Here is a 72,089-nt window from a genome sequence, read left to right on the forward strand (position 1 = left end):
CACAGTCACTCATTCCTCAATATCACTCATCACTCGGCACTCGCACTCAGCACTCGCACTCGCACTTGAAACTCGCACTCAGTAGGTACCTGCGCTCACTGGGGTGTGTACACACTCCGGAGGGGCTCCTTCAGCCCAAGCGCTATATCAAGCCAATCACGACATAAATCAATACACATGTTGCGGCGTGCAGCCCGATCCATAAATATCCTCATAATTAGGCCCTCGGCCTCACTTAGTGATCAACCTCTCCAGTCTCTCGGGCTCTCAGAAATTATGATAAGCAGCCCAAAAATAGTGATATGATGCATCAATAATAAATAAGAGAGACTGAGGTATGATATAAAATGAATAAACATGACTGAGTGAAAAATTATAATTTGAACATATTATTCAACCACAAAAATGACCCCAGTGGGTACCAACAATAACAAAATATGCCTAAGCATGATTTTTAATACGAGTCTCAGCTCAATTTTCTCTGACACGTAGAGAATGTACGGATATCAACAGATTATTCAACTATACAGTCCCATGAAATTTGACCAAGTCACAATTCCTACGGTGCACACCCACACGCCCGTCACCAAGCATGTACGTCACCTCAAATACAATCACATAACACATAATCAGGGGTTTTATACCCTCAGGACCAAATTTAGAACTGTTACTTACCTCAAACCGTGTAATTCTTTATTCCGCTATGCCCTTGCCACGAGAATTTTTCTCCGAAAGCCTCGTATCTAGCCACAATTAATTCGATTCAATCAATACCAATTATTATAATTAATTCTATAAGAAAATACTAATTTTCTAATAAAATTCAAAATTAACTCAAAAATCGCCCGTGGGGCCCACGTCTCGGAACCCGACAAAAGATATAAAATATGAACACCCATCCAATTACGAGTCCAACCATACAAATTTCACCAAATTCCGACATCAACTCGACCCTCAAATCTTCAATTAAAGTCTTTGAAGATTTCTACCATTTTCAACCCACTCTTTACCCATTTGAACTCAACAATCTTTCCATAAACCTTATTGATATGTATAAATAATACTATTACACCCAAGAATCATACACTTAATCACCCATCTTTACCCAAACTCGAAATTGAAGACTAGGGGTTAGAACCTTACCTCTTGGGTGAAGATCTTATGATATTTCCTTGTTAGATTTCAAAGCTTGAACAAGATCTTGATGAACAAAGAACTTGAGATTCTTCCTCTCTCTAGAACACTCTCCCTTCTCTCTAAAAATTTCATATTTTTTGCTCCAAAATGAGTCCCAAAGCCTATTTATCAAAATGGGATCGGGTTATCAAAATAAAAAAATTAACCCTCCGAAAGCAGGTATGCGGTCGCATAATGGACCGCAGAATGGGTATGCGGGCCGCAAAATTGATCGCAAAAATGGTGCCCAGAATTGGGCTCTTCTAGTCTATTTTGCGACCAGTTTGCGGTCGGAGAAGCAGTTTTGCGACCGCATAACTATTTTGCGATCGCATAATTGGTCGCAGAATTGCATTTTTTCAGACTTTGGTAATTTTGTCATAACTTCTTGTAGGAATATCCAAATGTAGAACGGTTTGAAGCTTTAGAAACTAAACTTAAAGAACTTCCATTTGATAGCTAATACACCATATAAAACTTCGTATCATGAGAGTTATGCTCATTTGAAATTGGGTCTTATGCGAACTCACTTGAAACTTTAGTTTATTATGAAATTTTCAACTTCTGCATTCGATGCCGAAACCTATCGAATCAACTCCGATCGACCTCAAATTTTGCACACAAGTCATAAATGACATAACAAACCTTTTTCAATTTTCAGAAACGATATCAAAAAGTCAACCCCCAGTTAAATTTTTCAAAAATTTAACTTTCGTCATTTCAAGCCTAATTCTACTACGGACCTCCAAATAATTTTTCGAACACGTTCCTAAGTCCGAAATAATCATACGGAGCTATTGGAATTATCATAATTCAATTTCGAGGTCGTTTATTCATAAGTGAATATCCGGTCAACTTTTCCCACTTATATTTTTATTATGAGACTAAGTGTCTCATTTCATTCCGAAATTCTTCCGGACCCAAACCAACTAACCCAATAAGTCATAAATCAACTGCAAGGTATAAATTGAGCAGTAAATGGGGGAACGGGGTTGTAATACTCAAAATAGTCATTCGGGTCATTACATTCTCCCCCACTTAAACATGCGTTCGTCTTCGAACGTGTCAAGAGTTGTTCTTAACCTTCAAATCTCTATTCCACCTTACCGTGCACATACCTGGGGTGATCCCACGCCACCCTATTCCGTGTAAATTGTATAGGCCTGACAACACAACATAATTAAAAATTATTACTTCAACCTTAGCCCATAAACCTTGGAATTTATTTTCCAACATTCAAAATTTCTTTTCAAGACCTGAATCTCATATCAACACGCTGTATGAGTCTGAAAAAGCTGTATTGAGCCATAACCATAACCCCAGATATAATCACTTAACATACTATACAACTCGCATGCTCGCAGCACCATTTTCTATCACATTAACTACTCTAAAGTAACCCGGTAATAGTATTAAATCCCATATCAAACAAAACCTCGTTCTAAAACTTTCGCACAATGCTGATAATGAAAGAAACATGCAGAAATCTCAAGACCCCTTATCAGATAAACAAGTAACGGAGCTCTCTCGCCCCAACCAGAACCATAATCACTTTCTAAGCCGAATTTCAATATTATCCTCCCGAATATACCATTTCAAACCTGATAGTACTCATTCTAGGTCCAATGACCTTATTTTATTAAACACAACTATCCCACAGACACACCGCATCAATATAACTCCAACCACCACTGCGCAATCCGTGTACCCAAATATGGGAGATGTCTCAAGGAAGAGAACCATATTGCAATTTCAACAAGTACAACCACAATCACAATGTTATAACCAACTCCTCAAATTTCGTGAAAAGGATATCCGTAGGCGCGTGTGCACAATTGTAGAGGAAGGAAATTAATGAATCGGATAAATTATTATCATAGAAATAAAATTCCCACACATGGCACGGACAACTCGCGTGCCAATAATATGAATCGCATGGCATGGTCACAGGCCTCCAGTCCCAGCATATCATACAAGAGCAATTAAACAAGTACACTTGTATATGATAATGAAATAAGATTCTCATGCTCCTGGACTGGTATAAATAATACGCCATAGTGTAAGCATGTGCAAAGTCTGCTATCACACTTCAAATCGGCAATTTTTAATGCAGAATTAGTAACTACCCCGTTTATTTAGGGAATCATCTTCTTTGTAACCTCAAGTATAACCCAGATAGTTCTCAACAAAGGTACGAATACAGAAAACGTTATAAATTTACGCTTAACAGTCAACTCTAGGCATATAATAACCTAAGCATTCTTCCGAGTATGAATACTTGATCTAATGCCCACACATGGGCTCAAACCTTACATATATGCGCACTCATAGCGCATAGTTATCACAAATAATCAACGTAACTAGTGCCTCCACCGAGTTTTAAATAAAATAGTCACCTCAAATAGGTCGCAACACCGAAACAATATACTTCTGAGAACTCCCAGTCTCCAAATTCATCGAACACATGAATCACCGTAACTGATCCCAACTCCAGCACTCGAATGACTAACATATTTTTCATGCACGATTATTCCACGAGGAATACTTTCATAATTCTTACGTGCCACATAACATTAATTTGAATGTCATCAGTCTATCAACCGGGTGAGTGCCGCAATACTAACGAAATATTTGTAACTCAAAACACAATGCGCCTTCTGAAATGCGCACCCTTCTCAGGAATTACCGAGCAGTTATAACATTCATCGAAATATCTGAAACTGACCATGCTGTCCAGCATTCATTACCTTCTCTTCAAGACTGAACTGTCACCTTGCACATGTAAATCCTAATCCCACACAACACACCACATCTATTATGCCATCATGTGACAAGCACAAGAATCCCACTATCAACTCTGAGTCACCAGTAAATTACATACCCGGTTAGTTAAAAACCTTCCTCTTGCTTCCTTCCAGGAGGGAATCACAATACACAACACATTTCTCACACCAGTAGAAATATCCGGTTCAAACCATGGTAGAAACCATCAAGAACACTTTGAAATTCATCTGCACATAACCAAGCTATTAGAACTTAATTCCTCTAACTCGGCCAAGCCACACAGGTTGCCAAATCCGAGAGTATTGCCACAAAACACCCGTAAAGCCTCACCTCATCATAAGAACCAAAAGAATCGAGCATACTATTACCATATTGATCCAGCATGTTACCCATTTGTCCTATTTTCTCCGAGTTTCTTCTGGATTATCCTCAAGTTGCCATTTCTCCTTGTCAGAACTCTACTACTTTATCCAAAGCTCGCTACAAGATATCCTAACATAAAACTACACCGCCCTAAGGCCCATAAGCTATTGTATTCTTCTTAAGCACCTTCATAGATACCCCAACCGTAACACTCACTCCTGAAAATACCTTATGCGAATTTAAAATTATTCCTCTTTCCTTTCTTATACTAAAATGTAGAATCCATAGTCAAATAGAATTATTGCACGTCCTGATACCATCCAATGTAAGTAACTGATTCTAGTGATATACAAATTCGAAAAATAATTTTAATTTTCACATATACATTTTGAATCCATTAGAACCCTCTCGATAGTCATCCACTCTGCTCAAATTTAATTTACTCCATCCCAAACGGGCCGAAAGACATGTGCTCCTTTAGCACAATCAACACTCAATCAAATAAGTAACCCTGCCTTAATACCACCTGTTAAATTCATACTCTGTGCGTACTACATCATTCACAAATAACAACTCACTCATTCCACGATTTTCATATACTCATAAAGCGTAATATAACCCGTATCCAGAAATCTCCTTACTCGAGTCATTCTCGAACTCCACCTCTGCAAGTCATCACTGATTCCCAAGTATACTTCAGACCAAAACAAAACAATTGACACATAACCATGAATTGAATTGTCAATAGCAGGCTCCCCCACTTGGCTCAAAGCCATAAATTAAAATACTTGATAACTCACAATACCCATACTTTATTACTGCCTTAATACCGCTGTCAGTTCAACAGAAATTCTTCTCAAGCTCAAGACACACCAACCATAAAATACCTCAATCATCCGCTAATCTCGTATTCATTCTCTTAACACTCAAGTTAACTTTCTCAACCATATTCAAATTTAAGTCTCAACATATACGCCCTGCTGGCAGAAAAAAATTCTCTATTCACATCATAAGGAACACACCTACATAGATTACTACACAAGAGATAACCCACCTGCTTAGTCTCAAATTGGCATCTTGTTATACCCTTTCCCAGCCACAATTACTTTGAAATCACTTAATCTTTCTGAGTCCAAACTCATTAACCAGACACGAGAATTCAATTTGCCCCAAATTTTAACAACGTGAAATCTCTTTCAAAATATTCACACTCGAGATTGTACGTCACATCAAAATGAAAATAAAGCACCCAATGGCCTTCCTTTACATTTTAAGAAAACACTTCTCGTCACATTCAAATCGTCTTAACACCTCCCGCAGTTACATCATACTCATTACAAAGACATTCCACCGCTCATCGAGCCACAAATTCCACTTGTAGGGACATTACCGGACATATGAGTCCAAATGTACAGGTTACAACTGAAGCTACCGAGCCTAAGCTGTGGTCTAAACCTGGCCTCAAGTCCTCCAGGCTGGCCCATCACCAGAACACTGAATACACATCTCAAACATCGCTCATGGAATCACAAGCCGGCGATGCACAGCTGATACCAAGCGCTCATATGCGCTTCCGAATGCGTGGAAGGAATCTAAAGAGTTATGTTTCAAGCTGAATCAATTTTGCATGATAGAATACAAGAAAGTAAATTTTCCTAAGGGTTTGGAAGCCTCTCAAAGATAAGTACAGACGTCTCCGTACCGATCCGCAAGACTCTACTAAACCTGCTCATGACTCGTGATACCTAGGTAACCTAGGCTCTAATACCAACTTGTCACGACCCAAAATCTCACCCGTCGTGATAGCACCTATCTCGATACTAGGCAAGCCGACAACATCAATAACCCATAGATTCTTTTAAATATTGAAAACATAATAATTAGGTTTAAGAGTAAATTCCACAAATATTAGAAATAAACACACACCTAAAACCTAGTGTCACTAAGTACATGAGCATCTATACATTACAAGTATGGAAATAATCTGGTCTATAATAATAATCCGAGACCAAATATAATAAGAAAATGATAAGGAAGGAGAGACAAGGTTTGCGAACCATGGCAGCTACCTCTGAATCTCCAAAAAATTGACTGTGCGAAAGAATCAACACCCATTGTATCCGGGATCACCTGGATCTGCACACGAAGTGCAGGGTGTAGTATGAGTACAACCAACTCAGTAAGTAACAATAATAAATAAAGAACTGAAAGTAGTGACAAGCTTCTCAGCTAAGTCCAAATACAATACTTTCCAATATAAAAGAGTAGGCATGCTCTCAGTTCAACATTTAAGATTTCACTGAACTTTTCATATCAAGGTTGACCGGAACAGAAAATAATATTTTCTGAAATTTCCAAAATAGTGATATATGACAGTTGAAATGCAGCAAATAATGAAATCAATGCATCATATCAGAGTAACAGTCACTCAGTCCTCCCATTCACTCCAACCTCACAGTCACACTTTCCTCACAGTCACTCTTTCCACACAGTCACTCATTCCTCACAGTCACTCATCACTCGGCACTCGTACTCAGCAATCGCACTCGGCACTCGCACTTAGTAGGTACCTGCGCTCACTGGGCGTGCAGCCTGATCCATAAATATCCTCACAATTAGGCCCTCGACCTCACTCAGTTATCAACCTCTCCAGTCTCTCGGGATCTTAGAAATCATGATAAGCAGTACAAAAATAGTGATATGATGCATCAATAATAAATAAGAGAGACTGAGGTATGATATAAAATGAGTAAACATGACAGAGTGAAAAATTACATTTTGAACATATTATTCAACCACAAAAATGACCCCAGTGGGTACCAATAATAACAACATATGTCTAAGCATGGTTTTTAATACAAATCTCAGCTCAATTTTCTCTGACACGTAGAGAATGTACTGATATCAACAGATTATTCAACTATACAGTCCCATAGAATTTGACCAAGTCACAATTCCTACGGTGCACGCCCACACGCCCGTCACCTAGCATGTGCGTCACCTCAAATCCAATCACATAGCATATAATTCGGGGTTTCATACCCTCAGGACCAAATTTAGAACTGTTACTTATCTCAAACCGTGTAATTCTTTATTCCGCTATGCCCTTGCCACGAGTATTTTTCTTCGAAAGCCTCGTATCTAGCCACAATTAATTCGATTCAGTCAATACCAATTACTATAATTAATTCCATAAGAAAATACTAATTTTCTAATAAAATCTAAAATTAACTCAAAAATCGCCCGTGGGGCCCACATTTCGGAACCCAACAAAAGATGTAAAATATGAACGCCCATCCAACCACTAGTCCAACCAAAGAAATTTCACCAAATTTTGACATCAACTCGACCCTCAAATCTTCAATTAAAGTCTTTGAAGATTTCTACCATTTTCAACCCAATCTTTACCCATTTGAACTCAACAATCTTTTCATAAACCTTATTGATATGTATAAATATACTATTATACCCAAGAATCATACTCTTAATCACCCATCTTTACCCAAACTCGAAATTGAAGAATAGGGGTTAGAACCTTACCTTTTGGGTGAAGATCTTGTGATATTTCTTTGTTGGATTTCAAAGCTTGAACAAGATCTTGATGAACAAAGCACTTGAGATTCTTCCTCTCTCTAGAACACTCTCCCTTCTCTCTAAAAATTTCATATTTTCTGCTCCAAAATGAGTTCCAAAGCCTATTTATCAAAATAGGATCGGGTTATAAAAATAAAAAGATTAACCCTCCGAAAGCAGGTCTGCGGTCGCATAATGGACCGCAGAATGGGTATGCGGGCTGCAAAATTGATCGCAAAAATAGTACCCAGAACTGAGCTCTTCTGGTCGCAAAATTATATTTTTTCAGCCTTTGGTAATTTGGTCATAACCTTTTATAGAAATTTCCAAACGATGAACGATTTGAAGATTTAGAAACTAGACTCAAAGATCTTTCATTGGATAGGTAATACACCATATAACACTTCGTATCATGAGATTTATGCTAATTTGAAGTTGGGTCTTGTGCGAACTCACTTGAAACTTTAGTCTATTATTAAATTTCCAACTTTTACATTCGATGCCGAAACCTATCGAATCAAGTCCGATCGACCTCAAACTTTGCACACAAGTCATAAATGAATCCCAATCCATAAATATCCTCACAATTAGGCCCTCGGCCTCACTCAGTCATCAACCTCTCCAGTCTCTCGGGCTCTCAGAAATCATGATAAGCAGCCCAAAAATAGTGATATGATGCATCAATAATAAATAAGAGAGACTAAGGTATGATATAAAATGAATAAACATGACTGAGTGAAAAATTATAATTTGAACATATTATTCAACCACAAAAATGACCCCAGTTGGTACCAACAATAACAACATATGCCTAAGCATAATTTTAATACGAGTCTCAGCTCAATTTTCTCTGACACGTAGAAAATGTACAGATATCAACATATTATTCAACTATACAGTCCCATGGAATTTGACCAAGTCACAATTTCTACGGTTCACCTCAAAACCAATCACATAACACATAATCCGGGATTTCATACCCTCAGAACCAAATTTAAAACTATTACTTACCTCAACCCGTAAAATTCTTTATTCTGCAATGTCTTTTCCTCATGAATTGGCCTCCAAACGCCTCGAATCTAGCCACAAATAATTCGATTCAGTCAATAAAATTTATTGGAATTAATTCCATAAGAAAATACTAATTTTCCATAAAAATTCAAAAATTAGCTCGAAAATCACTCGTGGGGCTCACGTCTCGGAACCCGACAAAAGTTATAAAATATAACCGCCCATTTAACCACGAGTCCACGTCCACACGATCGTGAAGAACAAAACGCGTGACTTCTTCACGCGTTCGAGAGTCACAAAATCTCAAAGCTACACGATCGCATCCGGTTTCACGCGATCGCGAAGCACAAAACTCAGCAGCCCTCAATTAACCTTAAGCGATCGCGAAGCACAAACCCTCTACTGACCAACTAAGCCTACGCGATCGCATACGCATTCACGCGATCGCGTATAAGGAAATCAGGTATAGATATCAGAAATCTCTAGGAGCTCTTTTAGTCCAAATGTTTGATCCGTTAACCATCCTAAACTCACCCGAACCCCTCGGGACCTTAACCAAATATACCAACAAGTCCTAAAATATCATACGAACCTAGTCGAACCCTCAAATCACCTCAAACAACGCTAAAACCATGAATTACACCCCCAATTCAAGCCTAATGTACTTTGAAATTTCCAATTTCTACAAACGACTCCGAAACCTATCAAATCACTTTCGATGGACCTCAAATTTTGTACACAAGTCATAAATGATATAACGGACCTATTCAAATTTTCAGAATCGGATTTCGACCTCGATATCAAAAACTCAACCCCCCGGTCAAACTTCACAAAAATTTGACTTTCGCCATTTCAAGCCTAATTCCACTATGGACCTCCAAATAATTTTTCGGACACGCTCCTGGAATTATCAGAATTCGAATCCGAGGTCGTTTATCCATAATTCCCCATCTGGTCGACTTTTCTAACTTAAATTTTTAATTATGAGATTAAGTGTCTCATTTTACTTCGAATTCCTTCCGGACCCAAACCAACTAATCCGGTAAGTCATAAATCAACTGTAAAGCATAAATTGGGCATTAAATAGGGGAACAGGGTTACAATATTTAAAATGACCGGCCGGGTCATTACAGTTATGATGGCCAAATGCTAAAAAATAGGACTCTTACTTAGTTTAATAAGGAAATATTTAATAACCAAAATTTTAGGTGATTTAAATACCCTAAATATTAGGAAAGCAACTTAAATTATAATTATGTCCAATGTGAAATTTATTTTTAAAGGGTAAAAAATACAAACGATATTTCGCTAAGTGCCTTCGTAGTTTTAATATAGTATAGATATAGATGAAAGTTAGAACTATGGCGGCATACTTTTTGAGTCCCCCCGTCCATACGTTTACAACATGTTACGTTCAATTTTCCGAAATTTAAACTTATATATAAAATAGGGGGGAAAAGTTAGTGTGTCTATACTAAGGCCGGCAAGTGGGTCGGGTCGGAACGCAAACAGGACAAACGAGTCAATCTCGCGGGCCGGGCTGCAAACAGGCCAAATGAGTCGGTCTCACGGGCCATGGTCCCGGTCCCTAAACAAACAGTTCAAACGGTCCTGAGCTAAACGTGCTTTTTATAGGAACCGGTCCGTAACCAGGCCCACTAGCTCATGGTCCTGGGCTAAACGGGCCGGGACACGGTCCAAACGGGCTATATGGGCCCAACGACTATAAAACAAAATTGGCTATTTTTTTAAATAATTTTCAAAAATAGTTGTTGGGACCGTTTGACTGAAAAATTCTATACAAGTTACATACTAATTTTTGAATTGAAATTTAAACTTCTAATTTGAATTGAATTTTTTTTGAATTAAATACAACTTAGTGACAAAAATATTGTAAAATAAATATTCAAAGCAATACCTTGTAATTTTATTATAGTAATAAAAAATATGACAACATCTTTCTTTGTCTTACCCCTTCCCCCTATGGAATGAGAACAACAAGGTGCTAATACCACCATTGAGAAGAAAAAATAATTAATTAAGAAGTGCCAAAAATATAAGTTACATATTAATTTTTGAATTCAAATTTAAACTCCTAATTTGCAAGTTATTGTGATGGAAAACAAACTTACAAAATATAATATTTAATATATTCTAAAAACTTGCAATTAATTTTCATAGCTATCTCTTACAAATTTCATAAATCATTCAAGGTTCGGAGGAAGTTCTGTTGGCGGTAATGGAAGAGTAGCATGTTCATCGCAACTTCCATTATCGGACGAAGCAGCATCCTTACCAAAGTTTAGCTAGAATTTCTTCATAAGTTTCGTCTATCTCTGGTTGTGATTCAGCATGTCCAAAATTTCTTCTTTCTGAACGGATTCAATCTCTGAAAAGTACTGATTTTTCCAAGTTATCCCTCATAGACTGTCTATGATCACTGATTTGAAGTCTTGCTTGACTAAAAGCGCTCTCCAATTTCACTGTTGAAGCTTGAATAGTTAAAATATCTTGGGCCATCCTTGAAAGAATCGGAAAATATTTTTCTATGTCCTTCCACCATTGCAAAATATCAAAGGTGACGTCGGGATTCACTTCCTCGAGCCTTTGCGACAAATAAACTTCAAGCTCATTTAGTTGTGAAAAATCATTACTATTAGAACTAAAAGAACCCCTAAACCTCGCCCAAATACTAAGTCTTCTTACTCTTGCAGTTCTTTTAGATGGTTGAGAATCAGAAAAAGAAGGAGTTGGAACATTTGGTCTAGCCTGATTTAATGCAACTTGATAAGCATTATAAATAGTTTCAGCGTTTGTTCTAATTGAGGCTATTGCTTCCGGATGTTTAGGATCCCCATCATCTTCAAATGGTAAACCATTATAAACAGTTTCATACTAAAATTGAGGACCTCCTAATTTCATATACGGATTTACCAAATTAACAATACCATAAGTAGCAGGAATAGGAAAAAAATATTTTTTAAACTTTCTTCTCATAGAATCAATGGCAAGTTGATAAATTTGTCCACCCTTTGAAAAATGAGCAAACAAATTTGTAAGTTCTGCAATATAAACCAAATAATTAGAAATAGTATGATAGTATTGCCCCGAAAATTCTTTTGTAGCAATATAAAAATTTTCTAAAAAATCAACAAGCATTTTAACATTAGCACAATCCTCATTCGTAAGGTAATCGTCATCATCACTTACATGTGCATTAAATGTTTATGGGTTTTCTATAGTCATATGCAATAACCAAACTTTCATATATGTAATTCTATCTAGTTGGATGAACCTTTATTTCTCTTAGACCACAATCATCATACCTTTTAAAATATTCTTTAAGTTTACTTCTATGGTTAGAATGAAAAAGCCAGTTAAGAGCCATTTTAACCTTTTTAATTTGAATATTTACAATTCTCATACCATCACCCACAATTAAATGGTAAATATGATAAATACATCTAACATGAAAAATGTTACTACATACAAGATTTAGCGTAGTGGTAAGCAAGTATATAGAATTTGTGTTATTAGTCATTATCCATTGAAACCGATAATATTTTATCGCTAATACAAAAATATCTGAAAATATCCATAATTCTGCTAGCAATAAACTGCCTTGTGTGCCGTGAAGCAATTATTCTAGGGTAACAGTGTTAATTTCCGATTGAAATTGATTTGAACCAGTACCACTAGGGTCAGTCTGACTAGGACTAGGTTCACTTTTCCCCTCGACCAGAGCTTTCATACAAAGATATTTGGCGTTATCATTAGGGTGTTTAGCTATGTGTCTAGCCAAAGTTTCCGTCCCCGACCGCGTTGGTGCAAATTTAAAAGCTAACTTTTGACCACAAGTTTTACACTTAGCCCTACGTTTTTCAACTAGTTGAGTAAAAAAATGGCAAACAAGAGATGTTTCCGTCCGTTTAGTAGGTTCTCTGGAAAAAGTAGGGACAGTAACATTAGGAGCATGACTAGTGGGTGTATCATCGTCCGGTTAAGTTTCATCAAAATTAATTTCCTCATCATCATTTTCATTAATAGTAGTATAATTATTAGTGTAGCGATCATTCATTAATTCATGGTCTACAAAATTACCGGGTGCAATAGTATGATAAAATTTAGTGTTGGTAAATTATAATAAACTATTATGGGTATCAAGAATAGCAGGTGCAGAATAGCTACGAGGTTTGGATCGGGGAGCCAGGGCAGGGGATGAGGAAGAGCAGCACCACTGATTTTGCCAGTCTTAGATTTTGCCTTATCATTACTTTTACCGTGCCAAAAAAAATTCTTAAAGAAGACATCTTAATTAATCAAGTAATAGCAACTAAATAAAACAAACAAAACTATAATATTAAGACTTATGAGTTTGAGCGAGTTTACCGAATTGACGAACAACTTGTTGAAAATTGATTATCGTTCAAGACTTGAAGACTCCAATTTACCAATTTCACATTTTTTTCACAAATTCTAACAATCTCAATATTTTCTGACTATTTTTTTGAATAAAGTAAGCAATAGTAGCAAACTCACAATTTTTTTTCACTATTTATTTTTGTTAAGTAAGAAATTATAGCAACCTCACAATTTTTTCACAATTTTTTTATAAAATAAACAACTGTAGCAAGTATGGAAGAAAATTAGAGAGAAATTTTGATAGATTGATATTGATTTTGTAAGAAAATGAAAGAATGGAGAGGGGGGGAGATATTTATAGTTGAAAATAGGAAAAAAGTATTCGCTTCAAATATATGACCTTAAACACTAGGGGAGGATTATTAAATTTAACAAGAAATAGGCGGTAGCAGTTTCACCATAAGCTAACATCATAATGTTCCCTCGCTCAATAAGAAGAGATCATTCAAGTATTCCATCTCCATAATAGATTACCATAATATATCCTAGTTGATAATCTAAGCAAATAACTCAAAGAGAATTTAGCAGGTTATGGAATGAATTCCTTGATAATGTTATATTTGTTATAAATATATTATATTATGGATGTTCATTTAGTACTCCCTTGTAATAAGCTTCCTGAACAAGCTTATCCATATGGGACTTCACCGTAAATATGTTTATCTATTTAGTACTCTATTGAAAATAAGTATCCTGAAGAAGCTTATCCTTTCGGTACTCCGTTAAGGATAAATATTACCCCCGGTAGAAGATTATCTATATCTGGTACAATAGCAGCTTACACAGCAGCTTGCAGTAGCAGCTTACAAGCAACTTATACAACAACTTGCAGTGGCAGCTTGTAGTAGCAGCTTACACAGCAGCTTGCAGTAGCAGTTTACACAACAACTTCCTTTCTTCTAAAAATAGAGGAGATTTCAGTTCATTATGTACATGAGTTTGAAGTTGAATAATAAATCAATCTCTCTCTATAATTTTCTTCAGTTTGTTTATTTATAGTCTTTATTTTATAACACATTATCAGCACGAGACCCTGCCATCTCGAGAAAATACTCCAGGTACGAAGTTACTTTTTCTAAATATAAGTTTATCACGCATATTCATTGCGTCTTTCTAGCCAACTAATGATGCATATGTCATTTTACTTAAGCTATTATATGGTCGCGAGACTACACCAGTAGTTTATGTGGCAAACAGTTGGGGACTATGTATACTTATACAATTGCTATTTTTGTACTTATTTTCTTCCTTGATCATTTAGTGAAGGATTAAAAGGTGAATAATAATGCCAGGTCCATCTAAACTCCAGCATAGTTTATGAGAAATATATAATTACCAACAGTGGTAATATTTTCTAAGTCTCGTTATGACTTAACTTCATGGTTCACTTGAACTCCAGCAGAGTACGGCCACCAGAAGCGGCTATGTTTCATATATCTCATTATAACTAAATTTTGTTAACCACCAGAAGTAGTCGATGCCTATAACCACCAGAAGTGATAATTTAGGTTGGCTATGGTTACAATAAAGATAATTTAGAGGGAAAAAAAATTCTCTATATTACATGCATACCTCGATTTGCTCCTGAAGTAGAAAGTATATTAGAAGAGGTTCGAATCCATCACAATTTGATATGGTTAATGCACGTTCAGATAATTATATTCCATTTTCTGAAGGATGAGAATTATTGATAAATATTAATTCATTCCCTGAAGTGAATGTGATAATATTAATAAAGCCGTAAATATGAACGCGCTCTTGATGTAAATATATTACAATTCACCTCCAGAAGAGTTAATACGATTGAGAGAATATATACTCAATATTTCGTATTTTAAATTTGCTCCTGGAGTAGTAGCACAATTAAAATTTCCTCGTGAAGTAGGAAAATATTTTGAAGCAGTGTCTTTTTGTGCTTAAACAAAATAATGAGCTATTCAAAGTTATTTTTCAAGCATATTTTAAATATTATTAGAGGATATAGAGTATATAAATATTATTTTTGTAGCATAAAGTTCATTGCCAAACGTACCTGTTGTACGTAAAACATCTTGGATAATTCTATTAAGTATCATTCTAAGGTAAAAGCATTCTTATAGAATACTTTCTACTACAACCACATTGATATATTATGGTTAGTTGTTATTAACTACCCCGAAGAAAATAACAACTCATGTATATTTCCCCGAAGGATGTAATGACTATGTGGTTGCCGTTTTGATATAAAATATTCTGATGTCAATAGCATTTCTACTTGAAGGAGATATTTGTCACAAAGTTGGTGGTACAAATATTGAAATTCTTGATTTCTCACATTTATAAATTTAGAAGTGTCTTTATATTGTTTATTTGGTTATGATTTTCTCTCATAATATTAGAAGTGTCTGAGCAATATTTGATAGTACAAAATATATCAAAAACTCCTAAAGAACTAACTGTTTGTCTAGAAGACACGTGATACCAGTAGTGTCTGAATAATATTAGATTGTGGACAATAAATGAAGGCTCTCGAAGAGCTTATATACAAATATGTCATTCATATTATATGATTATGGTCAAAATATATGTTGTAGTAAACCCGAAGTTTACTGATACAAATGGCTATCATATTGAGACTACAAATGATTGGAAGATTGAAAATCTTCATGTTTCCACAATCATATGGGGTAAAATAATATGAATGTGAGAAGTTACCCGCCTTATTCTTCAGTTTGTACTACATCATGTATCACAGTAAATCAAAAGTTTACTAATACAAAGCAGTCACAGTAAACCAGAAGTTTTACTGAGGAAAAGTAGCTACTGTAAATCAGAAATTTACTGATACAAAAGTAGCCACAGTAAATCAGAAGTTTACTGATGCAAAAGTTTATGCCATAGTAAATCAGAAGTTTACTTAGAGATAGCACATGCTATGATAAACTTGAACTTTTTATTTGTCATTTTTAAATGAGCTATTTGAGAATTCAGATAAGCATATACTGATGAACTAGAAGATTCTTCAAGAATTCTCTTGTGTTGCTTGTTCTCATAATAAATTGATTATACCAGCTAAAGTTTGGACTAAAACCCCTGAATTCTGGAATATATAAAAAGTGAATATGAGCACATTCACCTATCGTGTGAACCACTTATACATTCATATATGAGATGGTTACATGTGTGTTTATTATTAACCCGCAGTTTGGCATTTAAAATTATTTTTCTCAATTAAGAGCATAATTTTCAGATTATGAAATCAAGATAGTTCATCTTGATGATGCTGGTTTATATACAAGCTAGTTTAGCATTGAATACATCCTATTAATGGCTAAACTGTTGATTATGAAAATAAAGTCTCATGTGTTGGTCTAAGATTTTCTAAATTGCATATAGTAGCACTTGTATGCATCAAACCAATAAAATATGATAAGTCTTTCCCTCACAATTGGTTTAGGATCAGAAACCAAATATTTTTACTATATAATAACTTTTGATGTGTGGTATATGATTAATTTCTCTACCACAATGCACAAAGATAGGTTTCCCAAAAAAGATTGGGGATATGTGTTAGTTTTTCTAACATTTGGGGGATGGAATAAACAGCTGGAAAATATGCTATATGAATCGAATTATCATTAATATGATCCTCACTTAGAAGATAATTCAAGTCAAATGCCAGAAGCATTTGTTGATCCAAAATTAAATATCATATTTCAGCTGCAAATGCTCCTATTAAAATTAAAGTCCTTGAAGGATAAAGTTTATTGCACGCATGAAGCGTAGTAAACCGATCGGTTCCAAAGGTAACAATCCTTGAAAAATGATAGGAGCAAATGATCATAATGAGGGGGAAATGAGCTCTAGAAGAGCCCACGACATAAAATTTCATGAAACTCCAAAAAAAGTTCAGGTACCTGAAAATAAAGAAAGTGATGAGATATCAACAAGTTATGTCGTTTAAGAACCGATACAAAATGATCGTCGACGATATATTTGATACAATTGTTCACAATATTGTAAAAGATTGTGAAGATCGGACCTGTAGTCCAGACACCTGAAGATGTCATGCCGTCTAAAAGCAAATCATAACCTATTTGACTCACTTGATTAAGTCTATATGAAGATCTCTGAAGGTTAAAATACCTGAAGCATATAGTTCAAAGTATCGTGAAATGTACTCAATCAGATTACAAAGATTTTTGTACGGTTTAAATAAATCTGGGCGCATGTGATATAATCGCCTTAGTGCATATTTGCTGAAAGAAGGTTACATAAATGATATTATTTGTCCATGTATTTTTATAAAGAAAGTGACATCAGAATTTGTTATACTTGCTGTTTATGTTGACGACATAAATCTTGTTGGACCTGTAGAACAGCTCCAAAAGGCAATTGAATATCTTAAGAAAGAATTTGAGATGAAAGATCTTGAAAAAATAAAATTTTGTCTTGGTCTGCAAATTGAATATTTAGCAGACGAGATCTTTATTCATCAATCTACCTAGATAGAAAGGGTCTTTAAACTCTTTTACATGGACAAAGCGCACTGATTAATACACCAATGGGTGTTCGATCACTTGAAGTAAATAAGGATCCGTTCCGACCTCCAGAAGAGGATGAGAAACTCCTTGGTCCTGAAATACTCTATCTCAGTGCAATTAGTGTACTTATGTATCTTGTTAATGCTAATAAAGATGGTGCAGATCGTATTGGTTATACAGATGTAAGTTATTTATCTGATCCCCATAAAGCTTGATCTCAAATCGGGTATGTATTTACATGTAGATGTATTGTCATATCATGGTGCTCCACAAAGTAATCTATTGTTGCTACTTCTTCAAATCATGCTGAGATAATAGTTATTCATGAAGCAAGTAGGGAATGCGTATGGTTGAGATCAGTGATTCGTTTTATTCGAGAAAAATATGGGTTAGAATGTGATAAAAAAATCATAATATTATACGAAGCCAATTAAATGAAGGATTCATAAAAGGAGATATAATGAAACACTTTTTAACAAAGTTATTCTTCACATATGATCTCTAGAAGAATGGTAATATCGATGTACAGCAAATCCGTTCAAGACAATCCAACAGATTTATTCATTAAATCTTTACAACCTTCAACTTTTGAGATGATAGTATACAAGATTGGAATGCAAAGACTCAAATATTTGAAACAAAGTTTTCATCAGGGGGAGTAAAATATGCGTTGTACTCTTTTTCCCTTACTAAATTTTTTTTCACAGGGTTTTTCTTATAAGATTTTTAATGAGGCATCTAGAAATGTGTATTACTAGATATGTGTACTCTTTTTCGTTCATTAGAATTTTTTTTCCACGGGGTTTTTCCTATTAAGGTTTTAATTAGACACACATTATCTTTTAATGAACATCCAAGGGGGAGTGTTATAAATATATTATATTATGGATGTTCATTTAGTATTCCCTTATAAATAAGCTTCCTCATAAAGTTTATCCATATGAGACTCCGCCTTAAATATGTTTATCTATTTAGTACTCTATTGGAAATAAGCATAAGCTTATCCTTTCGGTACTCCGTTATGAATAAATATTACCCCCGATAAAAGATTATCTATATCTAGTACAATAGAAGTTTATCTATATCTAGTACAATAGTAGTTTACACAACAGCTTGCAGTAACAGCTTACAAGCAGCTTACACAACAACTTCCTTTATTCTATAAACTAGTGTATTTGCCCGGTTATCAAAAAATAAAAAAAATCATAAAAGAGTAATGTTATAATTTTTTTATAAGCAAATAATGTTTACTAATCAACCATTTTTACATGATTTTTTAAAATACTATATAAAAATTTTTAAAGTAAAATATTTTCATGATTTTGTTTAGATATTATATATATAAAACGATTAACGGGACAAATTGTGAATACCCTTGGTTTTGAAACAATTCATTTAGATAAATACATGTTACTTGAATTAGGAAAACACAATTTTTTAAAGAAAGAACTAATGAAAAAAGAGAAAAAATGATAAGACAAAAATCTGGGAATATGAATCTATGATATCGTTTGCATTCTTTCTTTCTCTAAGGCTTCTTTTCCTTAATTTTTTTATTTTTTACGAAGTAGTAATTGTTCATATATATGTTTCATAAAGTAGACAATTTTTCAATTCTCTCAAATAAAAATTAATCAAAGAAGTAAAAAGAGAAGGATAGAAAAAAGAAATAATTAAAAAAAAAATTGAAGAAAAAAAAGAATCAACTAAATATATTTCTCTTACTTGAGTACTTATTCATCCATCCCTTCTTCCTTTTTAAAACTTTAATACATGAAGTTTCTTTTCCTTTCTTTCTTCTTTTTCTTCACCATCAGTCATAATCAAAGCAATAAAAACCTCTTCAATGACCCCAGGCAGAATAAAGTTGTTGCAAGAATAAGTCACTCTATTGGCTTGGTAAAGTTCCTTTCTACTCCACCTCTCACAATATCATATTTACTAATTATCGGGTTTGCGTCGTTTATTGATGTTTGATGACAATGTCGCATATTTTCAATATTTGCCATAAAGTAGGATATCAAAAAGTTAAGTAACCAAAAATCATCAAATTAAAGATATATTTATTTGTCAAAAAACATTAAATTAATAAAATGATACAATTTGTCGATGTATTATTACCTCTGACGTTATTACAGTGCCATAAACTGCTCATTAGGAAGTACTGATAAGAATAGGGAAGAAAAACATGTGAAATATAGAATGACTCATAAGAGAGTCTTACATTTTGATTTATAAAGAACAAGGACTCAAAATAGATGTAGAAGCCTCGTTAGTTTTCTTTTTTTCTGTTAAGCAAGCGCCTTCTCTTCTTCAGCTGTTGCCTTATCTTCTCTCAATTCTTCAGATGTAGATTTTTCTCAAGAAGTGTAGCAAGTGCTTTTGACTTTTAGATGCAATCAACTCAACATAATAATGAACAAACTATCGGATAAAAAATAAATTGTGAAAGTTAAAACTTAAGCTTGGAATATAGATAGAGAGGCACTTGTGCAACTTTAATGACCCATTTTAATATCAATTCAATCGTTCTAACCGTTAGTTTAATTGTTGGAACAAAGAAAATAAGACATTTAAACTTAATAAAAAATTAGAGGAAAAGCCCCAAAAAAGATAACACCTCACTTTTTTATTGCTCTCTTATTTATATATATATATATATATAGAGAGAGAGAAGATTTCAATTGAATAATATACCAATCTCTGTTCTTGTTTTCAGTTTATTTATTTTAGTCTTTATTTTATAACAATATTTTGTCTTTTAACATTATTGCAGAGCATAGGGATAATGCTATATTTGTTTCTAAATACTCTTTATTTAGCTTGAAGCAACTAAAAATCGTCAATACTAATTGAAATTCTTATAAATAGAGCTTATGGACACATTAGCCATCGTAAAATGAAACTATCAATTTTATATGCATCTATGCAGCAAAAGGAATAGAAGTTTCAAGTCAAACTCACACATGCAATATTCGAAAACCATCCAACAAAAACAAACTACTCCATAAAAATCCTTAACTTCGTACCTTTTAAATTTATACTCCAGCTAAAAAGTAAACTCAAAATGTGGGCAGGGAAAATCCAGGAATGTAGCCTGTAATTTTCCACCCACTTCATCCCTTTCATGTCTTGGACCTCCAAAGTAGAACAAAAGAGCAGACTAAACCAAGAAGTAAACAAAATACTTTCTAACATGAATTCATAAAAGGAAAGTCTCTTCACTGAGATACTCCAAGCCACTTTGAGAAGTTGTCGAACTCTGCATAGTCCGAATCTGAGATCATTGTCTTGTACCATGAATGGCTTGCAGACCTGATAGAGGATGCCTCCTCCTGCAATGGAAAAATGGAATTTTGAAAAACAGTGCAAGACACATGCATGACGCAGCTCACAAATTTTATGAACAGCTTAACAAATGTTCTGTTGAGACGAAATAAAATGGACTATATTCAAATGAATTTGTCAATTAAAGTAAGGGGCACCTCCTCTCTTATATTAAACTAACAAGATAAAGACTTTTCCAATGAAATAGGAGACTTTCATCTATGATCGCAAAATAAACAAGTAGATAGTCTTAAAGCCATGTCCTTGATCTTATCACTCTGCTTATTTTACGGAAATGTAAATAAGATATCAGGAACTTTTAAAATGGAATACAGGACCCTTTCATCTACAACTTCAAAATAAAATGGTAGACATATAGTCTTAAACCCACGTCCTTCCTACCAAAATATCCCTTTCTTATCACAAACAGCAAACAACCATCTACACACTGAACCAAGCTCAAAAAGAAATATTACAAAGATCTAGTTCCCTAACACTTCAGACCTCAAACTTTTCCTACACTTACCAGTTGATCTTTAGCCAAAAGAGTACACTTATCACTTCTACAGCAGTGAGTAAACATCTGCTTTATTTTCAACAGCAGTGCTAAAAGTAGTTGCTTCAGAGTAAACTCAACAAGACCAAGAATATAAACATCAATCGAACAATCAAATCTGTAATAAGGTATAGCGGGTGCAATATTAAAGGTTTATTTGCTACAACTGTGCATTGGTAACAAAAGGTATGCACCAAAAAGACTCGTGCAGTACTAGTAGATTCAGAAAATGTAATCACAAGTAGTAAACAGCAAAACAGCAGAATTAGAGTTATACCAAAGCAGAAACCAAGTTCACCTAATTTTTCATATTATTTAGGGAACTCATCTAGAATTTACTTCAATCAAGATTCAATGAGCAAATATCTGTCATCAAAATCTTTAATCATCAATTCATCATACACCACTAAACTATTACTCCATCAATTCACCAAATTATTCAACCGCCATTTTGTTTAACATGACTCTATGAGCAAATATTTGAATTGACTTTCTTTTACCATTACTGAAACTATACTTAACCTTCAAAAAGAAACTACACTAAACTTGGTACCATGATTCTTCTATGAGCAAATATTCCCAAAAAAATCGTCAATCACCACTGAAATATAAGCATTTGCAAGATATAAGACTACCCCAAAATTCAAAAGATTATACCTTTGTAATTTGATGCCTCTTCTTCTCGAGCTTCTCCTTCTTGGCCTTAACCCGTTGGACCTCAGCCAAAAGTGACATCCTCCTGGCAGTCTTAGCATAAGGATTGAGTTTCAGTAACACATTCAGGTTCTTCAGTGGGTTCTTCTTCAAGGTAGCCCTCTTATTAGCATCCTTCTTAATGGGTCTCACAACAGACTGGACCTCATCCGAGTTAATAATCCTAGCCAAATCAGCATTCACCATTTTGGGCCTTGGCAATAAATACCCCTTCTTTTTCTCTGAAGGCTTATCGAACGATCCATAAATCGAATCTAATTTCTCATAAGCCGATTTAGTCCAGATAACAAACCTTCCTAAGTGACCACCTGGAGCGAGCTTGAGTAAGTTCAACCGATCCACATGGCAAATTTCGATACCGGGAATGTTCCTAAACGCCTTCACGAGCTTAGCACCTTCGGTTCCGTACACAATAAGCGGGCCCTTGCGGGAAATGTAGCGACGGTTACGCATTTTTCCCTTTCCTGGACGAATAGCGTGACTGTCCTTAGCCTTTTCAGCATCTGGATAAGCGCCGACTTGCTTCAACGCCTTGATAGCGTTGTTAGTCTTTTCAATCCCTTCGATCGAATCAGAAACAACGAGAGGAAGCTCGGGGACGGTCTCGATACGATGACCACGTGCAAGGACAAGGGATGGAACTGAAGAAGCGGCGATAGCTGAAGCAACGGCATATCGTTTTTGGTTCACGGGGATCTTACGGTGCCATCGGCGCCAGATCTTCGTCGGAGCAAACATTCGACCACCACGACACATGTTACCGAAAGCAGCTTGACCGGCGCGGTGGGTACCACCACCGGGAACACGGGGAATACGTGACACAGCACGTCCGGTACCCCATGACTCGGCTGAGGTCTGGTGGCCGGCTTTTTTTGATACGGCATAAGGTTGACGGGCGTTTTTGGAAATGTTCGAGTGGACATAGGTGACAACGTCGGGACGGATCGGTGCTTTCATGACGGCGGGGAGAGGGACGGCGCCGTCAGTAGCCATGTCATTTTCTAGGGCTTGCACGGTGGTGGTGGGGATGGCTGCAGCGGTGGCCATTGGAGGAGAAGCTGCTACTGCTAGGGTTTTTGGGTAGAAGAGTAGAGTGAAAACTAGGGTTTCGTTCTGAAATGTGAATATATAGCATGGGTCGAGCCTGAATGATGTGTATTCTAAGCCTAAAGATTTGTTGGGCTTAAGCACATAATTCCCTTTAAAACTTAACACATTTGTCCAGTCGGCCAAAAAGTAATTACAGTCGCTAGCCAAATATAAAAAATATCACATTGATTATATATTAATATACAAAAATATATACTTATAATGGCTATTATTTTGAGGGACGGCTATATTGTGCCATAATCCCTTAAATTTTCAACGACCTACAAGTCTAGAAAATGTCGTTAGAGAAATAAAATTTATTATAAAGGAAAAGGCAATGAGATTTTGCTTTTAGCTTATAGTAGAGAGGTACTTTTCACTCATTGGGTATAAATTACCAGATTGTAAAAATGTAACCTCGTCAAATAGTTTACGGAATAAGGGAACTGGTCCAGAACTTCTTATGTCTTTATTCACCAACATAAAATTTTAGTAGAAATGACACCAAAAGATACTCTTTAGGAATTAGCCAATGTCCTCAATTTTAGTTTTTCAATTCAATTTTTTGGGATACAAATATCCTGAATTATGTTGAAGTTAATTTTTTTAGTTCAAATTTTAGGACAAAATAAATATTGACTAATCCCTAAATAACACCCTAAAAATAATTGTTTAAGCTCTTGGCCTAAGATTTTCCCATAGACCATAATTTTATGGTATTCCTAATCCATCATACCAGAACAAAATTAATTAGACAATTAGTTTTATGGGCGATATGACAATAATTATGACAGACAATAATTATACTTGGTTCCAAGCAATTAGAGTTTGCTAGATAAATTATTATTGTCTATGTTGCTCCATTTAAGCCTAGTGTAATACCAATATTATAGTAAAATTTTAGTTTCTTTAGTACTAAAAGTTTTTTTATATTCTCTACTATATATACTAACATGACTAATATTTAGTACAACTAATTCGCATTGCCTATAGGATAACATCTAAAATAACATGATTAGTTTAATTAAAATATCAAATATGCTTAGTTAAATAACACAAGGACTAAAACCTTAATATAACAATGATTACATGACCGAAATCGCTAATTTCTCTACTATAGATTATTTTACTTGCTTTACTTTACACGACATTATTACTATTTGAAATATCAAACAACTTTTTTTTAGTAAATATATTAAATTATAAAATTTATAATTTCTTGTAACTTTTATACACTTAGTTCCTAATTATTTAAATTTTATTTTAAAATTATTATTAAAAATTAATTAACGTACAACAACATATAACTCAACATATAACTCTTCTTATGATATGATAATTCAAAAAGTAAAATGAGAACTTACTATACACAGTCAAATTTAATGATGGTATGAAATATTATTTTCATTATAAGGATCGTGTCGGAAATCAAATTATATTAATTATTTCAAAATTAGTTATTTTATCATTTCATAAAAATAAAAATAACATGAAATTAGTTAACATGAGGTCATTTCATCTCAACTCTAACTAAACTTGTAATAAACCCATCATAAATTTAATTTCGGAATCAAACGAGTTCATGTTGTTAGCTGAGCAGGTGAGAAGTCCAAATATTTGAGATTTGACCCTCTCTCTATATGCACCACGTATATTTTCTTGCTTACAGTCCCAGTAATAAGAGAAAAAACTTGTGGTAGTGGTTGTGGTTATAGACAAATTCTTGATCAAAGCAGCAAATATACCAATGGATATTCGACTATCGTACAGAAACATTTCTTCTCACGGTTTATGGTCTTGTCGTCCAAGAACCCAAAAGGGTCTCAAACCTTGCTGTTCAGGAAAAGACTCTCAGCAAAATGGTGATTCCAACAACAATAAAAACCCAGGTTTGGAATTGCGCTTTTGAGTTATGTATCTTTAATTTGACCATTTATTGATATATGGTCGCGGGTCCGGGAAAGGGCGGGACGTGAACACCTTGTCACGTGGCACCAACTTTACCAGTTACGCCACGAGTACCCCTTCAATTTATTGATATATGGCTTGACCCTTTTTCTTGATGATGTTGAAATTGTCACCAAACTATGGTACCTTAGTTGCATATCATTACCTTTCGACCATTCACTTATATCTGGCCCGACCCTTTTCTTATTACAGTTAAAATTGTTGCACAATTATAGTTTTTTAGTTGCAATTCAGTAGAAGGGGAGCTTTGAAGCAACAGTAAAGTTGTCTCGGTGTGACCTATAGGTCATGGTTTCGAGCCGTGGAAGCAACCACTAATGTAGGGTATGCTGTCTACATCATACCCCTTGTGTTGCAGCCCTTTCCCCGACCACCTTGTGCAGCGGGCTGCCCTTTTTGTTTTCTTCAGTAGCTTTCGATCCTTTTCTTGCTATGGTTGAAAGTGTTGCCAAATCATTTTCCTTTAGTTGTTGTAGTAATGAACTGAAAAACTAAATTTATAAGCAACTAATGGTGGCGATGCACTGCTAGTTAGCTTATCTATGGTTTAAGATACACTTAAAAGATGAAAGCTTTACCATCCACTACATGGATTCAGAGGCGGAGCCAAAATTTCAACCTTATGGGTTCTTAATTTTAGAACGACCACTTCTAGTGTTAGTAACTGGGTTCTAAATTTAATATTTGTACATATTTAATGCATTCTAAACACCAAAGACATTGATTAAGCAAAAGTAGGGTTCGACCGAACCCGTAGTTCGGCTTGTGCCTCCGCCCCTGCATGGATTATAGTGCAAGTTTTGCAGGGCATGATTAATAGAGGCGAATCCGAAATGGGCTCATCATATGCTGGATCCGCCTCTGATTATGCAGGAAGGAGTATTTGCCAATTTGTATATAGGGGAAGTGTGTAATATTAGAATTACTATCTTTTGCATAATTGGAATGTAGGATAAGCGGCTCGACCCTTTTCTTGCTGTGACGGAAACTGTTGCGAGATCATTGTCTTGTAATTGCTGTAGTAAAGAATTGAAAAGCTAAATTGAGCCTTTAGTCTAAGCAACGAATGGTGGTGATGAACTGCAAGTTAGCTTATCTAGTGCTTAGGATGCATTAAAATATGCAAGAATTACCATTAATTACATGTTATTATAGTGCAAGTCTTGCAGGTCATATATATAGAGGTAAATCCAATATTTAAAGTTATTTAGTGGGTGCACCGCGTTATCTCACAGACAATAGGTTCATGATATGCTGGATCCGCCTCTGATTAGGAAGGAGAGTTTGTAATTTTGTACTATAGGGGAAGTGTGTAATACTAGAATTACTATCTGCTACATAATTAGAATGCAGGATAAGGCTGTTGTGGTCGTAACGATTTAACCACTGGCTAATTTTAAAAGAGAAATATTTGCTTTTTACAAGCACTAGGTGTAAATTTATTTAGGGAGATCTTTACTGGTTTAGGGACCCAAAAAAGAACAAGAAAGAAAAAGGAGTAGGTGCCAATTTTGTTTAGGTACTTCTTCGAAAACTACTTGGCATTGTGTTGAATAAATCTATTTCTGACTTCTACTCTTGTGAATTAGCTTTGAAAGAGTTTCAGACCCCATCTTCTAAGACGGGATTGAAGTCATGTTCCCATTATCAGGCAACATATATATGGGAGAGATAGCAACAATTTTGTTTAGGGAGCGCTTTACTGGTTTTAGAGACCCCCAAAAAGAGGGGGGGGAGGGGAGGGGGGAAGAAAAAATAAGAAGAAACAAGTATTAGGTACTTCCTGAAAAACTACTTGGCATTCTGTTGAATCTACCTCAACTTTTTACACCTGTAAATTAGACGGGGAATAGGAGCAGACACCATTTTTTGCGACAGGTTGAACTGTTGAAGTCATGTTACCATTATCAAGCAACATGTACATGGGATAGCCACGTCACCTAGGAAGAGTCAGCTTCTTAATCCATTATTGCTTTTGCTTTTCTAGCATCCCTCATTCCTTGAGGATGACTGTTTGAGGATCGAGAAAGGAAAGAAGAAATAGACAGCTCTGCGATAGAGCTGCGTATGATGGAAGTTTGGTGGTTTTAGGGATGCTAAGGCATTATAGTTAGAAGTAGTATGCTTAGGCTTCAAAGCAAGTTCTCCTATGTTGAGAATGATAAAGAAATTAGACCTGAAACTTGATTTAGGAGGTAGCAATTAGAGAAACAGGAGGATTAAGGGAATAAGAAAGAAGAAGAAATATCTCCACGAACTTCATCAAGAAATTATTGGAAGCTCAAGCAACTGCTTCATGTATACTGAAGCTTAGAAATACCAACCTTACATAACTAACTGTCTTATATTCTTGCAATGTGTCTTTACACGAGCGGCAGTCCAAGTTGTAATTTCCACTTATTATAGCTCTTCCGTTCCACGTCCTCCAAGCAAGGTGGTGGTGAGTTCCTATCCACCTCCTCAAATATATAGAAGTGACATTGCTTGACATGTTTTCTACCTACTATCATTTGGTGAGATAACTATTACTAACAAACTTCACCGTTGCATACTCACAAATTATGGATCAGTTGAATAGACTACTTGAGCACCTCAATTAACAGCTTCACTCCCTGTGTAAGAACAGCTGCAAGCTGAAAATGTACAAGTGCTCAAGTACATTCTAAGGGGTTGGATTAAAGGCTTCTGTGGTATAATGTTTTGAGACCAGTAACCTCAAAATGCCAAAAAAGGAGGTCGACTTCCTTATTTTGCTTGAGTCTGAATGTTGGCTCATAAAAGAAAATGTGAAGACAGCAAGTCTTTTCAATTGAATAATTCAACCCCTTTGATAAACTATTCAACGTTATCAGGTTCAAGATCTTACTTTATATCATGTTGATTCAGATGAATACTTTGCAGCAAGCCCACAGTTTGCTAGTTATTGGCCTCTCTCCTAAAGAAAAATTATCATCTGAAAAAGGCACTAATTTATGTCTATGGCATGCCAGCACAATTCTCAGCAATACTGCCAACTTAGATATTGAGCTTCAAGTCCACTTATGGAGACAGGAAACCAAAACACCCGAACTCTTACAGTTATGATAAGTTCGTATAACGTGTTCTCCATCGGATCCAAAGCTCTTGATGCATGGTGGTCCTGTCCAGTCTATCACCTCAATTAGCATTTATTCTGATGAATCATATCAGTATTATTGATTATCAGGGGACAAATCTCTTTTCCAATGGATCGTTTTTTAACACATTCCCAAAAGTGTGAATTGCTTTTAAGACACCATGGGAGTAACTGCTTGAGTTTGTTCAGATTGATAATACTCCATTGAAGTCACTGCTTATCTTTCGTCAGATTGATGAATGAAGTAAACCTCCTATGTTCTCACAAAAATGCCTTCTATAATCGTGAAATTTCTCTGACAATGGTTTTCAAAGGGCTGGAGTATTCAACGTAAATAGGTATGACCTCGGCATAGAGCTAGCCTCTAGATTTTAGAATTACCCATTACAATAATTGCCTCTAAATCTGTAGTAAGAAACACTGATTAACAATTTGGTGTTTGCTAAAGGGATAACATTATCAGGGATAGGTAAGGTGGCAATGGACTAAAAAGAGTGTTTCTTTCCTAATAATTCCTATAAACACGATCCATTTGCATAGTTTTTTTTCCAGTAACATGTATACATGTCATGCATCAATGTCTGTGACAATATCAACTTTGGCACCGTTTTTTTATAAGGTAAGTAACCTCCCTAATGTTAAAGCACCAAGTGGGTGCTCAAACAACTGTACAAAGCTCTGAATACTGCCTGTTATATTTGCATAGAATCCAGCAGCTCCAGAATACAATCAAAATCATATACATCTTTCATAAAATACCATGATTTAAGCGAGTCTAAGCATCCATATTTTAAGCAATATCTGCTTTTTTCCACCATAACTTATGTGGTTCTTATCAGCCTGGCACCATTATACTGCTGGCTAGATATTTCTAGAACTTTGGTCTATTAAGTTCGTATCTGTCCATAGTTTCAAAACTACTCTAAAAGTTCCAAATTGGAAAAATATATATTATGTCTTCACTATTCTGTTGATGCATCCTCTGTTTTGGGTATCCTCATTGCCTATTTTAATCTGATTACTAGTAACGATTTAAGGATGTCCTGATCAATCGTAGACATGAGTTCAGGGTACCTCAGAATCTTTCTTTAGTAGGCATATTTAATAACTTCTTGGTGGCTTAATATTAGCTAAACATGCATACTGACTAACCCGTTGACACAGTCATCTACTATGTTGCTGCCTATCATATATTTTCTATATAAAGATGTTAGTAAGACAAGGCACTTATATGTCGATTAGCCGTAGTAAAACTCAGTATTAGCTCATGAAACATTAGCCCTAAATGTCGGAGGCACGTAAACTTGAAAGAGTTTGAGAGGTTCTCTTACTGCTGAAGAGATTCTGGGTGAGGAGACTCTAGCAAAAGCCTGTAGAGATGCACACATACACACACATCAGCCCAAAGCAGTAGATTGAGATACCAGTCTTTCCTTCTCATAGCGAGACGTATGATTCCCAGTTTTACTTGTTTTGAACAGTTCTCACTGCAGTTTGGCTTTTGTGCCAAATCTGGCTGGAGCTCCGCCGATTTTTGAATGAGTTGGTTCAACTGATTAGCTGGTCCAGATAAGAAGACACTAAGCAGCAGTAGCACGAGAGCTGGATCGAAAGAGCTCGTGTGATGGAAAAAAGAACCAAAATTGCAATTAGAGTGTGTTATCGGGAGAAAACAGCACACATAAATAATATTCGTGGTAAAGAGAAGCGGGTTCTTTCTTTGAGCGTATAGTGGTCTTTTGAGTAGTTTACTCAAGACTACCAAGTTTAATATTCGTAACTATAGTGATATTGTGTTGCTCATTCCAAGCCACGGTTCTTCCTTTATTGAGAAGGCTTTTGCATGTTAAAAGTTCTGGTATCCTTGTTTCCCTTTTTTATTCGTGTTAATTTCCGTATCTTGGTGTCCGTCGTTATTCCTTCTGTTTACCTTGAATGTTATTTTTTTGTGTGCAATTTATCCAACAAATGATGCTCAAAATCATTTAAATCTGACTGCATAGAGAGGGAAGGAGGGAGAGAGGGAGGGAGAGAGCTCTCTCCCCATTTAGTTGCCCCTGATTCTGACTATCTTTTATATTTTGGCAAAAGTATACTATAGTTAGGTTTATGCACTTCAGAATTATTCAGAATTATATAGGGTGGAGGTATTTTCCCGACATCCATCTGCACCTTTGGTTGGGCATTAAGTACTTGCTTCATAACACGATATGAGTGAGCAGAATGCCAGAAGAAGATAAAGAGAATAATATCTTTCGGATATTCATTTGCAAGGTCCAGTGTACTTCAAATATGGCCTTCTGCATCTATTAGTTTTTTTTTATCATAATAGCAGCTCCTGTACTCCATAAGTTATAAAAACTGTTTGTTAAGTAATGTTACACAGTTGAACTTAGGATACCTTGTGTTCTTAAGAATTTAGGTCATGAATCTTACCTTTTTCTTTTCCGATATGTACTCGGATCACTAGCAATGAATACTCAACTGGTCAGCCAACATAGAAAACTCTTGCTCTTTGTTTTTACTTTTCTTTTAGTGATGTTCATCGTTGTTTTGCAAACCTTACCAGAGCAATCTCGTAGGAAATTATTCTTTCCATTTGTGAACTTAGATCTTAGTAAATGGTTACTTGGACACATTTGGTAATTCTTTTAGCAGAAAGTTATGACAGGAAATTAATTTTCTTTTGTAGGTGATAAGTTCTCAACTGATTGGGACAAGGCCTGGTCAAGCTTCAGGAAGCAAAGCAAAAAGAACTTCTTCTCGCAATTCTCTCCAAACAAGTACGTAACATGGAATCCTAAGCGTTCCGAATATCCTCTGTCCGAAGAAGTTGACCCTATTAAAAGAGCAGAGAAGTCAAACCTTATGCTATGGACAAGTCCACAGTTCACTCTTGTTGGAGCAATTATTATAGTTACATTTCTTTTGGTCTATTCCATTCTTGCTATAACAAAATGAGCTTTCAGAATGTGTCTGTTCATGCCCTCTTGTAAAGATTGCTCATTGTTAAAGTTTAGACCAATGCAGATCTACATCTGTAGATGAAAAGATTGAAATGTATTTTAGTCTAATCCTTTCTAATTGTATAAAGTATGTAAAGTTGTATCATGAAGAAAATGTTAGTCTGCTTGTTATACCAAAGGGCAGCCCGACGCATGACACATCCCGCTTTCACTTAGGGTCCGGGGAAGGGCTGCACAACAAGGGATGTGATGTAGGCAGTCTATCCTGATACAAACATTAGTGGTTGATTTGCTCAAGTGATCTATAGATCACACGGAGATAACTTTACCCTTGCCTCAAGGCTGTGAATAATATCTGGTTTAACAGGAACACATGCTGGTTGCTAAAAGAGAAAAATATATAGGAATACCTGCCGCCAAATTCTTTGTTTACTTTTCCTAGCTAGTATACATAGATTAAACTTTGATTATATACGATTATATACATATTATACATGGATTATACTCCCGAGGCCTTCTAAGCATTCAAAATCTCACTCTTAGACAGAATGTCATATATGTAAACATATTAACATTAGTGTTTCTGATTTATTTGATTGGTATTATTAAATTGTTACTCATTATCATAGATTCTGGTCTTCCTCTCTTGCTTCCTTGATGTTGTTTGCTGAAAAGAACTTTCCACCCTTCTCTACCTCTAAATTTTGGAAATTGTGTTTCAGGTCCTTTTTCAAGCGCGGGAATCCCAAAACAGCAGGATTAGTTGATCCTCGTGACAATAAAATAAATAAATAGGTTGAGATGTTTAAGATCATTTACGTCACAAGGAGGTCCACATCATCTTTCATTCGAGAACTGGGAAAGAAAAATCAAAGGATACTTTGAGTTATACGCAAACATTTATTTTATTTTAACAAGGAACTTATCTACTCCATCCGACTAGTTTCGAGTCTAATCTTGAGCTATTTGACTATCGTAACACCCTCTTTTAACAAATGATTTGATTCAAGCTACTCCACCACTAAAACAATATCAACCCTGGCCCTTTGGTTGGTGCAATAAGGCAATAGTGGTAGCACTGTAGAGATTTTAATCTGTCATTAATCTAAAAGAGAAACTTCCCATAATTACATAAAATTAGATGCATGAAATGTACCTCTTTGTCAGCCTTGCCTTATTAGGTACTTTAAGATGTCCTTTACAATCTTGTACTACTTTTTTCATATCCCATAGAAGAATAGAAGACAGTAATTTGGCATGTCTGCTTCTCACCTCAAGCAGAGCTTTCATTGTTCTCACAAAGGGAAACATATAGTTTTTTAATGGAAGACAAGGAATTTGGAAAATCATATTTTCCTCTTTGGACTAATTGACTTGTTTTAGTTCTATACACTAGTTGACGTAGATTAAATTTATCCAATTAGATCACCTATAAGGTAAAAAATGTCAGTGCGGTGCACGAAGTATCCCGCATTCATGTATGGTTCAGGGAAGTGCCGCATCCCAAGAGGTGTGATGTAGACAGTCTACCCTGATGCAAACATCAATAATTGATTCCACGACTCGAACTCGTAACCTATAAATCACTTATAATGTAATTACAATTAGGTCTGATAAGTGAGCTTATGGTTTTTCTACTCTAGGTTTAATAAAAGTATTTATCATTGTACTTTCTATATATGGCTGTTTAATTAACAGTTGCATTTAATTTCCCAGCATCTTGAAATTATTGAAGTCAAGAGGGTCAAGTTCAAAGTCCTCCCCGTGTGCATATGTCGTGTCAATTATTGATCTGAAAAAAAAAAATCATCGTTTCTTTCGTTATAAATTAAGTTAATTTTATGCTATGGTTTATTTCTATATATATCTTCTGGTTCTAAAGCTGTGAAAATAAGCAGACCTCAAATTTAGAGAACAAGATATAGCTTTAAAATATATCTTTTCCTTGTTCAACCAATCATTCATACTAAACCTGAAAAAACATCATAGAAATCATTATTTTCCATGTTTTCAACCAACATTCTTCAGTTGTAACCTGGTGTAAAACTTTTACGACATTTGTTGATTCATCCCATTTTAACCAGCCCAAGTTCATCTCAAACCGCTCATTTAGGATTTTATGGTCTCGGGCATTTTTCTATGAAATATCGATTCTATCAATCATTCCATTTCAGAATCAAGTCTCCCGAATAAGTAAGGCCCCGTGACTCCCCAAACCAGCTCCAGCTAGCCTTACCCGGCGGAACCGGCCAGGAATATTCAACATGGGCAGAGAAAGCATCTGAAGGGTTACTTCATCTTTGGTGATCACACACCGATCCGAGCAATCACTAGTCCTATCAAAACCTTGTTACACAAGAAAGTACTGAACTTTTTGTGTTAGCCTATATTGTGGCCTGAGATCTTCTCATTTGCTTGCACATTAGTTATCAACATTAATTTTACGAGATGAAGGACAGTTTGGTAAGAGTGCCCATTGGATCAGCTGCTGAACAAGAAAAGAAAAAGGAAGTACAACTTCCTCCAAAGAGAGGGCAAATTAAAGTTCAAATAGCTAAGTGTCTGGTGAAGTTTATACGGAGAATACGTCGTCGCTAAGATAATTTAAATCTTGTTTCTTCTGGTAGGCTTATATTAGTCTGTGTTTTATTACAGGTAGTTATTCGCTCGTCCCTTAAATCATCTCAATAGTACATTGTTGGTTATATGTCTGAGTTTAGTATTGTTGAAGTGTGATCATTTCATTTGAAAGTTTAAATTATCTTTTTTATAATTAATTATGCTCGTGTGGTAGCAGTAAGAAACAGAATGTTAAAACAAAAGGGAGGTTGTGCTTCATCACATCCCTCCATGTTAAAGAATGAACATGCCCATTCATATGACCAAAAAAAAACATGTTAGCTCTTCACAAAAATATACTCCTTCCCCTATTACTTATAATTAGTGCTGGCAAAATGGTTAAAAGAAAATAATTATTTACTCATATTATTCACTAAAAAATGGGTTGGATGATGAACTTTTTAAAAACATGTCACATATGAATAAGAACCATATTATCCATTTAGAAAAATAGATAACTAATGAGTTTAACTTTTACATTTGTAAAACTTCAAATTGGGGATTCTCCCAAAAGTGATCATATTCAAAAAGTCATGGAACTTCATTCAAAAATTAAACTTGAATTTTTATAGAATCAAATTCTAAAATCATTTCTATTTTGATCATTTCTTAGATTCTGTCATAATTGTATCAAATCCATTTTCTATTTTAAAGCGAACATTTAGCTTATCATAAAACTTTTTCTTTTTACTTTAATTTAAGTTTAGCACATTAGTTTCATAATATGAATATTCATGTTATCCGCCGGTTAACCCGTTTATCCGTATTAAATATAAGTTGGTTCGGATAATTTATTCGATTTTGCATTATCCGTTTTCGACCCGATCTATATCCGACTCGACCCGCCCGTTTGTCATTCCTACTTATAACCTCTTATTTAACATCAGTTTACGTGCGGGTTTGATTTCTTTTATAAGTCAAATATATATACTCCCTTCGTTTCAATTTATTTCATTTTTAATCCGTACCAAAAAGAATGACCACTTTCTTTATTTGAAAATAATTTACCTTTATGCAATGATTTATAGCCACACAAAATATATGTGCCAAATTTTACATCACAAGTTCAAAAGTCTTCTCTTTTTTTTTTTTTAAATTTTATATCTAATCAAATAAATTCATATAAATTGAAACGAAAAAAAAGTATAATAGAAATCAGAACATGTATATGCTCTAATACCATATTAAATAATATAACCAACTCATATAAGAGCAACTCATGTATAAGAGCAAGTAAGGACCTTTTTTAAGTCGAGTGAAATGACCAATTCGAGATAGCTTTTAGGGAATTTCAGCTTTCCATTTGACGACAAAATTATGAGAAAGAGAAAACAAGAATAGTGTATGTTATGTCTCCACTATGCTGGGACCACTATTTCAAAAGCTTATAATATGCCACTTGTAAATCATAACAACCAATAAAAACATAATAGTAAGATATTTCATTTTAAAATTTCATTGATTAAACTTGTGTCTGATATAAATGTTACTATTAATATTCTTCGATGGTATAAATAGTAGTGGCAAAATTCCTCAAAGAACAAACATTTCTTTGAATCTTTAATGGTTCTATTGTTAGACAAATACATATACACCCCAATCAACTTGACTCCGTTTTTCATTTTGGCACTCAATCTCAACCTTATTTCATTTTGGCCCTCCAACTCTATTTTTTATATTTTATTTTAACACAAAAGCTGAAACTAGTGCAAAAAATTATAGCGTGTATGTATACACAAATATGAGGTGTAATAAATATTCAATTAAATGTTACCACCTGATTTTTTCATCCTTTATTTCATATAAGCTTGAAGTTTGAAGTGAATCCATGTCTCAAAGAAAATTATTTTTTCATAATGGAATGGATATTTGTTCTTGTGGATTTCAAGTTGAACTGAAAGTATCATGGACACTAAGAAATTCGGGTCAGGTATTTTAGTATTGACCCGTTTGACAAGGATGAGCAACATTTAATTAGATATTTATTACACTTCAGATTTGTGTATACACACGCGCTATATTTTTTTGCACTGGTTTCAGCTTTTGTGTTAAAATGAAACATAAGAAATAGAGTTGGATGACCAAAATGGAACAAGGTTGAGATATAGTGCCAAAATAAAAAAATGGGACCAAGTTGAATGGGATGTATATGTATTTGGCCTTAGATCTAATTAAACATACCTTTGTTTCCAGCTTATCAAATACAGTCACATCTTTCTATAACAATCTTATTTGTTCTTATATTTTTTGACTATTATAGTGAAGTGATGTTATAAAAGACATATATTATAACATAATATAAAAATTAATTCCGATAAAAACTTGGCTTTTATAGTGAATGATTGTTATATATGAACGTTGTTATAAAGAAGTCTAACTCTGTTTACCCTCAAAATCGGAAAATAATTGAATTTATACGTTGTTTTAAGAATACGTGATATAATTTAATACAAAGTGAGAAATCAAATTTAATATGAAAAAATAAATAGAAACATAAATGCAAACCACCAGATTGAACAACTTAAACCTTGCGAAATTAACTTTCTTCGAATTTAGGAATGATATTATTGGGACCTGAATATTCTTGAAGCCAAAATAATATGAACAAAGCTGAAAAAGATAGTATGTTGTTCTTTGAAGTATGCTACACTGTGTCCCATGAATTACTCAATTCCCTTTATATATACAGGGAGATGAAACCTTTAAGACATTATTTTATAAGAAATTATGTAGACCGTTGGCACCTTTTTTGACGTAATCCCGTGATTTTCGCCATAATGATTGGTTAATGGCAAGAATCACGGATCCTTATCGTATGAGTTGGAAAATCTTTTCTTCGAGGTTGTTAGAAGCGGGGTCGGTCGTGCCCTCGATAAACTCGAGGGCAAATCTGATAGTCTTGTTCGAACTCCGATCCTCGATATCGAGCTCAGTTACATTTGTAACTTCGATCTCTTACGTAGGTGCCGAGCCATTATTCCAGATGCTCGATCAAGCATAAAACTCGGTTCTACTCGTATACAAATAGTCCCCTCGTTTTTAGGAGAGTAAGCGATAAAAAACGATATGAACCCTCGGTCCTTACTTCGATAAATCATGACGATGGGTACATGACATAGGTGATAAGAATAGTGGAAATGTCCCGCCAGTCCGCTCTTCGAGGCAATAAATATGTGTCAGTTGATGGTTGGCTACCTCGGGAGATGAACTGCCTCTTGAGGAACCTATAAATACCCTTTAATCCGTTTGTTATAACCTTTACGGTCAAATCCTTCTTGTGTTCTAAGAACTTCATCTTCTTCATCTTCTGGTTTTCTCATTGCCAACCTCAAAGCTTCCTTCTTACCAACAATCTTTTTCCTTCGTCTTTTATAAAAATGGCTAAGACTTCAAAGTCTCTTCCTCAAAATGAAGCACCTTTTTCTTCAAAACCTTCTAAGTTGCTACTGAGGAACCCTCTCTGAGATCATACATCCCTTCTGGGTGCCCAACTGTGGCTAACTTCAAGGTTGAGAATACACCCATGGTACAAGGTCGATGTGAAATGGTCTCGAGGTACATATGTATGATTACATACAGCATCCTCGATAAGGTTAAAGAGGATTGCAACCAGGTAGGAAAACACGTAGTGGTTCCTACCCCTGAAGAATCAATTACCACCTACGTGGATGGTTTCTTATGTGTTTACACTTACCCTTTCACGTTGGGTCCTCTAGACTCGGTTATCATAGCCTTTTGCAAAAGGTATGATATGACGCTCGGACAGATACATCCTTCATTTTGGAGGATCGTTATTCTGCTTTGATTTTTCGCGATCAAGGTCAAGGGATGTCCATTCACCATCGACCATCTCATGCGCCCGTACAACCCTCGACTTTACCGAGGAGGGTTAATAAAGCTTGCACGCCGAGCCACCAAGACCTTGTTCTCGAGTATCGACGAGGATCGAGATCGGGGCTGGTTTGGTAGATTTGTTCGAGTGAGGACCTCAGACTTAATCCCATTTGCGGACATGCCATTTCCCGAGAAATGGAACATGAAACGTAAGTTTAGCTTTGCCTTCGGTATTCTTGTTATTGCTTTTCATTCTGTTTGATTTCTCATTAAGGTTATGTGATGCAGTTGTTGCCTAGATGCCGAACCTAATTCCCAAACTTAAAGAGTGGGTCGAGGACATTGCGACACAGAGACCTTACTCCGAGCGTTTATGGCGTGAGCTTTCGAAGGGCCAATGGGAGGCCCGTAATCATGGTGAGGGTTTTTCCCTAACAATATATCCGATCTGATATTTTCATCATCAGCCTCTGATCCGTTATATTCTCATTTTGCAGGTTTAGGAAAGGACGTCGAGATGAGGCCTCCATCAACTGATGATGATATACACACTGATCCCCCTGCTTCAAAACAGGTCAAAGAGAAGAATAAAAGGAAAGCCCAGAGTCCCTCGGACCTTGAAAAGAAAAGACAGAGGAAGCGGCCGACGCATAAGCCTAAGAAAGTTGGAGCCCAAGAACTCTCATCAGACTCACTCAATCGTTTGAGGGTTGAGTCCGAGGAAGAAGAAAATTCTGAGTTGGTGGCCCTCGTGAGAAGCGGCTCCGAAATATCTCGAGCCATGGAGGCCGTAGAAGAAGCGGTGGATGAAGTCTCCGAGAGGGTCGAGACCAATTTTTCCTGAGCCAGTGAGGTCGAAAAAGAAAATGTGACCGGTACATCCCGGTCAGAAGATAATGTACCCAAAGAGGCACTTGGGGTGATTGATCTTTCTGGGTTGCCTTCGTTTACAAATTCCATGATAAACGAGGCTCAGGCGTTGAGAGGTAACCTCGGCGAAGGGGCCCAAGGAGTAGCCGATTCTTTCCATAACTTTTTCGACGACCTAGATTCCACTGCTCCGGAGGATGTTACCGGTTTGGGTGAATTACCGGTACCAAAGAAAATACCCTCCCTAGGAGTTGGCGGGTCCTCTTCGAGCCCGAAATTAGTGAACCATTTCCTTGCTGCGAGTGTTGATCCTACTCGGAGGCAGGCAATTTATATGTCCATCCCGGAGGACGCTCGGGGTTCTTTCTGCACCGGTGACAATTGCTAGTTACCTTCGGTGCTTGGTGACCGAAGAGGATCAAATCGAAATGAACAAGGTAGAGGTGCCATGCCTTTTCAACGAAGCTCAACAGGTGCCGAATCGGGTAATTTCGCATAACCCTTTATTATATACTTAGATTCAATAGTGAATAATACTAACATCTCCCTTTGTGCTTGCATGCCTCGGAGCTTCATCATGAGGCCTTTCTCCAATACCGGGAGGAGTTCAAGCATTACGAGGCCGAGACAGAGCTTGCCGAGCAGAAGGATACTTACAGGCTTCTTTGTGAGAAGCTTCAGGCCGAGTTAAAAGTCGCTCAGAAGGAGCATGCTGGTTTGCTCGAGCACGTAATACGAATATTCGATCTTAGCGATGACGATTCAGATACTTTGGCTAACGAAAACTACAGGTTCAGAAGAGACTCGACCAGGTCGGGAAGCTTCAGGTAGAGGTGGACGTGGTGAAGGCCGAGGTCGAGGCCGAAGAATGGAAGAAAAATATGGATCGTCCAGCCTCAGAAAAAGAAACTGCCCTGGCACAATTAGCTTCTACTGAGGTTCAGCTTCGGGCTGCAAAGGAGAAGAACTTGGCGCATGCCAAAAGGATTGAGGAACTCAAATCTCAATAGAGTTTAGCTGTTTTTGGCCAAGAGAACCTGGCCAAGGAGCTCGCGGCTGCTAAGTTAGAAGTCATTACGGCCCGGAACGAAGCTGATAAAAGGGTGGCCCAGCTCAAAGTTGATGCCGAGGCTATCCAAGAGCAAGCAAAAAATATGGTGAAGCATGCATGGTGGGAATCCCGAAGGAAGACCATTGAGGGAGTCCATGCCAAGAATTTCGACATATTGAACGAAATTAAGAACGCCAAGACATGCGAGGCCAATGCTCTGAGGCTAGATTTTCCCGAGGAGGATTCCGATGCGTCTGAAGAGTCGGGCGAGTCCGGTGGCAAGAATGACTCCAAAGGCGATGACGCAGCACCCGGTGAAGATTAGGTCGTTCAAAATAATTTCTTGTATTGTCTTTTTTGTCGAGGCAATTTGGCCTTTGTATATAATATTTAACGGGGCTATTCAGCCTTTGTAAAAAATTTTGATACATATATATAAGGCTTTTCCCTTTCGTAGCTTTCAATTTTTTTCTTTGCTTTATTTGTATTCGCAAAGGTCGAGATGCCTTAGCATGGAATAATAAGGCTGTGTCCAAAGGTTCGAACCTTGCCTTTAATAAATTTTTTCTTTGTCTTCGCAAAGGTCGAGATGCCTTAGCATGAAATAATAAGGTTATGTTTGAAGGTCCGAAAAAACCTTACATGTACTGCCTTTCTGGGTTAAGGCATTATAGGGGTTCGGTGTTACCTAAAATTTCCCCCCGAAATATCATAGGTTTATAGCCTTGCCGAGGGCAGCCTTTAGAATAGGTTATAAGAGGCCTTGTATTTGTTACGAGCCTCGGACGTTTCCGAGTCGTGTTAATATGGTTGTAGTCTTTTCAGTTCGAGTGTTTGCCAATAGGTCTTTTGTCCTTGTAATATGATAGTTTGGAACGTCCGAGATTATTTTTCAATTGGCAGTCCCCGAGTGAATATTCGAACTCGGATTTAAGATTACCTTTAGGCTCGATGCCTAGTCCCCGAGTGAATGTTCGAACTCGGATTTAGATTGCCCTTAGGCTCGACATCTTTAAGTGTAGGGAATTTCTTGAGAAATGCAAAAACATTTTTTGAGGACGATATGTCTATATGCAAAGAAGGCTCTTTTATTCTTGCGCACAATAGTCGCGCATGTATAGTTCAGTGTCAGGGCTCGACTGACTCAAGCGGGCCCGGTTCATTTGACCGTTTGGCCCTTATAATAAATCTTATTGATCGAGTCCCTTTAATCACGAAGTCGAAATGACTTTTTTAAATTCTGTATTCGGGGATCTTGCCCCCCCTCCCCAGCGTTTGAGGTTGACTGTAGCACCCCAAAAAATTTCGAAATACTTAAGCGCTATTAAGAAAGTTGATGTGCGCTAATTATATCATTTTGTGTCGAGGACTATTAATATGATGGATATCAATTGGATATGATAATAAGTGTACGAGGTATATTATAAGTGATGTGAGGTCTAAGGAGAGCCCTAAGTCTAAGTCAAATTGGAAATTACATGATAGACTAAAGTTCCAAATGAGTACGCACAAGAACAAACTTTGGACGAGTATATCTACATATATATAAATGGTTATGTGATGTAAAACCTATCAAATGAAAGATCATTCTTACATCCAAATACTAGATTTCTTCATCAAATACTCAAGAACACAAAAATCACCAAAGTTGTGATTTTTCAAGATTGATCTACTAGAGGTAATTACAATGCTTCAAACTCGTTTATTATGCGTAGTTAGAAGTATTTAAAGCATTTGTTACAAGTTTTAATGGTTGAAAGATTGGATTATAAAACTCTAGTTCATGGCATGAATAGTACTTTTGAGAAAATAAGGGAGAAGATGAATGGTAATCTTGACGATGAAATTTATGAATACAATGAACCTATGGAATTATTTGTTAGCAAAAGATGGAAGTGATCAACTAAGTAATCACCCGAATTGTATATTTTGCAACTGTTGATTATGGAAGACGATGGATAGTAACTTGGTGGCAATGGACAATTGATGTAGTATCATTAATGGCTCCGAATGGGTATTAAAACATAAGAATGAAGTTGAATGGTCTAGCATGTAAAACTATTTGGCGATTTGAGTTGTTGGAGGCTTGTAGCCAACTTGTGAGCCATATATGGATGTTGATCAATATCCTAGGTCATATTATGATGTAATTAGGATATCTAATTGTAGATATCGACTTGTTGGTGATGTTGAGCATTTTAACCAACATTGGAATGATGGAGGAGGATTGAAAGCATGTGAATGTTAATAAAGTGAAAGCGAGGTAAGTTGATTAAAACTTACTCTTCTTGAGGGACTTTCTCTAAAAGCATGTTTTGAGTTAATACTTAAGTTGTTTGCAAATGTGCTTTCGTGCTTGTGGGGACAAACAAGTACGGATGTCTCCATGTACTAGAATATTATGTTGCATATGTAGTGTCATGCCGTTTTATAAAATTTTATTTTAAATCTCGTTGGCAAAGTAACACTCAAGGTAAATGTTATAAGTTTTTATCAAAACTTACGTATTAACAAGAGTATACATATTTGAGTGCTAAAGATAAGTTTTCATGGAAAGTATTTCTTTTGGAAATTGACGAACAGAATAGCACTTGTGGTATCTTTTAAAGATTGATGTTAAATTGCTAAAGGCTTTAACATGTAAAAGGTTATTTATTTAAATTTTGTTCAAAGGATTTAGATTTTCTATAAATGCTATGATTTGATAAAAATAGATCATTTGAGGCTACTGTGCTATGAATCTATTTTGAAGTATCAAATATTTTGGGAGTTACTTGTGTTCATCGAGATTGACTTTGGATATATCGTGTTCGTTGTCATGAAACTACACGTGTCGGTGTAGGCATAGATAGCCACTTTGTGGTATAGACTACGGCAGAGTACTCTCCCCCGAGAGAGTACTATTTTGTGCTATTATTAGCATGGCTGAGTCGATTCGTACGGCACCATGATGAGGCGAACTGAGCAAGTAGGATATATGATACTTGCCGCTAGGTATATAACCTAGTTGACCTTCTTGTATCGGTGATGGTATATTACTCCCGGTGAAAGGTAAGGATGATTTTCTTATGTTTAGGTCTAAGGAGCCGAAAGTGATTTCGATGACTTAAAGAAAATGGAATAATTTTGTACGATTTTATCCAAAATCTTGGATTGATGTAAATATTTTAAAAGTTTATATTGTGGGTTATATCTCACTTGGGTGTTATTTAAAATAACGATGGTCGTAAATTGATAAAATTTCTTATCGTTTTATATCAAATATTGGTGCATTATTTTTTATAAAGTTTTTCTCAAGAACTTAAGTTAGAGAGAGTCTATGATACTTATTGAGTGCCATTGTGGTGTACTCGGCCCTTAGGGTGCCCCCTCCAAGGCTCTGCTTACTTTACATATTTCAGGATGATGTATGATACGTGGCATGTGGTCAGGACAGGATGACTCTCTTTCCAATGTATTATAAAGCACCACTTTTATTTCGTGGTAGCTAAAATGTTCTTCCTTATTTTATTTTGTTGGAACTACTCTAACTGTTGGTTCCATTCTTTGGTATATAGGCTCCATAGATAGTTGTGAAAGGTTGTAGTAACGGGGTTGTACACGACATACATGAAAATATATTTATTTTACTTAGTCTCATTGTTATTATCATGAAAGGCTTCATGTGTGATTTTGAATTGGAAAATATTTTATCATTTAACTTGAAAATGTATATGATTTTCAAGGAGCTTCCGCGGTTAAATTGGTTTTCATGCATATGATTTGGGTGCATCACATGGTTTGGTTCGCTTGGGTTGGGTAGTGTGTCGGGTGCCGTTCATGTGATTTTTGGGTCGTGACAAACTTGGTATCAAAGCACTAGGTTCTAAGTCGAGTCCTAGGAAGTTTATGGAGTCGTGTCAAGTAGAGTCCCTCTTATGGGTGTGTTGCCGACTACACTTATATCGGGGAGGCTACAAAGCCATCTAGGGAGTTTCACTTTTTTCATACTCTATATCGTGTGTTTGTTCCTAAAGTGAGAGTACGGATTCTCGATCATATTGATTTCCTGTTGAGGAAGATATCGAAGTGACGACAATAAAGCTCAATGTTCAAGTTATAGTACAAGATGTTTGAGCTAATGGCCAGAAAGTGTCAGGTTTGTTCAAAATGGAAGGATAAGTTGAGAATAGATTGGACTGATACAGTCAACACACATGACTTTGGTAAATAAGAATTTTCAGTTGAATACTGAGAAATCATGGAAGAAAATATGATGATGATGTAAGCTAGTATTGTCAGGATGATGTCCTGACTTATAAATTTTTTTACTAAAGGATGTGAATAAGGACACATATGTTAGGTCCAAGAATTCAATTCAAGATCGTTGGTCAAGATGTTGGAGGGACTGTTTACTATGGCAATCATCATTATCGAGTTTAGCAAAGGTACAAAACAAAAAGAGAATATTGCAAATGAAGATATTGCATCTTAAATTATCATGACAAGATATAGAGAGGTGATATGGATCTAATTGATAAGTGAATGTGAATCATTCAAGTTTGTGGTAAACATGTATGCCTCATAAGAAGTTTGGAATAGTTAAGACAATGTCAATAATGACCAAAGACACATTTCCAAAAGAAAAAAGAAAAAGACTTTCTTGATAATTCGAAAAGGGAATGTTACAGGATGAGGGACATGAACCTTAATTATACTAGACATCGGGTTTCCTCTGAGCATGATAGGTTATCATCATGATTGTGTCATACGTAATATAAGTGACACATAAGAAATAAAGTGCCACGTGTAAGTACGAGTTGAGGATAGATAAAGCATGCCATTTGTAAAAGATGTGCATGACAACCTTGAGTTCCACCAAATGATGAATGTGATACAAATACAATTCAATCTCTAATTATGCATACCAAGGTATACGAGGATAAAGTATGTGAACTTAAATAGGTAAGCGTAAAAATATTAAGGCATGAGACGCGCAAAAGGCATAATCTTGGAAGGTATAAAAAACAATATAGGTTGTTAGAGAAGAAAAACAAAGTGACGTGGAATGATACTCTTGAGTTTTTCTAGTCGAGGTATGTCTTATTTTGTTATGTTGAAATGATAATTTTTTTTTTGAGAATTTCCAAGAATGATCTCAAAGAAACTCTATATGTGCCCGATATTGAAAAAGCAGTTAACTTGTGAGTGAACGGATCCTTATGATTCAAGAAGAATAAACATAGAAATAGCTCATGGGCTAAGTTAAAGTTGTTGGAAAGTTACACATATAAGGTGTACGACGTAAGGCTCAAAACAATGATTGAAAACAGTTATGGTACGGATTTGGAGTGTCACGACCCAAAATCCACGTGACCGGCAGCCGGCACACTACCCGACCCTAGCGAACCAAACCATGTGATGCACCCAAATCATATGCATGAAAAGCAATTTAACTGCGCAAGCTCCTTGAAAATCATATACATTTTCAAGTTAAATGATAAAATATTTTCCAATTCAAAATCATACATGATGTCTTTCATGATCATAACAATGAGACTAAGTAAAATTAATATACTTTCATGTATGTCGTGTACAACCCCATTATTACAATATTTCACAACTACCTATGGAGCCTATATACCAAAGAATAGAACCAACGGTTGGAGTAGTTCCAACAAAATAAAATAAGGAAGAACTTGATAGCTACCACAAAATAAAAGTGGTGCTTCATAATAACTCGGAAAGAGAGTCATCCTGGCCTGACCACATTCCACATATCATACATCATCCTGAAACATGTAAAGTAAGCAGGGCCCTGGAAGGGGGCCCCTAAGGGCTGAGTACACCACAACGGTACTCAATAAGTGTCATAGACTCTCTCGAACTTTAGTTCTTGGGACAAACTTTATAAAAAATAATGCACCAATATTTCATATAAAACGATAAGAAATTTTATCAATTCACGACCCTTATTATTTTAAATAACAACCAAGTGATATATAACTCACAATATAAAATTTTAAAATATTTACATAAATCCAAGATTTTGGATAAAATCATACAAAATCATTCCATTTTCTTTAAGTCATCAAAATCACTTTCAGCTCCTTAGGCCTAAACATAAGGAAATCATCCTTAAAGGTCAACTAGGTTATGTACCTAGCGGCAAGTATCATATATCCTACTTGCTCAGGTCGTCTCATCGTAGTGCCGTACGAATAGACTCAGCCATGCTAATAATAGCACAAAATAGTTCTCTCTCAGGGGAGAGCACTCTGTCGTAGTCCATACTACAAAGTGGCCATCTATGCCTACACCGGCACGTGTAGTTTCATGACAACGGACACAATATATCCGAAGTCAATATCGGTGAACACAAGTAACTCCCAAAATATTTGACACTTCAAAAATAGATTCATAGCATAGTAGCTTCAAAGGATCTATTTTTATCAACTCATAGCATTTATAGAAAATCTAAATCATTTGAACAAAAATTAAATAAATAACCTTTTGCATGCTAAAGCCTTTAGCAATTTAACATAAATCTTTAAAAGATACCACAAGTGCTATTCTGTTAGTCAATTTACAAAAGAAATACTTTCCATAAAAACTTATCTTTAGCACTCAAAATGTATACTCTTGTCAATACGTAAGTTTTAATAAAAACTTATAACATTTACCTTGAATGTCATTTTGCCAACAAGGTTTAAAATGAAATTTTATAAAACGGCATGACACTATATATGCAACATACTATTCTAGTACATGGAGACATCCATACTTGTTTGTCCCCACAAGCAAGAAAACACATTTGCAAATAACTTAAGTATTAACTTGAAACATGCTTTTAGAGAAAGTCCCTCAAGAAGAGTAAGTTTTAATCAACTTACCTCGTTTTTGCTTTATTAACATTCACAAGCTTTCAACCCTCCTGCATCATTCCAATGTTGATTAAAATGCTCAACATCACCAACAAGTCGATATCTACAATTAGATATCCTAATTATATCAAAATATGACCTAAGATATTGATCAACATCCATATATGGCTCAAAAGTTGGCTACAAGCCTCCAACAACTCAAATCACCAAATAGTTTTGCATGCTAGACCATTCAACTTCATTCTTATGTTTTAATACCCATTCGAATTCATTAATGATACTACATCAATTATCCATTGCCACCAAGTTACTATTCATCGTCTTTCATAATCAACACTTGCAAAATATACAATTCGGGTGATTAATTAGTTGATCACTTCCATCTTTTGCTAACAATTATTTCCATATGTTCATTGTATTCATAAATTTTATTGTCAAGATTACCATTCATCTTCTCTCTTATTTTCTCAAAAGTACTATTCATGCCATGAACTAGAGTTTTATAATCCAATCTTTCAACCATTAAAACTCATAACAAATGCTTCAAATACTTCTAACTACTCATAATAAACGAGTTTGAAGCATTGGAATTTCCTCTATTAGATAAATCTTGAAAAATCACTACTTTGGTGATTTTTGTGTTCTTGAGGATTTGATGAAGAAATCTAGTATTTGGATGCAAGAATAATGTTGGAACTCATGTATATTGAGTAATAATCAACCCAAAACATCATTAACAACTTACCTTGGTTGATTGGACTTGATTTGAGCTCAAAATCGCCCCTTCACCTCAATAACCCTAACCCCCAAATACTCAAAATACTCCCCTCCCCCGACCTTGTATTTATAGGCCCAGATTTCTTGGTTTCGGATGCGGACCTGGATGCTTCGCATTCCCACTTCACTCCTCTTTGAAGCTCGGATACGGACCTGGACACTATGGCAGCACTTCACTGCCAGCCTTTCTTTCGGACGCGGCCTCGGATGCTTCGCATCCGCAGGCTCCTTCGCCAGCCTTTGGTTATTTAGTCATAACTTATTGTAGGAATGTCCAAATGACAAACGGTTTGAAGCGTTATAAACTAGACTTGAGGATCTTTCATTTGATATGTTTTACATCATATAACTCCTTATATATATATATATATATATATATATATATATATATATATATATATATATATATATATATATATATACTTGTCCCAATTTGGATCTTATGCGTACTCATTTGGAACTTTAGTCCATCATGTAATTTCCAACTTGACTTAGACTTAGGTCTCTCCTTAGACCCCACATCACTTATAATATGCCTAGTACACTTATTATCATATCCAATTGATATCCATCAAATTAATAGTCCTCGTCTGCACATAAAATAATGTAATTAGCGCACATCAACTTTCTTAATAGCGCTTAAGTATTTCGAAAATTTTTCGGGGTACTACATTCTCCCCCACTTAAGGACATTCGTCCTAGAATGTTTTACAATTCACTTCTAAGAATAGAGTTACCATCATTTTACCTTTAACCATCATGCATAGGCACTTATGACTACATGGGTCATGTACTTCCTTTCTAAAATCTCAACTTACTTATGGCCCTCAAAATTTGGCTATCTTTACAAATTCTTAAAAATTTCGGTAGAGCTTCTCCTATAACTAGGACTATCCAAAAACTTTAACTTGTCCAGAATAAGCCCCCACACGGGCACCAATAACAATATCGCTCAACAACCAACAATACACAATATAATATACCATCTTGACCCCACTCGGCCGTACATATACCATAAGTGTATCGAATGTAAATCTTTAAAACTTTTAACTGGTAACATATATGAATACCATTCAATATCAATAATTGCTACTATACATAGCTCTCATATCACTATTATACATGCCTGCATTTTCTCTAGTCATGCATACGTCAATTGTACCTGAAAAGTATCTTCAAGTAAACTAAAATCTCTCTATGATTGGAACTTTTACAAATTTCATAATATAGAATGACACATATCTATGCTACCTAAATCCTCAGCTTCCTCGAAGCTATGGCTCATGCTTGGTGAGAGCAAAATTATATTTTCCACTTGGTACTTGTAAACTTATCCATTCCGACTCATAGTCTCAAAATTTTCTTATAACCAATACTTTCAAATCAGTCCGTTGCCCTTTTTGAGTCTTGTTTCCAGGAAAAGTTTTTCCGCTTAAGACTTTTAATATTCTCTAATCATCAAAACTATTTTGGAATGTTCTTTTATTTCTTACAAAGATTAATAAGATATTTGTCTCAAATTTATCCATCATATGATAATTTAATACCCCATCTTTCGCTCATACCTTTAGAGCTCATGTTATATCCATAACTTGATAACTATTGTTACCAACAAGTTTGCTCTAAAAATAATTCAACTCACTTCGTTTGAGTTCATGACACTAGTTTGTCACCTATTCGCGGGCATCCGTGTTCTAGTTTTATTTCTTAACTTTTACCAATTCCTTGACACCATTGAGTATCTTGTGATATTTTTCTACCAAAAATTTGGGATTGCATTTATTTTCATGCGCACCGTAGACATGCTACCGTAGCTCATAAACCTTCAACAGTCGAGAGTCATTGTTATCACGATGGTACTTGTACCCTTTTAATATTAGTACTCTTCTTTGAACTCATGCCCTTTATTGGCACACTATATTTTTTGTATAGAAGAGTCTCTTCTCCTTCAAGAATAAGCAGTGCATTACCCCTTTCTATTTTATTCCGTATAAAGTATGCACATATTAAAATACCCTCTTATTCCACTTAATCCCACGTACAATTCAAAGTACTTCCTTGTTCTCCGCCAATACTTGAATTTAATTCAAATCTCACATGTCCCCAAAGTTGTAGGAATACATTCGAGTTGCCCATTAAATCTTTGACTATCAGACATAACTTTTAACATCCCTGATGCAGAACTTCGCAACTATTACTTGTAATGAGTCTTTGATTCTCTATAAATACTTTATGGTAATTGTACTTATTCCATCATGAAGTTACCGAAGGTTTTCTCTTCATCTTGACTCTAGTAAATAAAATATCTTATTTTACAAATCATTACCTTTAAGGTAAATCTTTTCTGTTCCGATGCTCCCCCACTTAAGAGTAAACCGAATTCAAACTCTTACTTGCTACTTGAAGTCATTATTAAACTTCTATCTCACATAAAACTTTTCATTGACAATCAATTTGTTCACCCACTACAATAGGCTATTTATCCCTTCCAATTAGAAATCTCTGTTTTACCGCTTAAATCTTTCATCGTACATTGACTTTTATTTCATCATTATATCGAAATGCTCATTATTCTGAAAATATGATAGATTGGTTATACTCATAGGAACTTTCTTTGTTCATTTTCGTATCCAAGTATCACGTCGCTACTAGCTGCAACATATATTGCTAAGGGCCATTATTTTCCGCCCTTACGACATCTTTATAGTTAGCACTTCACTCTTTCATCTTCACTCTACTGTTGAAATCTCTTCTAATATTTCACCTTCAACCCATGCTCTAATACAGTTCTAACAAGTACGACTACCTTGCGCCTCTCATCTCATGCTTAAATATGCTGAACAAGTGTGACTCCCTTAGGCTAAATCCACATATCATTATATAACTTTTCACAACATATACCATCTTCACAATGCTATATGTAAGAATTACACATCCTATCTTTATGCCACCATCATGTTCTCAAGCCGCATATATAGATGAGATTCTGTAGTATATATCTCTGAAATTATATTTCTTGCTCTTAAGTCCTTTCATTAAACTCTATTTTGATGGTAAGTCCTTTAATAAAACTTTATTTTGATGGTATCCCACCGAGTAGGCTAATACTTATGATAAAGATGACATGCATGTAGGGTCTTATTATCTCATGTCTTCATCACAATGTGAACTCTTTTGGTCGTAGCTAATGCCACGTATTTATATCAACACGTTTCATACGATAATTGTATACTTGCATATTTTCCCATTCTTCGTGGTATTGTTGACCCCGTCCATACACATTCATGCAGGGATTTATGACACATTATCATGTAGTCTTAGAATTCTTGTAACGTCTCAATCTCCAAATCTGTACCATAACCGTATTCAATCATTGTTTTGAGCCTTACATCGTACACCTTATATGTGTAACTTTCCAACAACTTTTACTTAGCCCATGAGCCATTTCTATATTTATTCTTCTTGAATCATAAGGATCCGTTCACTCACAAGTTAACTGCTCTTTCAATATCGGGCATATATAGAGTTGCTTTGAGATCATTCTTGGAAATTCTCAAATTTGTTTTTCAACAGAATAAAATAAGACATACCTCGACTAGAAAAAAACTCAAGATTATCATTCCCCGCCATTTTCTTTTTCTTCTCTAACAACCTATATTGTTTCTTATACCTTCCAAGATTATGCCTTTTACACATCTCATGCCTTAATATTTTCACGCTTACCCATTTAAGTTCACATATATTATACTCGCATACCTTGGTATGCATAATTAGAGATTAACTTTTATTTGTATCACATTCATCATCTGGAAGAACTCAAGGTTGTCATGCCCATCTTTTACATATGTCATGCTTCATCTATCCTCAACTCGTACTTACATGTGACACTTTATTTCTTATGTGCCACTTATATTACGTATAGCACAATCATGACGATAACCTATTGTCACGACATAAAATCCAACTAGCCGTGATGGCACCTAACCTCACCCGCTAGGTAAGCCAAATAACAATAATCTGATTCAATTAAAATTTAAATATCTCTAATACACTCCCCAAGGACTGGTAGTACGAATCATGAGCTTTTAAGAATAGAGTTTACAAATCTGGTATGAAGTAAATACATCATCTGTTTGAAAAGTACATAAACAGAGTTTTATGAATCTAAGGCTACCATGAACAAGAGGCAGTTAAAACCGGAACGCAGGTACATCTTCAGATCCATCTCCCAACGAAAATAGTAACATCAGCAGCCAACATCTGCATGCAAGGTGCATAAGTGTAGTATGAGTACAACTGACCCCATGTACTCAATAAGTAATAAACCTAACCTTAGGTTGAAAGTAGTGACGAGCTTGTACCAAGGTTGGGTCCCAATTTAAATAACCAACAATAGTTCATAACAACTTAAACAAGTAATACCATAAGTAACTCAACAATCAAGTGCTCAGCAAAAACATGATTTCTAAAAATAGTTCTGCCTTTCAAGTATATCAATGAAAACCCAAATCATTTACTGGAGTTGCCAAAAATATGAATAAGTTTGAAAACAGTAATTTTTCCAAAATTCTTTCAATAATAAATAAGATGTTTCATTTTTCTTTCCATATAACCAGTGTAAAACAAATGCATCACTATGCCCATCTGCCAACATGTGTGAGAAATCATGAATGATGTAATATCGTACAACATGAGAAAAAATACATCTCTATGCATGTATGTCATGTGTGCATGTCAATGCAATGTATCTCATAGATGAACTCATATGCATACTCTCAGAATATCAATTCACTCAGTCCTCCCCATCACTCAGTCCTCACAGTCACTCAATCCTCCCAATCGCTCGGCACTCGAACTCAGTAAGTACCTGCGCTCACTGGGGGTGTGTACAGACTCCGGAGGGGCTCCTTCAGCCCAAGTGCTATAATTTGCACGGACAAATCACGTGATGCACAGACAACTCACGTGCTATAGTATCAATATCTGGATCCGCACGGACAACTCACGTGTTGCACGGACAACTCACGTGCTATAATAATATCTGGATCCGCACGGACAACTCACGTGTTGCACGGACAACTCATGTACTATAATAATATCTGGATCCGCACGGACACCTCATGTGCTATAATAAGCCAATCTTGCCTGCTGCGGCGTGCAACCCGAACAATCAGGCCACCGGCCTCACTCAGTCATCAATCTCTCCAGTCTCTCGGGCTCACAATGTCATGAAACTAGCCCAAAATGATGATATGATGAATCAATAAATAGCAATAGAGACTGAGAGATGATATGAAATAAATGAACATGATTGAGTATGAAATTTCATTTTAAACAAATAATTTAACAGCAATATGACCTTTGTGGGTCTCAATAATACTAGCACATAGCCTCAGCATGATTTTCAATATGATTCTCAGCTCAATTTCTTTAACACATAAAACTACATAGAAAATGCCAAGATTATTTGACTATAAAATTTCCCGGAACCAATTACGTCATAATTTCTATAGTGCACGCCCACACGCCCGTCACCTAGCATGTGCGTCACCTCCAAACAATTAATATAATACGTATATTCAGGGTTCATACCCTCATCTCCAAGATTAGAAGAGTTACTTACCTTGAACAAGACGAATCCAATGTCGAGCAAGCTAAACAATGCTCCAGAAATTCCATTCTACGCGTATCAACTTCCGAACGGCTCGAATCTAGCCACAATTAATTTGATTCAGTCCACAAAATTATAGAAATTAATTCCATGTCAAAATACTAATTTTTCACAAAATCCGAAATTATACCCCAAAAATTACATGTGGGGCCCGCGTCTCGGAACCTGACAAAGGTTACAAAATCCGATAGCCCATTCAACCACGAGTCTAGCCGTACCAATTTTACCAAAATCCGACCTCAACTCGACCCTCAAATCTTCAAACTCCAAAAATACTACAATGCTTAAATTGATTAAAATGTCCAAATATCACCCACAATTCAATACCTACCATTAGATATCCCAAGTACATAAAAATAAATACGAAAAGATTCATAAATATCCATTTAGGCTTCATAATTCGGCAACAAGCCTTCAACCATCCCAAATTATCCAATAGGCTCGTCTATTAGCCTATTCAATTCCATTCTTATCATTTAATACTCATTTGGAGTCATTAATAATACTATCTTAATTATCCAACATCATTAAGTCACTACTCATTGTCTTCTCCAACAAAACCCTATGTTCAAGAACACTCATTTCAAGAACTAGTATTGTATCTTATCAAAATGGTGATTCCCTATTCAATTCGTTCATCAATTAAGTTATCAAGTCTATTGGAATCATTAGAAACTCAAAACAATTCCTTTTATATCAATTCATCACTATTCATCTTTTTCTTTGCCCAAAATATCATTTTCAAGACCCTCCCTTAGGGTTCATACAATATCCCATTATAACTTCAAATAAAACTCATAAACATGCTACACATACTCCAATATGACATATATATATGAAGCTCAAGTGAAGGAATTACCTCTTGGTGGAAGAATCTAACTTTTTCTCTTTTTGGTGTTCTTGAAGATTCAACTCATTTCCTATGGATTTGATCCATAATAATGTTAGTATTATCACTAAATGATGTTATATAATCATCCTTGTACCAAAATAACTTACCTTGAAGTGTATCCATGGTGGAAGAGCTCCTCCTTCTCTTTAGAAATCCCTTCCAAAATGAATAACTAAGCCATTCTCTCTCTAAACCCACGTTTTCAGCTCTTAAAATGACCCTTGAAGCTACTGGATTTTCCTATGCAATGGTGCGTAGGCTACGCTGCTATGCTGCGTAGGCTACACAAGACTCGCGTAGTTGTTCTGTCACCCGTTAGTAAAAATGTCATAACCTCTTGTAGGAATCTCCAAATGACAAACGGTTTGAAGAATTAGAAACTAGATACATAGACCTTTATTTTGATAGGTTATACACCTTATAACTCTTCATATCTTGAGAGTTATGCTCGTTTGAATTTAGATCTTGTGCGAACTCACTTGAAACTTTATCCCATCATAAAATTTTCAACTTGACTTAGCTTTAGGGCTCTTCTTAGACCATAAACCATTCTTAATGCACCTCATACATATATTATCATTATCAATTGATATTATTTAAATTATCAGCTTTGTTCATACCCGAATTAATATAATTAGCACCCGCCAATCTTCTTAATGGTCTTAAAACTCTTCGAAATTTTCCGGGGTGTTACATTCTCCCCCACTTAAGAACATTCGTCCTCGAATATTTTGCAAGTAATTATTAGGAACATAATTATCCTCCTTTCACCTTAACCATCATTCTTTATCATTCATGACTTCATATGGGTCTTATATATTCTTCCAAATTTTTGACTTCCTTAAGGCCCCAAAATTTGGCTAACTCTCTAAATTCTTAAACTTTTCAGCAGAGTATCCCCTGCAATTGAGACTATACCAAAACTTCAACCTGTCCAGAACAAGACCCCACATGGGCACCAATTTTAACATAATTCAACAACCAAATATCTTTACATAATATGATGTTTTGGCCCCACACGATCGCACATATATGCTCAATATTCAATAACAAACTAAGCCCCACGTGGCTGCGCATATACCAAAATTACATCAAATAATTCTTTATTATTTTAAAAGTTGCATATCTATACCTCGCTCATTTCAACATCGGTTAATCTATATTGCAACACATATTACTATCATGCATATCTGTATTCTCTTTCTATTATGTATACACCAAGTCGCACGTGAAAGAGCATTTCTTGCATACATTAAAATTCTATTTCTTCCATTCGAAGACTTTCTCATTAATATAAAATTACTTCTAAGCATAGTTTGTCCTCATAGGACCCTTGATTCTCTAGTTGCCAACTCTTTCCATAATACTTCTTTTATCCCAACTGAATACCAACAAGATATTTGTCTTGCTTAGGTCCATCCATCACATGGGTGATTTATACCTTCACTTGTACTTGTAAATTTTGAGTTTCCTTTAGATCTCAATTTGAATAACATCGTATCTTACAAGTTCACTACGCAAATATTCATTTCACTTCCTCCTTGTGAAGCAAGTTTATCATCCATTCTCGAACATCAATGTACATGTTTCTATTTTCTTAACCTTAACCAACTCATAGATACCACCATGTCTGATATTTCTCTTCCATAAATTCATATTGTATTTGTTATTATGCCTACCATAGGCTTATTACCATGGATTAGAGGCTTACAACTCCCAAAGGGACAATTCTATTAGGATAATGCTTGCACCATTTAGTCTCATTTTCTTTTCTGACCTCGTGCTTCTTACTGGAGTACATTATTTTGGTTTGAAAAAGTATTTCATATTTGAGAATACGCATAATATAATCTTTTCTTGCTTCATTTCATGCCAAGTGTTCATTTACTTTATCCTCATTTATAACCTTCATTTGTTCTACTAAGTCTAACATATGACCAAAGTACTTCCTTATTTTCGCCCTTGTTTGAATCAAATTCAAATGACACATGCTCCAAAATTATAAGAATCTACTCAAATAGCCCATTAAATATTTGACTATTAGATAACACATTTTAATAACCCCAATATTGAACACTGTAACTATTGCTCGTGATAATCATGTGATCCCTATACCAGCATTGTATGACAATTTTACTTATTTCATAAGGAATCTTATCGAATATGTGTCCTTAATCTTTCTTTTATGAATAAGACTTTCTCCATTTTATTTTTCCAACCATCACCCTTAAGGTGACTTTAACTTGCTCTGATGCTTCCTCACTTAGGCGCAAAACCCAAATCTAAAGCTCAAACTTGACATTCGAAGATTTTAATAAATTCGCACCTCGTTCCATCTGATTATATACATGCCCATATACTACTACAAGTTATTTATTTCCCCAACTCGAAATCTTAATTCACTATTTCAAATTTTCATGAAGCCTTGACTTCTATCTTTTTTTTTTTTTTTTTGCAATTACACTTAGTAGTACCTACTATCCTGACAATAGAAGAAAAATGGTTATGCTTATCAGGGATTTCTTTGCCCCTTCTCGTACCCAAGTATCATGGCACTTTTAGCCGCAACTCATGTTGTAAAGTATCATCCTTTCATGTCCTTACAACAATAATAAATTTAGCATATCCATTTTCGTGCCGATTTTACTTTAAGAAATTTTTTTCTAGCAACTTGCCCTTCAATCCATGCTCAATTACATTTCTAGTAAATACAACTGCCTCAGTCTATACCCATATAACTTTCCATAACATACAGTATATTCATAATGATAGATGTAAGAACGTGCAATCTATCTTTATGTCCTCATCATAACGTATTTTTTTGTGACTATAGTTAACATCATACCTTCACGTCATCATGCCTTATTCAATTAATTTTACCTCCTTATTTTCCCATTATTCAATGGATTCTACTCGTGGGTACTCAATCACCTTCATATCTCGAGGTGTCTTTAATCTCTTTACAGTAGATAACATGCTAGGATTCGTGTGGCATCACTACATAGCCTTGGATCACTTGTAACTCATCAACTTCACACGTGTACCATCATCGCTTGCGAGCTCTTGAGTTTTAAACTACATATGAAATATTCATAATCCGTGCGCACTACATCTTTTCAAATAACAACTCACTCATCCCATGATTTTCATATACTCATAAAGCGCAATATAACCTGTATTTAGGAATTTCAGTACTCGAGTCATACTCGATGTCAACCTCTGCAAGTCATAACTAATCCACAAGTATGCCTCAGACCAAAACTAATATTTAACATATAACCATGAAATTGAATTGTCAATAGCAGGCTCTCCCACTTGGCTCAAAGCCATAGATTAAAACACTCGATAACTCACAATACCATATTACTGCCATGATACTACAGTCAGTTCAACGAAAATTCTTCTCAAGCTCATACAACGCCAACCATAAAAATACCACAAATCATCCGCTAAGCTCACATTCATTCTCTTGATGCTCAAATCGACTTTCTCAGCCAGATTCAATTTCAAATCTCAAAACATACGCCCCGTTGGCAGAAAAGAAACTCTCCCCTCACATTAAAAGGAACACGCCTACGTAGATTACTCCGCAGGGGATAACCCACCTGCTTAGCCTCAAATTGGTATCTTGTTATACCCTTTAGCTATTACAATTACAATGAAATCGCTTAATCTTTCCGAGTCCAAACTCATTACCTAGACATGAGAATTTAATTTGTCCCTAAATTTAACAACGTGAAAGATCTTTCAAAACATTCACACTCGAGACTCTATGTCACATCAAAACGAAAATCAAGCACCCAATGGCCTTCCTTTACATTTCAAGGAAACACTTCTCGTCACATTCAAATCGTCTTAACACATCCCGCAGTTACATAATACTCATCACAAAGCCATTCCACCGCTCATTGAGCCACAAATTTCACTCTTAGGGACATCACCGGACATATGAGTCCAAATGTACAAGTTACAACTGAAGCTACCGAGCTTAAGTTGCGGTCTAACCATGGCCTCAAGTCCTCCAGACTAGCCCATCGCCAAAACACAGAATACACATCTCGAACCTCATTCATAGAGTCACAAGCCGGCAATGCACAACTGATACCGAGCGCTCATGTGCGCATATGAATGCGTGGAAGGAATTCAAAGAGTTATATTTCAAGCTGAATCAATTCTGCACGATAAGGAAAGAAAGATGAGAAATTACCCTAAATGTCATGTAGCTTCTCAAAGATAAGTATGGACGTCATCATATCGATTCGTAAGACTCTACTAGACACTTGCTCATGACTTGTAGAACGTATGAACCTAGAGCTCTCATACCCCCTTGTCACGACCCAAACTCTAACTTGACGTGATGGAACCTAACCTCACCCGCTAGGTAAGCCAAATAACAATAATCCGATTCAATTAATATTTAAATAGCTCTAATACACTCCTCAAGGACTCGTAGTACAAATCATGAGCTTCTAAGAATAGAGTTTACAAAGCTGGTATGAAGTAAATACATCATCTATTTGAAAAGTACATAAATAGAGTTTTATGAATCTAAGGCTACCATGAACAAGAGGCAGCTAAAACCGGAATGCAGGTACATCTTCAGATCCAGCTCCCAACGAACACAGTAACATCAGCAGCCAATATCTACACATAAGGTGCAGAAGTGTAGTATGAGTACAACCGACCCCATGTACCCAATAAGTAACAAACCTAACCTTAGGTTGAAAGTAGTGACGAGCTTGTACCAAGGTCGGGTCCCAATTTCAATAACCAACAATAGTTCATAATAACTTAAACAAGTAATACCAGAAGTAACCCAACAATCAAATGCTCAGCAAAAACATGATTTTTGAAAATAGTTCTGCCTTTCAAGTACATCAATGAAAACCCAAATCGTTTACCGGAGTTGCCAAAAATATGAATAAGTTTGAAAACAGTAATTTTTCCAAAATCCTTTCAATAATAAATAAGATATTTCATTTTTCTTTCCAAATAACCAGTGTAAAACAAATGCATCACTATGCCTATCTGCCAAAATGTGTGAGAAATCATGAATGATGTAATATCGTACAGCATGAGGAAAAATACATCTCTTTACATATATGTCATGTGCATATGTCAATGCAATGTATCTCAAAGATGAACTCATATGCATACTCTCAGAGTATCAATTAACTCAGTCCTCCCCATCACTCAGTCCTCACAGTCACTCAATCCTCCCAATCGCTCGGCACTCGCACTCAGTATGTACCTGCGCTCACTGGGGGTGTGTACAGACTCCGGAGGGATTCCTTCAGTCCAAGCTCTATATTCTGCACAGACAACTCACGTGCTACATAGACAACTCACGTGTTATAGTTTCAATATCTGGATCCGCACGGACAACTCACGTGCTATAATAAGTCAATCTGGCCTGCTGCGGCGTGCAGCCCAATCCCATAATTATCCTCACAATCAGGCCCTTGGTCTCACTCAGTCATCAATCTCTCCAGTCTCTCGGGCTCACAATGTCATGAAATTAGCCCAAAATGATGATATGATGAATCAATAAATAGCAATAGAGACTGAGATAATATGAAATAAATGAACATGACTGAGTATGAAATTTCATTTTAAACAAATAATTTAATAGCAATATGACCTCTGTGGGTCTCAATAATACTAGCACAGTCTCAACATGATTTTCAATATGATTCTCAGCTCAATTTCTTTAACACATAAAACTACATAGAAAATGCCAAGATTATTTAACTACAAAATTTTTCGGAACCAATTATGTCACAATTTCTATAGTGCATGCCCACATGCCCGTCACCTAGCATGTGCGTCACCTCCAAATAATTAAAATAATACATATATTCGGGGTTCATACCCTCATCTCCAAGATTAGAAGAGTTACTTACCTTGAACAAGACGAATCCAATGTCGAGCAAGCTAAACAATGCTCCAGAAATTCTATTTTGCGCGTATCAACTTCCGAACGGCTCGAATCTAGCCACAATTAATTTGATTCAGTCCACAAAATCATAGGAATTAATTCAATATCAAAATACTAATTTTTTCACAAAATCCGAAATTACACCTCAAAAATCACCCGTGGGGCCCACGTCTCGGAACCCGACAAAATTTATAAAATCCGATAGCCCATTCAACCACGAGTCTAGCCATACCAATTTTACCGAAATCCGACCTCAACTCGACCCTCAAATCTTCAAGCTCCAAAAATACTACAATGCTCTAATTGATTAAAATGTCCAAATATCACCCACAATTCAATACCTACCATTAGATATCCCAACTACATAAAAATAAATACGAAAAGATTCATAAATATCCATTTAGGCTTTATAATTCGGCAACAAGCCTTCAACCATCCCAAATTATCCTATAGGCTCGTCTATTAGCCTATTCAATTCCATTCTTATCATTTAATACTCATTTGGAGTCATTAATAATACTATGTAAATTACCCAACATCATTAAGTCACTATTCATTGTCTTATGCAACAAAACCCTATGTTCAAGAACACTCATTTCAAGAACTAGTGTTGTATCTTGTCAAAATGGTGATTCCCTATTCAATTCGTTCATCAATTAAGTTATCAAGTCTATTGGAATCATTAGAAACTCAAAACAATTCCTTTTATATCAATTCATCACTATTCATCTTCTTCTTTGCCCAAAATATCATTTTCAAGACCCTCCCTTAGGGTTCATACAATATCCCATTACAACTTCAAATAAAACTCATAAACATGCTACCCATACTCCAATATGACATATATATGAAGCTCAAGTGAAGGGATTAAGGGATTAACTCTTGGTGGTAGAATCTAACTTTTTCTCTTTTTGGTGTTCTTGAATATTCAACTCATTTCCTATGGACTTGATCCATAATAATGTTAGTATCATCACTAAATGATGTTATATAATCATCATTGTACTAAAATAACTTACCTTGAAGTGTATCCATAGTGGAAGAGCTCCTCCTTCTCTCTAGAAATCCCTTCCAAGATGAAGAACTAAACCATTCTCTCTCTAAACCCACGCTTTCAGCTCTTAAAATGACCCTTGAAGCTACTGGATTTGCCTACGCAATGGTGCGTAGGCTACACTGCTATGCTGCATAGGCTACGCAAGACTCGCGTAGCTGTTCTGCCATATTTTAGTAAAAACATCATAACTTCTTGTAGGAATCTTCAAATGATAAACGATTTGAAGCATTAGAAACTAGACACATATACGCTTCGTGGGATAGGTTATACACCATATAAAGCTTCATATCTTGAGAGATATTATCGTTTGAAGTTAGGTCTTGTGCGAACTCACTTGAAACTTTATCCCATCATAAAAGTTTCAACTTGACTTAGCTTTAGGGATCTTCTTAGACCATAAACCATTCTTAATGCACCTCATACATATATTATCATTATCAATTGATATCATTCAAATTATAAGCCTTGTTCATACCCGAATTAATATAATTAGCACCCGCCAATCTTCTTAATGGTCTTAAAACTCTTCAAAATTTTACGGGGTGTTACACCTATCATGCTAAGAGGAACCCAGTATCTAGTATAATTAAGGTTCATGTCCCTTATCCTGTAACATTATGTTTACCCGAAAAATGAATAGAGTTGAATTTGTACGTAGTTCTAAGGATATGCGGTATAGCTTAATACAAATCGTAAGGATAAATAGAAATATCAAATATAGATTGCAAAGAATGCAAAATAAACAAGGTTGGAAATAAGATGATTTTTAAGACTCACCAAGATAAATCAATTTATGAAGATTAAAAAAAATAACTCTTGAATATAGGAGAATATGGTGCTTGGGTTACAATGTAAGCAAAGAACTGTCTTTTACAGAAATGTAGCCATCCTCTTTATAGTGGAGGATCCTACTTTTAGATATAATTAAAAATATATAGTGGGAGATCCATGATAAATCAGCTTTTCCATAATTCCTGCCAGGATTCTCTCCTCTAGTGGGATTACATCAGCTATTGTCTATGAGCTCGATATCGATTCGAGTTTTCGGTCTTGACTCGAGCTCTCGCTCTTGACTCGAGTTCGATTCTGACTTGGATCTCTATATTGATTCAAGGTCAGTGTTGGTCGGTCTCTGAGTCATAAGATCGATACCCTTACTTTGCATCATAGTTTGACTTGGATTCGAGCTTGATAATAACATCGAGCTCGATATTGATCGGTCCTTCGGGCTCGAAGATTAGTGACCTGATTTTGGACCTCAACCTGATACTATGAAGACGCTTATTCAATCCAATGTATTACCATTTAAACCAGTTCATACGAAGGACTAACCAGTTTTTATCGTATATAGATAATCCCCTCATTTTTCGGGAGGGATGTAGCGAGAAACGACATGATTTCACAACGGCTCGATCAGATATAAGCTGACGTTTGCATCGAGCCCGACCATGACGTACGTGATAGATGTCACTCAGTTTAGCTTCCCAAGGTATTTAATGCGCGTCAGAAGGTGGTCGGTCACCGCTGATATTGAACTGCCATTGCTTCAATCTATAAATAGCCCTTCCTTTTACCATTTATCACTTTTACGTCTTCAATATTCCAAATTTTCTAAGTTCCTTTCCGTCTCTTCTAAGTTCATTCGTAGATCTGTGATTCTTTTCTACAAAATTCTTCTTAAAAACCACCAAATCTTTATCACCTTCTTTAAATCCAAAAATGGTGAAGACATCAAAAACAGTCCCCTAAAAAGAAAAAGCTTCTTCTTCCCAATCCGCCGCCGACAAAACGCCGGTGAATCCACGGCCTGAGGAGTGCGTTCCGGCGGCATGTATTCTTACCTCCGATTTCAAACTTGATAAAGGTTCGCCGATTCCCGGCCGATGTGAGCCCGTTTCGGGATATATTTGTTCGATAAAATATCGAGCAGATAAAAAAAGATTATAACAGGGGGAACAAAGAAGTGGTAGTACCATCTCCCGAAGAGGATATTACTACTCACGTGAAAGGGTTTTTAAGTGTGTACACTTACCCTTTCACGTTAGGTCCCCTCGATCCTGTTAGCATAGATTTTTGTCGTAAATACCCAATAACCCTAGGCCAGATTCATCCTTCTTTTTGGTGGATCGTTATTTTGATCCGATACTTCGTGAACAAAATCGAGGGGATGCCTTTCACCCTCGATCATCTCATCTGATTGTACCGTCCTCGCCTTTTTCGATGAGGGTTAATAAAACTTCAGCGTCGAGCTACCAAGGCTCTGTTCTCAAGCATAGACGAGGACATGGATCGAGGTTGGATGGGCAGGTTTGTTCGAGTAAGGACTTCGGACCTGATTCCAACTGAAAATATGCCTTTTCCCGAGGAGTGGAACATGAAGCGTAAGTGTAATTCTGATGTTATCTCCTACTATTTTGCCTTTTCATTTCTTTTCGCACTGATATCCCCTATTTGTGATGCAATGGTTCCCTGGATGCCCGGCGCAGTTCCTGATCTCAAGAACTGGGTATGGGATCTGGTTTCGACCTCTACATACGCCGAGCGCTCATGGCGTGACTTGTCAAAGGGCCGATGGGAGGCCAAAAATCATGGTAAGCCCCTTTCTCAAAATTTTTGGTAGTTCGAACGAGATGCTTTTCATATACTTTTAATAAATTTTCCCGTATGTAGGTGTGGGAAATGATGCGGTTTTGAGGCCCTCGTCCGTCGAGGAAGAGGCTTCGGTGTCTGTTCTAGAGCCGGTGAAGGATAATAAGAGGAAAAGGGCCTCCGTTCCCGAAGATCCAAAATCAAAGAAGAGGATGACTCGTAAGCCCAAAAACAGTACCATTTCCTTGATCGTAGAATCAGTTCTGCATCTAAGGGATGAAGACGACGAAGAATAAGAAAACGACGGGTCCGCGCTGGCGGCCCGAATGAAGAAAAGCACCGATGCCCCAAAGGCGGCTGAGTCGACGGTGATTCATAAGGCTCCACCCCGAACCGAGGAGATATCGGAGGAAGGTTCAGGCAAAGTCCCCGAGTCATTAGAGATCGAGGATGCTTCCTACCGAAGTCAACAAATGGTCGGTACATCGGAATGGACCGGTCCTGAAGTTCTCCGAACTGAGGTGAACGCCCCAAGCGAGTCGCCTGGGGCAATAGTAATCGGAGATTCGCCCACTCTTCCTGCTTTTTACGAAGGGGCTATTCGGGAAGCCCAAGCTTTGGGAGCCCTCGATATGAGCCGGTCTCATAAAGGGGAGGACCCTTTCTGTGATCTGTTTACCGGGGTCGAGGATGTTGCTGGCCCTAGTGATGTGTCGGGCCTTCTTTGTGAAGTGCAGCTAGCTCTGAATCGGGTAAGCTCTTAACTCCCTTTGTTGATATTATTTTTCATGTTTCGCTATTCTTTCCTAAATTCTTTTCTTCCTTCTTCGCAGGCCGTGGCGGTTCATCGAGAAGCATGTTCTCGGTCTCGAGTTGAGCTGCATCAGTTCGAGACCGATCTTCAACGGGTCACGGAGGAGAGGAACTCCCTTAAACTCCTCTTAGGGCAAATGGGGGAGGAAATCAAAGACCTCCGAGCTGAGTTGGCCAAGGCTCATCAAGATCAGACCAATCTGTCTGAGCAGGTAATGATACTTTTAAAAGCCTATGGGCTCGATAACGGAACGATGGCTAATCTTTCGGTCTCATGGCTGCAGCAGAAAATTGTGATGATCGGGAAACTCCGTGAGGAGGTTGATGTCATAAAAGAGGAGTCCTTGAAGTGGAAAGAAGGTATGGATCGCTTTGCTGCAGAGAAAGAGGCTGCTCGAGCCCAATTGTCATCGGCCGAAAACCAACTTCAAAGTATAAAGGATAAAATCTCGGTTCAAGAAAGAAGAATAGAGGAGCTCGAGGCTCGGTTGGCCTCTGAACTTGCTAAGGCCGAATCTGATGTCGAAAAGGCAAAGGCCGATGCGAATGCATTCATGGCCGTTTATCGGGTCGATGCTGAAGCTGCTCAGGTACAAGTAAGAGAGGCATCCGAGACTGCCAACACTCGAGCATATTGGGTTGTTGAACTTGCTAAGTGTCGATCTCAGAGGGAGACCCTCGAGGAGATCCACGCTCAAGGTTTCGACCTCACTGAAAAGATAAAAAGGGCTAAGGAGCTCAAAGCCGATGCTAAAGCCTTGGTTTTCGATGATGACGATGATGATGACGATGATGGAAGCAAGAGCAGGTCCGAGAGCAGGGAGGAGCCCGATGGAGAATAGACCGCCCCCGGGGATAACCAAGAAACTTAGTCCCTTGGTTTCTATTTCGGATGTTGCAAACAATCATGTAAATAATCTCGTAAATATATACAAATATCTTTTCTTCTCCCGTCTTTCCTCTATTTTATTTTCTGTCTTGTGAAGGTTTCATTTTATTCATGCCTTATGAATGTTTTCATAAGGCTTTAGGCAATTTGATTGAATTCGGACTTCGTAGCCTTTATATCCGAGTGAGCGTTTTCGAACTCGAAGTAATGTAGCCCGTAGGCTTGGTGATTTCGAACTTGAAGTATTGTAGCCCGTTGGCTTAGTAGTCGAGTGAGTGATTTAGAACTCGAAGTAATGTAGCCCGCATGCTTAATAGTTGAGTGAGTGATTTCGAACTCAAAGTAATGTAGCCCGTAGGCTTGATAGTCGAGTGAGTGATTTCGAACTCGAAGTAATGTAACCCGTAGGCTTGATAGTCGAGTGAGAGATTTCAAACTCGAAGTAATGTAGCCCGTAGGCTTAATAGTCGAGTGAGTGATTTCAAACTCGAAGTAATGTAGCCCGTAGGCTTAATAGTCGAGCGAGTGATTTCGACCTCGAAGTAATGTAGCCCGTAGGCTTAATAATCGAGTGAGAGATTTCGAACTCGAAGTAATGTAGCCCGTAGGCTTAATAGTCGAGTGATAGATTTTGAACTCAAAGTAATGTAGCCTATAGGCTTAATAGTCGAGTGAGTGATTTCGAGTATGTAGCCCATAGGCTTAATAGTCGAGTGAGAGATTTCAAACTCGAAGTAATGTAGCCCGTAGGCTTAATAGTCTAGTAAGAGATTTCGAACTCAAAGTAATGTAGCCTGTAGGCTTAATAGTCGAGTGAGTGATTTCGAACTCGAAGTAATGTAGCCCGTAGGCTTGATAGTCGAGTGAGTGATTTTGAACTCGAAATAATGTGTCCTGTAGGCTTAATAGTCGAGTGAGTGATTTCGAACTCGAAATAATATAGCCCGTAGGCTTAATAGTCGAGTGAGTGATTTCGAACTCGAAGTAATGTAGCCTGTAGGCTTAATAGTCAAGTGAGTGATTTCGAACTCGAAGTAATATAGCTCGTAGGCTTAACAATCGAGTGAATGATTTCGAACTCGAAGTAATGTAGCCCGTAGGCTTAATAGTTGAGTGAGAGATTTTGAACTCGGAGTAATGTATCCCGTAGGCTTAATAGTCGAGTGATAGATTTCGAACTCGGAGTAATGTAGCCTGCAGACTTAATAGTCGAGTGAGTGATTTCAATCTCAAAATAATGTAGCCTGTAGGCTTAGTAGATCGTCCCCGAGTGAGAATGGTTGCTCGAACTCTAGTTGCTGTAGCCTTTGGGCTTTATAGTTGAGTGAGTGTTGCTCGAACTTGTTGATTTACCTTAAGCCTGTTTGCATAATAAATCTCGAAATAGGGGAATCTTTCTTGGATATAAGATATCGGTAAAGTAGAAATTTTTCTTTGCAAGTCATTATACATGTGTCCATGTTTTGTGTCAGGGCTCGGGCCAACTACAATAGCATGGTTCGTTTTGACCATTTGTCTCTTACAATATTTCCTATCGGAACCCTGTTATTATGAAGTAACTTTCTTGCAGCGAACTTGATATATTTGAGGGGCTAATGCCCCCAGTATTCGAGGTCGATTGTAAAGAGGCCTCGGATACTGTCGAATTGTTTCTAAGTTAGCACGATCAATGGTTGCCTCATTAAAAACCTTGCCGAAAAAACCCATTTGGGATAAAATCGGTCTAAGGGAAAAAGAGTGCAACGCGTGCTTTCAGACCTAGGGCTTCGTATTGAAGGATCCATCGTAGCTCCTGATCGGACTCCTGCAAGGGTTAGTTTCGAAATATAAACGAATATGGGAGGGTCGTACCTTAGCAGTAGTATCGCTTTAGGTGTGACGCATTCCAATTGATCTATAGTTGTTTGCCGTTTATAATACCGAACTTGTATGATCCTTTTCCGATGTTTTCGAGAACCCGATAAGGTCCTTCCCAGTTCGGTCCTAGTTTTCCTTCATTTGGATTTTGGGTACTGAGTATGGCGAAGCTTGGTTCTTCGATTGTAGTATCTTTCAATTTGCTGCTTTTGGGCGGCCAATTGGACGAGAGAAGCTTCTCGTTTTTCATCTGATAATTTGAGGCTAGTGTTCATAGCCTCGTTATTTGACTCTTCTGTTGGATATCGAAACCTGGCACTGGGTTCCCCGACTTAGACTGGAATCAAGGCTTCGGAGCCATATACTAAGGAGAACGGGGTTGCCCCCGTACAAGATTTTGATGTTGTTCGATATGCCCAAAGAACTTCGGGTAGGATTTCTCTCCATTTTCCCTTAGCGTCGTTTAGCTTTTCTTTAGGTTTTGAATGATAGTTTTGTTCGTTGATTCGTCTTGTCCGTTCCCACTGGGGTGATACGGTGTTGATAATATCCTTTTTATTTTGTGGTCTTCGAGGAATTTTGTCACTTTGCTGCCGACAAACTGTTTCCCATTGTCACACACTATTTCGGTGGGTATCCCGAATCGACATACGATATGATCCCAGATAAAGTCTATAATCTCTTTCTCTCTTACTTTCACGAACGCCTGTGCTTCAACCCATTTAGAGAAATAGTCAGTCATAAATAAAATGAACTTAGCTTTACATAGGGCCGATGGCAGAGGTCTGGCGATATCCATTCCCCATTTCATGAATGGCCATGGGGATAGGACTGAGTGAAGTTGCTCTCCGGGCTGATGTATCATTGGTGCAAACCTTTGACATTTGTCACATTTTCGAACAAACTCCTTTGCATATTTATCCATATCGATCCAATAATACCCTGCCCTGATTATTTTTCGGACTAATGAATCGGCACCAGAGTGATTTACACAAGTGCCCTCGTGCACCTCACGTAGGACGTATTCGGTGTCTCCTGGACCTAAGCATACTTCCAATGGTCCATCGAATGTCCTTCGGTATAATGTTCCATCTGTAATTAATGTGAATCAAGCAGCTTTGGTTCGTAGGGCCCTCAAATATTTAGGGTCCGATGGGAGCTTTCCATTCTTTAAGTATTCAATATACTTATTCCTCCAATCCCAGGTTAAGCTTGTAGAATTTATCTCGACATGACCTTCTTCGATCACAGATCTCGAAAGTTGAACGACAGTCCCCGAGCTTATCTCGCCTTCCTCGACCAATGATCCCAAATTTGCAAGTGCATCAGCCTCGCTGTTTTGTTCTTGTGGATCATGATGTAAAGTCCATTCTTTGAAATGGTGCAAAGTGACCTGCAGTTTGCCCAAATACCTTTGCATTCTATCTTCTCGAACTTTGAAGGTTTTGTTTACTTGATTTACCACCAGCAAAGAGTCACACTTGGCTTCAATGACTTCTGCTCCCAAGCTTTTAGCTAGCTCGAGACCTGCAATCATGGCCTCATACTCGGCCTCGTTGTTAGTCAACCTAGTAGTTTTGATAGATTGCCTAATAGTGTTACCCGTGAGTGGTTTTAAAATGATGCCTAGCCCAGAACCCTTTCATGTTTGAAGCCCCATCCATAAAAAGGGTCCATACCTCCGATGATGTACCCGATTTCAATAAGAGTTCTTTTTCAACTTCGGGTACGAAGGTCGGCGTGAAATCGGCCACGAAGTCTGCTAAAATTTGAGACTTGATGGTCATACGGGGTTTATATTCGATATTGTACCCACTGAGTTCGACGGCCCATTTGGCCAATCGGCCTGATAGTTCGGGCTTATGTAAAATATTACGGAGTGGGTAAGTGGTCAATACGCATATGGGGTGACATTGAAAGTATGGTCTTAACTTTCTAGAGGCGCTTATCAATGCAAGTGCCAATTTTTCTAACTGTGGATATCTAGTTTCTGCTTCTCCTAAGGTTCGACTTATATAATAAATGGGAAATTGCGTACCTTGCTCTTCTCGAACTAGGATACCACTTACAGCAATTTCCAATACTACCAAGTACAAGCAAAATTTTTTGTTTGTTTTTGGAGTATGAAGCAGTGGTGGGCTCGATAGATAACGTTTTAATTCCTCTAATGCTTGTTGGCATTCCGAGGTCCAAGCGAAATCGTTCTTCTTTTTGAGTTGAGAGAAAAATTTGTGACTTCGATCTGGCGATCTTGAAATGAATCGGCCTAAGGCAGCAATCTGTCCCGTTAGCCTCTGCACGGCTTTTACGTTGTCCACGATGGCGATGTCTTCGATGGCCTTGATTTTATCGGGGTTAATCTCGATCCCCCGATTTGATACCATGAAGTCGAGGAACTTGCCCGACCCGACCCCAAAAGTACATTTCTTGGGGTTGAGCTTCATGTTGTATTTTCTTAAAATCTCGAATGTTTCCTACAAATGAGACAAATGGTCCTCTGCACGCAGGGACTTAACTAGCATGTCATCAATATAAACTTCCATTGATTTGCCTATTTGTTCCTCGAACATTTTATTTACTAGGCGTTGGTAAGTAGCTCATGAATTTTTTAGCCCGTAGGGCATCACATTATAACAATATGTTCCATACTTGGTGACAAATGAAGTCTTTTCCTTGTCTTCCAGGTTCATTTGGATTTGATTATACCCGGAATAGGCATCGAGAAAAGTAAGGATCTCGTGGCCGGCCGTAGCATCGATCATGCGATCGATGTTAGGCAGTGGAAAAGAATCTTTGGGACATGCCCTGTTTAAATCCTTATAATCTACACACATTCTAAATTTTTTCCCTTTTTTAAGGACTACAACTACATTGGCTAACCATTCGGGATATTTCACCTCCCGAATGGACCCTATTCTGAGAAGTTTAGCTACCCCGTCCTTTATGAATGCGTGCTTTACCTCAGATTGGGGCCTTATCTTTTGCTTTATCGGTTGGAACCTAGGGTCCAAGCTTAGCCGATCCGTCATTATATCCAATGGGATCCCTGTTATATCTAAATGGGACCAAGCAAAACAATCCATGTTATCGATAAGAAATTGAATAAGCCTTTTCTTGAGTTCGGGGGTTAATCACGTTCCTAGGTATACCTTTGGTTTGAGCAAATGCTCGATTAGTATGACTTGCTCCAACTCTTCAATTGTTGATTGGGTAGCGTCGGAATCGTCGGGAAGCACGAAGGATCGAGGGATCCTTTGTTCATCATCTTCATCGATCTTCTGGTATTCTGGTTGGGTTAAAGCTGATGTATGTGATTGCTATTTGGCATCTTGTTCCCCTTTTGAGCCCGATCCCTTTATTGGCGAAGGCAAGTATATCAGATTTGCTTCCTCGACGGCAAACATTTCTCTTGCGGCCGGTTGTTCTCCGTACACTATTTTGACTCCCCTTGATGTTGGGAATTTAAGAACCTGGTGTAGGGTCGAAGGTACAACTCTCATGTTGTGGATCCATGGCCTTCCAAAAAGGGCGTTGTACCTCATGTCGCCTTCGATTACGTGGAACTTCATTTCCTAGATGCTCTCGGCCACATTTATCGGCAGAATTATCTCACCTTTGGTGGTTTCACATGCCATATTGAATCCGTTTAGAACCAGGGTTGCGGGTATGACCTGGTCCTGTAAACGAGATGTTCTACAACCATCAATCTAATGATGTTGGCCGAGCTACCTGGATCAATTAACACACGCTTAACATTAGTTTTTATTCATAAGTATGGATATTACTAGTGCATCGTTATGAGATTGTATGACTCTTTCTGCATCTTCATCATTGAAGGACAAAGTTCCTATGGGTGCGTAATCCTGAGTTCGAGATCGCTTTTCCCTCACAATCGATGTCTTAGTGCGTTTAAGCACCGGCCCTTGAGGGGTATCGACGCCGCCGATGATCATGTGGATGACGTGCTGTGGTTCTTCTTGTTCGTTTTGTTTGCCAAAATCCCTGTTTTTGAAATGGTTCTTCGCCCTGTCGCTTAAAAATTCTTGAAGGTGTCCTTCATTGAATAACCGGGCTACCTCCTCTCTTAGTTGCCTGCAATCTTCCATTCTGTGGCCATCGGTCTGCATGGGTCGAGGCCATTTAATGTCTTTGATGCGTCTAATAGCCGACACGATGGCGAATGCATCAATGCTGAAGTTATACTCCGATAACCGAGGCACTTCCTTAGATCCGGTAGGCCTGTCGAACCCACTTATGTTCATCAGCCCCCGAGACCCTTGACCTTTATCACTTCTTTTGTTGCTTTGTCTAGGGTTACGTCTCGATTCATTGATTCTGTGGTTTCCGTTATATAGTCGGTATCGATCCCTGATCAGACCTTGTTCTCGATTGATATCCCTTCGAGCAGCGGGTTCAGACCCCAACTGATCATCTTCGACTCTAATTTTTGATTGGTAGCGATTGTGTACGTCGGCCCAAGTGATAGTCGGGTACTCGATCAGGTTATGCTTCAACCGATATGAAGCCGTCGAACTTCATTCGTTCAAACCTTGAGTGAAAGCCTGAACAACCCAATCATCTGTGACTGGGGGTAGATCCATTCGTTCAATTTGAAAACGAGACACAAACTCCCTTAGCATCTCGTTATCCCTTTGTCTTACCTTAAACAGGTCTAACTTCCTGGTCTCGACTTTTATGGCCCCGTCATGTGCTTTTACGAAGGAATTCGCAAGCATAGCAAAAGAATCGATAGAATTAGACGGCAAATTATAATACCATATC

The 72,089-nt window shown here is 36.8% G+C and overlaps 1 protein-coding gene across 1 annotated transcript; it reads right to left on the reverse strand.

The window, feature by feature from the left end:
• Positions 1-20,799: 20,799 nt before the first annotated feature.
• Positions 20,800-23,574, reverse strand: LOC107791521 (large ribosomal subunit protein uL4). Its single transcript, XM_016613606.2, has 2 exons — positions 22,393-23,574; positions 20,800-21,187 (listed from the first exon to the last, which is right to left on the reverse strand). Exons 1-2 carry the CDS (start codon positions 23,494-23,496, stop codon positions 21,074-21,076), a joined length of 1,218 nt encoding a protein of 405 aa, XP_016469092.2. The 5' UTR covers positions 23,497-23,574; the 3' UTR covers positions 20,800-21,073.
• Between the last annotated feature and the right edge of the window lie 48,515 nt (positions 23,575-72,089).

Source organism: Nicotiana tabacum, chromosome 2 (assembly GCF_000715075.1).
Source record: "Nicotiana tabacum cultivar K326 chromosome 2, ASM71507v2, whole genome shotgun sequence".
Classification (NCBI taxonomy): domain Eukaryota; kingdom Viridiplantae; phylum Streptophyta; class Magnoliopsida; order Solanales; family Solanaceae; genus Nicotiana; species Nicotiana tabacum.

What these genes read in the sequence shown, in the direction of transcription:
- LOC107791521 (XM_016613606.2), bottom strand. Translation starts at nt 23,496, where the DNA reads ATGGCCACCGCTGCAGCCATCCCCACCACCACCGTGCAAGCCCTAGAA. An exon ending in AGAGGCATCAAATTACAAAG is followed by an intron (nt 21,188 to 22,392) that starts GTATAATCTTTT and finishes TTTCCATTGCAG; the next exon opens with GAGGAGGCATCCTCTATCAG.